This window comes from Lissotriton helveticus, chromosome 10, assembly GCF_964261635.1.
Source record: "Lissotriton helveticus chromosome 10, aLisHel1.1, whole genome shotgun sequence".
NCBI classification, from domain to species: domain Eukaryota; kingdom Metazoa; phylum Chordata; class Amphibia; order Caudata; family Salamandridae; genus Lissotriton; species Lissotriton helveticus.
Window position 1 is genome coordinate 8,678,119 of NC_136071.1, and position 72,089 is coordinate 8,750,207.

Consider the following 72,089-nt stretch of genomic DNA (forward strand, 5'->3'; position numbering starts at 1 on the left):
GAGGGAGCTCAGACTACACTTATTACACCGAGGGCCCAGTCACTGGAGGGAGCTCAGACCTACACTCATTACACCGAGGGCCCAGTCACTGGAGGGAGCTCAGACCTACACTCATTTCACCGAGGGCCCAGTCACTGGAGGGAGCTCAGACCTACACTCATTACACTGAGGGCCAAGTCACTGGCCGGAGCTCAGACTACACTCATTACACCGAGGGCCCAGTCACTGGAGGGAGGTCAGACTACACTCATTACACCGAGGGCCCAGTCACTGGAGGGAGGTCAGACTACACTCATTACACTGAGGGCCCAGTCACTGGCCGGAGGTCGGACTACACTTATTACACCGAGGGCCTGGTCACTGGAGGGAGCTCAGACTACACTCATTACACCGAGGGCCCAGTCACTGATTGGAGCTCAGACTACACTCATTAAACCGAGGGCCCGGTCACTAGAGGGAGCTCAGACTACACTCATTACACCGAGGGCCCAGTCACTGATTGGAGCTCAGACTACACTCATTACACTGAGGGCCCGGTCACTAGAGGGAGCTCAGACTACACTCATTACACCGAGGGCCCAGTCACTGGAGGGAGCTCAGACTACACTCATTACACCGAGGGCTCAGTCACTGGAGGGAGCTCACTCTACACTCATTAAACCGAGGGCCCAGTCACTGGAGGGTGGTAAGACCTACACTCATTACACCGAGGGCCCAGTCACTGGAGGGTGGTAAGACCTACACTCATTACACCGAGGGCCCAGTCACTGGAGGGAGCTCAGACTACACTCATTACACTGAGGGCCCGTCACTGGAGGGAGCTCAGACTACACTCATTACACCGAGGGCCCAGTCACTGGAGGGAGCTCAGACTACACTCATTACACCGAGGGCCCAGTCACTGGAGGGAGGTCAGACTACACTCATTACACTGAGGGCCCAGTCACTAGACGGAGCTCAAACTACACTCATTACACCGAGGGCCCGTCACTGGAGGGAGGTCAGACCTACACTCATTACACTGAGGGCACAGTCACTGGAGGGAGCTCAGACTACACTCATTACACCGAGGGCCCAGTCATTAGAGGGAGCTCAGACTACACTCATTACACTGAGGGCCCAGTCACTGGAGGGAGGTCAGACTACACTCATTACACTGAGGGCCCAGTCACTGGAGGGAGGTCAGACTACACTCATTACACTGAGGGCCCGGTCACTGGAGGGAGGTCAGACTACACTCATTACACCGAGGGCCCGTCACTGGAGGGAGCTCAGACCTACACTCATTACACTGAGGGCCCAGTCACTGGAGGGAGCTCAGACTACACTCATTACACCGAGGGCCCGGTCACTGGAGGAAGCTCAGACCTACACTCATTACACTGAGGGCCCGGTCACTGGAGGGAGGTCAGCCTACACTCATTACACCGAGGGCCCGGTCACTGGAGGGAGCTCAGTCTACACTCATTACACCGAGGGCCCGGTCACTGGAGGGAGCTCAGACTACACTCATTACACCGAGGGCCCAGTCACTGGAGGGAGCTCAGGCTACACTCATTACACTGAGGGCCCGGTCACTGGAGGGAGGTCAGAGTACACTCATTACACCGAGGGCCCGGTCACTGGAGGGAGCTCAGACTACACTCATTACACCGAGGGCCCAGTCACTGGAGGGAGCTCAGACTACACTCATTACACCGAGGGCCCAGTCACTGAAAAGAGCTCAGACCTACACTCATTAAACCGAGGGCCCAGTCACTGGAGGGAGCTCAGAATACACTCATTACACCGAGGGCCCAGTCACTGGAGGGAGCTCAGACTACACTCATTACACCGAGGGCCCAGTCACTGGAGGGAGCTCAGACTATACTCATTACACCGAGGGCCCAGTCACTGGAGGGAGCTCAGACCCTCACTCATTACACCGAGGGCCCAGTCACTGGAGGGAGCTCAGACTACACTCATTACACCGAGGGCCCAGTCACTGGAGGGAGCTCAGACTACACTCATTACACCGAGGGCCCAGTCACTGGAGGGAGCTCAGACTACACTCATTACACCGAGGGCCCAGGCACTGGAGGGAGCTCAGACCTACACTCATTACACCGAGGGCCCAGTCACTGGAGGGAGCTCAGACTACACTCATTACACCGAGGGCCCGGTCACTGGAGGGAGCTCAGACTACACTCATTACACCGAGGGCCCGGTCACTGGAGGGAGCTCAGACTACACTCATTACACCGAGGGCCCGGTCACTGGAGGGAGCTCAGACTACACTCATTACACCGAGGGCCCAGTCACTGGCCGGAGCTCAGACTACACTCATTACACCGAGGGCCCAGTCACTGGAGGGAGCTCAGACTACACTCATTACACTGAGGGCCCAGTCACTGGAGGGAGGTCAGACTACACTCATTACACCGAGGGCCCAGTCACTGGAGGGAGCTCAGACTACACTCATTACACCGAGGGCCCGGTCACTGGAGGGAGCTCAGACTACACTCATTACACTGAGGGCCCAGTCACTGGAGGGAGCTCAGACTACACTCATTACACTGAGGGCCCAGTCACTGGAGGGAGCTCAGGCTACACTCATTACACCGAGGGCCCAGTCACTGGAGGGAGCTCAGGCTACACTCATTACACTGAGGGCCCGGTCACTGGAGGGAGCTCAGGCTACACTCATTACACCAAGGGCCCAGTCACTGGAGGGAGCTCAGGCTACACTCATTACACTGAGGGCCCGGTCACTGGAGGGAGGTCAGAGTACACTCATTACACCGAGGGCCCGGTCACTGGAGGGAGCTCAGACTACACTCATTACACCGAGGGCCCAGTCACTGGAGGGAGCTCAGACCTACACTCATTACACCGAGGGCCCAGTCACTGGAGGGAGCTCAGACTACACTCATTACACCGAGGGCCCAGTCACTGGAGGGAGCTCAGACTACACCCATTACACCGAGGGCCCAGTCACTGGAGGGAGCTCAGACTACACTCATTACACCGAGGGCCCAGTCACTGGAGGGAGCTCAGACTACACTCATTACACCGAGGGCCCAGTCACTGGAGGGAGCTCAGACTACACTCATTACACCGAGGGCCCAGTCACTGGAGGGAGCTCAGACCTACACTCATTACACCGAGGGCCCAGTCACTGGAGGGAGCTCAGACTACACTCATTACACCGAGGGCCCAGTCACTGGAGGGAGCTCAGACTACACTCATTACACCGAGGGCCCAGTCACTGGAGGGAGCTCAGACTATACTCATTACACCGAGGGCCCGGTCACTGGAGGGAGCTCAGACTACACTCATTACACCGAGGGCCCAGTCACTGGAGGGAGCTCAGACTACACTCATTACACCGAGGGCCCAGTCACTGGAGGGAGGTCAGACTACACTCATTACACCGAGGGCCCAGTCACTGGAGGGAGGTCAGACTACACTCATTACACCGAGGGCCCAGTCACTGGAGGGAGGTCAGACTACACTCATTACTCTGAGGGCCCAGTCACTGGAGGGAGCTCAGACTACACTCATTACACCGAGGGCCCAGTCACTGGAGGGAGCTCAGACCTACACTCATTACACCGAGGGCCCAGTCACTGGAGGGAGCTCAGACCTACACTCATTACACCGAGGGCCCAGTCACTGGAGGGAGCTCAGACTACACTCATTACACCGAGGGCCCAGTCACTGGAGGGAGCTCAGACCTACACTCATTACACCGAGGGCCCAGTCACTGGAGCGAGCTCAGACTACACTCATTACACCGAGGGCACAGTCACTGGAGGGAGCTCAGACTACACTCATTACACCGAGGGCCCAGTCACTGGAGGGAGCTCAGACTACACTCATTACACCGAGGGCCCAGTCACTGGAGGGAGCTCAGACCTACACTCATTACACCGAGGGCCCAGTCACTGGAGGGAGCTCAGACTACACTCATTACACCGAGGGCCCAGTCACTGGAGGGAGCTCAGACTACACTCATTACACCGAGGGCCCAGTCACTGGAGGGAGCTCAGACTATACTCATTACACCGAGGGCCCGGTCACTGGAGGGAGCTCAGACTACACTCATTACACCGAGGGCCCAGTCACTGGAGGGAGCTCAGACTACACTCATTACACCGAGGGCCCAGTCACTGGAGGGAGGTCAGACTACACTCATTACACCGAGGGCCCAGTCACTGGAGGGAGGTCAGACTACACTCATTACACCGAGGGCCCAGTCACTGGAGGGAGGTCAGACTACACTCATTACTCTGAGGGCCCAGTCACTGGAGGGAGCTCAGACTACACTCATTACACCGAGGGCCCAGTCACTGGAGGGAGCTCAGACCTACACTCATTACACCGAGGGCCCAGTCACTGGAGGGAGCTCAGACTACACTCATTACACCGAGGGCCCAGTCACTGGAGGGAGCTCAGACTACACTCATTACACCGAGGGCCCAGTCACTGGAGGGAGCTCAGACCTACACTCATTACACCGAGGGCCCAGTCACTGGAGCGAGCTCAGACTACACTCATTACACCGAGGGCCCAGTCACTGGAGGGAGCTCAGGCTACACTCATTACACTGAGGGCCCGGTTACTGGAGGGAGCTCAGGCTACACTCATTACACCAAGGGCCCAGTCACTGGAGGGAGCTCAGGCTACACTCATTACACTGAGGGCCCGGTCACTGGAGGGAGGTCAGAGTACACTCATTACACCGAGGGCCCGGTCACTGGAGGGAGCTCAGACTACACTCATTACACCAAGGGCCCAGTCACTGGAGGGAGCTCAGACTACACTCATTACACCGAGGGCCCAGTCACTGGAGGGAGCTCAGACTACACTCATTACACCGAGGGCCCAGTCACTGGAGGGAGCTCAGACTACACTCATTACACCGAGGGCCCAGTCACTGGAGGGAGCTCAGACTACACTCATTACACCGAGGGCCCAGTCACTGGAGGGAGCTCAGACTACACTCATTACACCGAGGGCCCAGTCACTGGAGGGAGCTCAGACTACACTCATTACACCGAGGGCCTAGTCACTGGAGGGAGGTCAGACTACACTCATTACTCTGAGGGCCCAGTCACTGGAGGGAGCTCAGACTACACTCATTACACTGAGGGCCCAGTCACTGGAGGGAGCTCAGACTACACTCATTACACTGAGTGCCCAGTCACTGGAGGGAGGTCAGACTACACTCATTACACAGAGGGCCCAGTCACTGGAGGGAGCTCAGACTACACTCATTACTCAGAGGGCCCAGTCACTGGAGGGAGCTCAGACTACACTCATTACACTGAGGGCCCGGTCACTGGAGGGAGCTCAGACCTACACTCATTACACTGAGGGCCGGTCACTGGAGGGAGGTCAGACTACACTCATTACACTGAGGGCCCAGTCACTGGAGGGAGGTCAGACTACACTTATTACACCGAGGGCCCAGTCACTGGAGGGAGCTCAGACTACACTCATTACACTGAGGGCCCAGTCACTAGAGGGAGCTCAGACTACACTCATTACACTGATGGCCCAGTCACTGGAGGGAGGTCAGACCTACACTCATTACACCGAGGCCCCAGTCACTGGAGGGAGCTCAGACTACACTCATTACACCGAGGGCCCAGTCACTGGAGGGAGCTCAGACTACACTCATTACACCGAGGGCCCAGTCACTGGAGGGAGGACAGACCTACACTCATTACACCAAGGGCCCAGTCACTGAAGGGAGGTCAGACTACACTCATTACACTGAGGGCACAGTCACTGGAGGGAGGTCAGACTACACTCATTACACTGAGGGCCCAGTCACTGGAGGGAGGTCAGACTACACTCATTACACCGAGGGCCCAGTCACTGGCCGGAGCTCAGACTACACTCATTACACCGAGGGCCCAGTCACTAGAGGGAGCTCAGACTACACTCATTACACCGAGGGCCCAATCACTGGAGGGAGGTCACACCTACACTCATTACACCGAGGGCCCAGTCACTGGAGGGAGCTCAGACTACACTCATTACACCGAGGGCCCAGTCACTGGAGGGAGCTCAGACCTACACTCATTACACCGAGGGCCCAGTCACTGGAGGGAGCTCAGACCTACACTTATTACACCGAGGGCCCAGTCACTGGAGGGAGCTCAGACCTACACTCATTACACTGAGGGCCAAGTCACTGGCCGGAGGTCAGACTACACTCATTACACCGAGGGTCCGGTCACTAGAGGGAGCTCAGACTACACTCATTACACGAGGGCCTGGTCACTGGAGGGAGCTCAGACTACACTCATTACACCGAGGGCCCAGTCACTGGAGGGAGGTCAGACTACACTCATTACACCGAGGGCCCAGTCACTGGCCGGAGGTCAGACTACACTCATTACACCGAGGGCCCAGTCACTGGAGGGAGGTCAGACTACACTCATTACACTGAGGGCCCAGTCACTGGCCGGAGGTCGGACTACACTCATTACACCGAGGGCCTGGTCACTGGAGGGAGCTCAGACTACACTCATTACACCGAGGGCCCAGTCACTGGTTGGAGCTCAGACTACACTCATTACACCAAGGGCCCGGTCACTAGAGGGAGCTCAGACTACACTCATTACACCGATTACACCGAGGGCCCAGTCACTGGAGGGAGCTCAGACTACACTCATTACACCGAGGGCTCAGTCACTGGAGGGAGCTCACTCTACACTCATTACACCGAGGGCCCAGTCACTGGAGGGAGCTCAGACCTACATTCATTACACCGAGGGCCCAGTCACTGGAGGGTGGTCAGACCTACACTCATTACACCGAGGGCCCAGTCACTGGAGGGAGCTCAGACTACACTCATTACACTGAGGGCCCATCACTGGAGGGAGCTCAGACTACACTCATTACACCGAGGGCCCAGTCACTGGAGGGAGCTCAGACTACACTCATTACACCGAGGGCCCAGTCACTGGAGGGAGCTCAGACTACACTCATTACACCGAGGGCTCAGTCACTGGAGGGAGCTCACTCTACACTCATTACACCGAGGGCCCAGTCACTGGAGGGAGCTCAGACCTACATTCATTACACCGAGGGCCCAGTCACTGGAGGGAGGTCAGACTGTACTCATTACACCGAGGGCCCGGTCACTGGAGCGAGCTCAGACTACACTCATTACACCGAGGGCCCAGTCACTGGAGGGAGCTCAGACTACACTCATTACACTGAGGGCCCAGTCACTGGAGGGAGCTCAGAGTACACTCATTACACCAAGGGCCCAGTCACTGGAGGGAGGTCAGACCTACACTCATTACACCGAGGGCCCAGTCACTGGAGGGAGCTCAGACTACACTCATTACACCGAGGGCCCAGTCACTGGAGGGAGCTCAGAACTACACTCATTACACCGAGGCCCAGTCACTGACCGGAGCTCAGACCTACACTCATTACACCGAGGGCCCAGTCACTGGAGGGAGCTCAGACTACACTCATTACACCGAGGGCCCGGTCACTGGAGGGAGCTCAGACTACACTCATTACACCGAGGCCCAGTCACTGACCGGAGCTCAGACCTACACTCATTACACCGAGGGCCCAGTCACTGGAGGGAGCTCAGACTACACTCATTACACCGAGGGCCCGGTCAATGGAGGGAGCTCAGACTACACTCATTACACCGAGGGCCCAGTCACTGAAGGGAGCTCAGGCTACACTCATTACACTGATGGCCCGTCACTGGAGGGAGGTCAGACCTACACTCATTACACTGAGGGCACAGTCACTGGAGGGAGCTCAGACTACACTCATTACACCGAGGCCCCAGTCACTGGAGGGAGCTCAGAGTACACTCATTACACCGAGGGCCCAGTCACTGGAGGGAGCTCAGACCTACACTCATTACACCGAGGGCCCAGTCACTGGAGGGAGCTCAGAGTACACTCATTACACCGAGGGCCGAGTCACTGGAGGGAGCTCAGACTACACTGATTACACCGAGGGCCCACTCACTGGAGGGAGGACAGACCTACACTCATTACACCGAGGGCCCAGTCACTAGACGGAGCTCAAACTACACTCATTACACCGAGGGCCCGTCACTGGAGGGAGGTCAGACCTACACTCATTACACTGAGGGCACAGTCACTGGAGGGAGCTCAGACTACACTCATTACACCGAGGCACCAGTCACTGGAGGGAGCTCAGAGTACACTCATTACACCGAGGGCCCAGTCACTGGAGGGAGCTCAGACCTACACTCATTACACCGAGGGCCCAGTCACTGGAGGGTGGTCAGACCTACACTCATTACACTGAGGGCCCAGTCACTGGAGGGAGCTCAGACTACACTCATTACACTGAGGGCCCGTCACTGGAGGGAGCTCAGACTACACTCATTACACCCAGGGCCCAGTCACTGGAGGGAGCTCAGACTACACTCATTACACCGAGGGCCCAGTCACTGGAGGGAGGTCAGACTACACTCATTACACTGAGGGCCCGTCACTGGAGGGAGCTCAGACTACACTCATTACACAGAGGGCCCGGTCACTGGAGGAAGCTCAGACTACACTCATTACTCCGAGGGCCCAATCACTGGAGGGAGGTCACACCTACACTCATTACACAGAGGGCCCAGTCACTGGAGGGAGCTCAGACTACACTCATTACACCGAGGGCCCAGTCACTGGAGGGAGCTCAGACCTACACTCATTACACCGAGGGCCCAGTCACTGGAGGGAGCTCAGACCTACACTCATTACACCGAGGGCCCAGTCACTGGAGGGAGCTCAGACCTACACTCATTACACTGAGGGCCCAGTCACTGGCCAGAGGTCGGACTACACTCATTACACCGAGGGCCTGGTCACTGGAGGGAGCTCAGACTACACTCATTACACTGAGGGCCAAGTCACTGGCCGGAGGTCGGACTACACTCATTACACCGAGGGCCTGGTCATTGGAGGGAGCTCAGACTACACTCATTACACGAGGGCCTGGTCACTGGAGGGAGCTCAGACTACACTCATTACACCGAGGGCCCAGTCACTGGAGGGAGGTCAGACTACACTCATTACACCGAGGGCCCAGTCACTGGCCGGAGGTCAGACTACACTCATTACACCGAGGGCCCAGTCACTGGAGGGAGGTCAGACTACACTCATTACACCGAGGGCCCAGTCACTGGAGGGAGGTCAGACTACACTCATTACACCGAGGGCCCAGTCACTGGAGGGAGCTCAGACTACACTCATTACACCGAGGGTCCAGTCACTGGAGGGAGGTCAGACTACACTCATTACTCTGAGGGCCCAGTCACTGGAGGGAGCTCAGACTACACTCATTACACCAAGGGCCCGGCCACTAGAGGGAGCTCAGACTACACTCATTACACCGAGGGCCCAGTCACTGGAGGGAGCTCAGACTACACTCATTACACCGAGGGCCCAGTCACTGGTTGGAGCTCAGACTACACTCATTACACCAAGGGCCCGGTCACTAGAGGGAGCTCAGACTACACTCATTACACCGAGGGCCCAGTCACTGGAGGGAGCTCAGACTACACTCATTACACCAAGGGCCCGGTCACTAGAGGGAGCTCAGACTACACTCATTACACCTAGGGCCCAGTCACTGGTTGGAGCTCAGACTACACTCATTACACCAAGGGCCCGGTCACTAGAGGGAGCTCAGACTACACTCATTACACCGAGGGCCCAGTCACTGGAGGGAGCTCAGACTACACTCATTACACCGAGGGCTCAGTCACTGGAGGGAGCTCACTCTACACTCATTACACCGAGGGCCCAGTCACTGGAGGGAGCTCAGACTACACTCATTACACCGAGGGCCCAGTCACTGGAGGGAGCTCAGACCTACACTCATTACACCGAGGGCCCAGTCACTGGAGGGAGCTCAGACCTACACTCATTACACCGAGGGCCCAGTCACTGGAGGGTGGTCAGACCTACACTCATTACACCGAGGGCCCAGTCACTGGAGGGAGCTCAGACTACACTCATTACACCGAGGGCCCAGACACTGGAGGGAGCTCAGACTACACTCATTACACCGAGGGCCCGGTCACTGGAGGGAGGTCAGACTACACTCATTACACCGAGGGCCCGTCACTGGAGGGAGCTCAGACCTACACTTATTACACTGAGGGCCCAGTCACTGGAGGGAGCTCAGACTACACTCATTACACCGAGGGCCCGGTCACTGGAGGGAGCTCAGACCTACACTCATTACACTGAGGGCCCGGTCACTGGAGGGAGGTCAGACTACACTCATTACACTGAGGGCCCAGTCACTGGAGGGAGCTCAGACTACACTCATTACACCGAGGGCCCAGTCACTGGAGGGTGGTCAGACCTACACTCATTACACCGAGGGCCCAGTCACTGGAGGGAGCTCAGACTACACTCATTACACCGAGGGCCCAGTCACTGGAGGGTGGTCAGACCTACACTCATTACACCGAGGGCCCAGTCACTGGAGGGAGCTCAGACTACACTCATTACACCGAGGGCCCGGTCACTGGAGGGAGCTCAGACCTACACTCATTACACTGAGGGCCCGGTCACTGGAGGGAGGTCAGACTACACTCATTACACCGAGGGCCCGGTCACTGGAGGGAGCTCAGACTACACTCATTACACCGAGGGCCCGGTCACTGGAGGGAGCTCAGACTACACTCATTACACAGAGGGCCCAGTCACTGGAGGGAGCTCAGGCTACACTCATTACACTGAGGGCCCGGTCACTGGAGGGAGGTCAGAGTACACTCATTACACCGAGGGCCCGGTCACTGGAGGGAGCTCAGACTACACTCATTACACCGAGGGCCCAGTCACTGGAGGGAGCTCAGACTACACTCATTACACCGAGGGCCCAGTCGCTGAAAAGAGCTCAGACCTACACTCATTAAACCGAGGGCCCAGTCACTGGAGGGAGCTCAGACTACACTCATTACACCGAGGGCCCAGTCACTGGAGGGAGCTCAGACTACACTCATTACACCGAGGGCCCAGTCACTGGAGGGAGCTCAGACTATACTCATTACACCGAGGGCCCAGTCACTGGAGGGAGCTCAGACCTACACTCATTACACCGAGGGCCCAGTCACTGGAGGGAGCTCAGACTACACTCATTACACCGAGGGCCCAGTCACTGGAGGGAGCTCAGACCTACACTCATTACACCGAGGGCCCAGTCACTGGAGGGAGCTCAGACTACACTCATTACACCGAGGGCCCAGTCACTGGAGGGAGCTCAGACTACACTCATTACACCGAGGGCCCAGTCACTGGAGGGAGCTCAGACTACACTCATTACACCGAGGGCCCAGTCACTGGAGGGAGCTCAGACTACACTCATTACACCGAGGGCCCAGTCACTGGAGGGAGCTCAGACTACACTCATTACACCGAGGGCCCAGTCACTGGAGGGAGGTCAGACTACACTCATTACTCTGAGGGCCCAGTCACTGGAGGGAGCTCAGACTACACTCATTACACTGAGGGCCCAGTCACTGGAGGGAGCTCAGACTACACTCATTACACTGAGTGCCCAGTCACTGGAGGGAGGTCAGACTACACTCATTACACAGAGGGCCCAGTCACTGGAGGGAGCTCAGACTACACTCATTACTCAGAGGGCCCAGTCACTGGAGGGAGCTCAGACTACACTCATTACACTGAGGGCCCGGTCACTGGAGGGAGCTCAGACCTACCCTCATTACACTGAGGGCCGGTCACTGGAGGGAGGTCAGACTACACTCATTACACTGAGGGCCCAGTCACTGGAGGGAGGTCAGACTACACTTATTACACCGAGGGCCCAGTCACTGGAGGGAGCTCAGACTACACTCATTACACTGAGGGCCCAGTCACTAGAGGGAGCTCAGACTACACTCATTACACTGATGGCCCAGTCACTGGAGGGAGGTCAGACCTACACTCATTACACCGAGGCCCCAGTCACTGGAGGGAGCTCAGACTACACTCATTACACCGAGGGCCCTGTCACTGGAGGGAGCTCAGACTACACTCATTACACCGAGGGCCCAGTCACTGGAGGGAGGACAGACCTACACTCATTACACCAAGGGCCCAGTCACTGAAGGGAGCTCAGACTACACTCATTACACCGAGGGCCCAGTCACTGGAGGGAGGACAGACCTACACTCATTACACCGAGGGCCCAGTCACTGGAGGGAGCTCAGACTACACTCATTACACCGAGGGCCCAGTCACTGGAGGGAGCTCAGAACTACACTCATTACACCGAGGGCCGAGTCACTGGAGGGAGCTCAGACTACACTCATTACACTGAGGGCCCGGTCACTGGAGGGAGCTCAGACTACACTCATTACACCGAGGGCCCAGTCACTGGAGGGAGCTCAGAACTACACTCATTACACCGAGGCCCAGTCACTGACCGGAGCTCAGACCTACACTCATTACACCGAGGGCCCAGTCACTGGAGGGAGCTCAGACTACACTCATTACACCGAGGGCTCGGTCACTGGAGGGAGCTCAGACTACACTCATTACACCGAGGGCCCGGTCAATGGAGGGAGCTCAGACTACACTCATTACACCAAGGGCCCAGTCACTGAAGGGAGCTCAGACTACACTCATTACACCGAGGGCCCGTCACTGGAGGGAGGTCAGACCTACACTCATTACACTGAGGGCACAGTCACTGGAGGGAGCTCAGACTACACTCATTACACCGAGGCCCAGTCACTGGAGGGAGCTCAGAGTACACTCATTACACCGAGGGCCCAGTCACTGGAGGGAGCTCAGACCTACACTCATTACACCGAGGGCCCAGTCACTGGAGGGAGCTCAGAGTACACTCATTACACCGAGGGCCGAGTCACTGGAGGGAGCTCAGACTACACTGATTACACCGAGGCCCACTCACTGGAGGGAGGACAGACCTACACTCATTACACCGAGGGCCCAGTCACTAGACGGAGCTCAAACTACACTCATTACACCGAGGGCCCGTCACTGGAGGGAGGTCAGACCTACACTCATTACACTGAGGGCACAGTCACTGGAGGGAGCTCAGACTACACTCATTACACCGAGGGCCCAGTCACTGGAGGGAGCTCAGACCTACACTCATTACACCGAGGGCCCAGTCACTGGAGGGAGCTCAGACCTACACTCATTACACCGAGGGCCCAGTCACTGGAGGGAGCTCAGACTACACTCATTACACTGAGGGCCCAGTCACTAGAGGGAGGTCAGACTACACTCATTACACCGAGGGCCCAGTCACTGGCCGGAGCTCAAACTACACTCATTACACCGAGGGCCCAGTCACTGGAGGGAGCTCAGGCTACACTCATTACACTGAGGGCCCGGTCACTGGAGGGAGCTCAGGCTACACTCATTACACCAAGGGCCCAGTCACTGGAGGGAGCTCAGGCTACACTCATTACACTGAGGGCCCGGTCACTGGAGGGAGGTCAGAGTACACTCATTACACCGAGGGCCCGGTCACTGGAGGGAGCTCAGACTACACTCATTACAACGAGGGCCCAGTCACTGGAGGGAGCGCAGACTACACTCATTACACCGAGGGCCCAGTCACTGGTGGGAGCTCAGACCTACACTCATTACACCGAGGGCCCAGTCACTGGAGGGAGCTCAGACTACACTCATTACACCGAGGGCCCAGTCACTGGAGGGAGCTCAGACTACACTCATTACACCGAGGGCCCAGTCACTGGAGGGAGCTCAGACTACACTCATTACACCGAGGGCCCAGTCACTGGAGGGAGCTCAGAGTACACTCATTACCCCGAGGGTCCAGTCACTGGAGGGAGCTCAGACTACACTCATTACACCGAGGGCCCAGTCACTGGATGGAGCTCAGACCTAGACTCATTACACAGAGGGCCTAGTCACTGAAGGGAGCTCAGACTACACTCATTACACCGAGGGCCTGTCACTGGAGGGAGGTCAGACCTACACTCATTACACTGAGGGCACAGTCACTGGAGGGAGCTCAGACTACACTCATTAAACCGAGGGCCCAGTCACTGGAGGGAGCTCAGAGTACACTCATTACACCGAGGGCCCAGTCACTGGAGGGAGCTCAGACCTACACTCATTACACCGAGGGCCCAGTCACTGGAGGGAGCTCAGAGTACACTCATTATACCGAGGGCCGAGTCACTGGAGGGAGCTCAGACTACACTGATTACACCGAGGGCCCAGTCACTGGAGGGAGGACAGACCTACACTCATTACACCGAGGGCCCATTCACTGGAGGGAGGACAGACCTACACTCATTACACCGAGGGCCGAGTCACTGGAGGGAGCTCAGACTACACTGATTACACCGAGGGCCCAGTCACTGGAGGGAGGACAGACCTACACTCATTACACTGAGGGCCCGGTCACTGGAGGGAGCTCAGACTACACTCATTACACTGAGGGCCCAGTCACTGGAGGGAGCTCAGACTACACTCATTACACCGAGGGCCCAGTCACTGGAGGGAGGTCAGACCTACACTCATTACTCTGAGGGCCCAGTCACTGGAGGGAGCTCAGACTACACTCAATACACCGAGGGCCCAGTCACTGGAGGGAGCTCAGACCTACAATCATTACACCGAGGGCCCAGTCACTGGAGGGAGCTCAGACTACACTCATTACACTGAGGGCCCAGTCACTGGAGGGAGGTCACACCTACACTTATTACACTGAGGGCCCCGTCACTGGAGGGAGCTCAGACTACACTGATTACACCGAGGGCCCAGTCACTGGAGGGAGCTTAGACCTACACTCATTACACAGAGGGCCCAGTCACTGGAGGGAGCTCAGACTACACTCATTACACTGAGGGCCCAGTCACTGGAGGGAGCTCAGACTACACTCATTACACTGAGGGCCCAGTCACTGGAGGGAGGTCAGACTACAATCATTACACAGAGGGCCCAGTCACTGGAGGGAGCTCAGACTACACTCATTACTCTGAGGGCCCAGTCACTGGAGGGAGCTCAGACTACACTCATTACACCGAGGGCCCAGTCACTGGAGGGAGCTCAGACCTACACTCATTACACCGAGGGCCCAGTCACTGGAGGGAGCTCAGACTACACTCATTACACCGAGGGCCCAGTCACTAGAGGGAGGTCAGACTACACTCATTACACCGAGGGCCCAGTCACTGGCCGGAGCTCAAACTACACTCATTACACCGAGGGCCCAGTCACTGGAGGGAGCTCAGGCTACACTCATTACACTGAGGGCCCGGTCACTGGAGGGAGCTCAGGCTACACTCATTACACCAAGGGCCCAGTCACTGGAGGGAGCTCAGGCTACACTCATTACACTGAGGGCCCGGTCACTGGAGGGAGGTCAGAGTACACTCATTACACCGAGGGCCCGGTCACTGGAGGGAGCTCAGACTACACTCATTACAACGAGGGCCCAGTCACTGGAGGGAGCGCAGACTACACTCATTACACCGAGGGCCCAGTCACTGGAGGGAGCTCAGACCTACACTCATTACACCGAGGGCCCAGTCACTGGAGGGAGCTCAGACTACACTCATTACACCGAGGGCCCAGTCACTGGAGGGAGCTCAGACTACACTCATTACACCGAGGGCCCAGTCACTGGAGGGAGCTCAGACTACACTCATTACACCGAGGGCCCAGTCACTGGAGGGAGCTCAGACTACACTCATTACCCCAAGGGTCCAGTCACTGGAGGGAGCTCAGTCTACACTCATTACACCGAGGGCCCAGTCACTGGATGGAGCTCAGACCTACACTCATTACACCGAGGGCCTAGTCACTGAAGGGAGCTCAGACTACACTCATTACACCGAGGGCCTGTCACTGGAGGGAGGTCAGACCTACACTCATTACACTGAGGGCACAGTCACTGGAGGGAGCTCAGACTACACTCATTACACCGAGGGCCCAGTCACTGGAGGGAGCTCAGAGTACACTCATTACACCGAGGGCCCAGTCACTGGAGGGAGCTCAGACCTACACTCATTACACCGAGGGCCCAGTCACTGGAGGGAGCTCAGAGTACACTCATTATACCGAGGGCCGAGTCACTGGAGGGAGCTCAGACTACACTGATTACACCGAGGGCCCAGTCACTGGAGGGAGGACAGACCTACACTCAATACACCGAGGGCCCAGTCACTGGAGGGAGGACAGACCTACACTCATTACACCGAGGGCCGAGTCACTGGAGGGAGCTCAGACTACACTGATTACACCGAGGGCCCAGTCACTGGAGGGAGGACAGACCTACACTCATTACACTGAGGGCCCGGTCACTGGAGGGAGCTCAGACTACACTCATTACACTGAGGGCCCAGTCACTGGAGGGAGCTCAGACTACACTCATTACACCGAGGGCCCAGTCACTGGAGGGAGGTCAGACCTACACTCATTACTCTGAGGGCCCAGTCACTGGAGGGAGCTCAGACTACACTCATTACACCAAGGGCCCAGTCACTGGAGGGAGCTCAGACCTACAATCATTACACCGAGGGCCCAGTCACTGGAGGGAGCTCAGACTACACTCATTACACTGAGGGCCCAGTCACTAGAGGGAGGTCAGACTACACTCATTACACCGAGGGCCCAGTCACTGGCCGGAGCTCAAACTACACTCATTACACCGAGGGCCCAGTCACTGGAGGGAGCTCAGGCTACACTCATTACACTGAGGGCCCGGTCACTGGAGGGAGCTCAGGCTACACTCATTACACCAAGGGCCCAGTCACTGGAGGGAGCTCAGGCTACACTCATTACACTGAGGGCCCGGTCACTGGTGGGAGGTCAGAGTACACTCATTACACCGAGGGCCCGGTCACTGGAGGGAGCTCAGACTACACTCATTACACCGAGGGCCCCGTCACTGGAGGGAGCTCAGACTACACTCATTACACCGAGGGCCCAGTCACTGGAGGGAGCTCAGACCTACACTCATTACACCGAGGGCCCAGTCACTGGAGGGAGCTCAGACTACACTCATTACACCGAGGGCCCAGTCACTGGAGGGAGCTCAGACTACACGCATTACACCGAGGGGCCAGTCACTGGAGGGAGCTCAGACTACACTCATTACACCGAGGGCCCAGTCACTGGAGGGAGCTCAGACTACACTCATTACACCGAGGGTCCGGTCACTGGAGGGAGCTCAGACTACACTCATTACACCGAGGGCCCAGTCACTGGAGGGAGGTCAGACTACACTCATTACACCGAGGGCCCAGTCACTGGAGGGAGCTCAGACCTACACTCATTACACCGAGGGCCCAGTCACTGGAGGGAGCTCAGACTACACTCATTACACCGAGGGCCCAGTCACTGGAAGGGAGTTCAGACCTACACTCATTACACCGAGGGCCCAGTCACTGGAGGGAGCTCAGACTACACTCATTACACCGAGGGCCCAGTCACTGGAGGGAGCTCAGACTGTACTCATTACACCGAGGGCCCGGTCACTGGAGCGAGCTCAGACTACACTCATTACACCGAGGGCCCAGTCACTGGAGGGAGCTCAGACTACACTCATTACACCGAGGGCCCAGTCACTGGAGGGAGGTCAGACTACACTCATTACACCGAGGGCCCAGTCACTGGAGGGAGGTCAGACTACACTCATTACACCGAGGGCCCAGTCACTGGAGGGAGCTCAGACTACACTCATTACACCGAGGGCCCAGTCACTGGAGGGAGCTCAGACTGTACTCATTACACCGAGGGCCCGGTCACTGGAGGGAGCTCAGACTACACTCATTACACCGAGGGCCCAGTCACTGGAGGGAGCTCAGACTACACTCATTACACCGAGGGCCCAGTCACTGGAGGGAGGTCAGACTACACTCATTACACCGAGGGCCCAGTCACTGGAGGGAGGTCAGACTACACTCATTACTCTGAGGGCCCAGTCACTGGAGGGAGCTCAGACTACACTCATTACACTGAGGGCCCAGTCACTGGAGGGAGCTCAGACTACACTCATTACACTGAGGGCCCAGTCACTGGAGGGAGCTCAGACCTACACTCATTACACTGAGGGCCCGGTCACTGGAGGGAGGTCAGACTACACTCATTACACTGAGGGCCCAGTCACTGGAGGGAGGTCAGACTACGCTTATTACACCGAGGGCCCAGTCACTGGAGGGAGCTCAGACTACACTCATTACACCGAGGGCCCAGTCACTAGAGGGAGCTCAGACTACACTCATTACACTGAGGGCCCAGTCACTGGAGAGAGCTCAGACTACACTCATTACACCGAGGGACCAGTCACTGGAGGGAGCTCAGACTACACTCATTACACCGAGGGCCCGGTCACTGGAGGGAGCTCAGACTACACTCATTACACCCTGGGCCCGGTCACTGGAGGGAGCTCAGACTACACTCATTACACCGAGGGCCCGGTCACTGGAGGGAGCTAAGACTACACTCATTACACCTAGGGCCCGGTCACTGGAGGGAGCTCAGACTACACTCATTACACCGAGGGCCCAGTCACTGGAGGGAGCTCAGACTACACTCATTACACCGAGGGCCCGTCACTGGAGGGAGGTCAGACCTACACTCATTACACTGAGGGCACAGTCACTGGAGGGAGCTCAGACTACACTCATTACACCGAGGGCCCAGTCACTGGAGGGAGCTCAGACCTACACTCATTACACCGAGGGCCCAGTCACTGGAGGGAGCTCAGACTACACTGATTACACCGAGGGCCCACTCACTGGAGGGAGGACAGACCTACACTCATTACACCGAGGGCCCAGTCACTAGACGGAGCTCAAACTACACTCATTACACCGAGGGCCCGTCACTGGAGGGAGGTCAGACTACACTCATTACACTGAGGGCCCAGTCACTGGAGGGAGGTCAGACTACGCTTATTACCCCGAGGGCCCAGTCACTGGAGGGAGCTCAGACTACACTCATTACACCGAGGGCCCAGTCACTAGAGGGAGCTCAGACTACACTCATTACACTGAGGGCCCAGTCACTGGAGAGAGCTCAGACTACACTCATTACACCGAGGGACCAGTCACTGGAGGGAGCTCAGACTACACTCATTACACCGAGGGCCCGGTCACTGGAGGGAGCTCAGACTACACTCATTACACCCTGGGCCCGGTCACTGGAGGGAGCTCAGACTACACTCATTACACCGAGGGCCCGGTCACTGGAGGGAGCTAAGACTACACTCATTACACCTAGGGCCCGGTCACTGGAGGGAGCTCAGACTACACTCATTACACCGAGGGCCCAGTCACTGGAGGGAGCTCAGACTACACTCATTACACCGAGGGCCCGTCACTGGAGGGAGGTCAGACCTACACTCATTACACTGAGGGCACAGTCACTGGAGGGAGCTCAGACTACACTCATTACACCGAGGGCCCAGTCACTGGAGGGAGCTCAGACCTACACTCATTACACCGAGGGCCCAGTCACTGGAGGGAGCTCAGACTACACTGATTACACCGAGGGCCCACTCACTGGAGGGAGGACAGACCTACACTCATTACACCGAGGGCCCAGTCACTAGACGGAGCTCAAACTACACTCATTACACCGAGGGCCCGTCACTGGAGGGAGGTCAGACCTACACTCATTACACTGAGGGCACAGTCACTGGAGGGAGCTCAGACTACACTCATTACACCGAGGCACCAGTCACTGGAGGGAGCTCAGAGTACACTCATTACACCGAGGGCCCAGTCACTGGAGGGAGCTCAGACCTACACTCATTACACCGAGGGCCCAGTCACTGGAGGGAGCTCAGAGTACACTCATTACACCGAGGGCCGAGTCACTGGAGGGAGCTCAGACTACACTGATTACACCGAGGGCCCAGTCACCGGAGGGAGGTCAGACCTACACTCATTACACTGAGGGCCTGGTCACTGGAGGGAGCTCAGACTACACTTATTGTCACTGGAGGGAGCTCAGACCTACACTCATTACACTGAGGGCCCAGTCACCGGAGGGAGCTCAGACTACACTCATTAAACCGAGGACCCAGTCACTGGAGGCAGCTCAGACCGACACTCGTTACACTGAGGGCCCGGTCACTGGAGGGAGCTCAGACTACACTCATTACACTGAGGGCCCAGTCACTGGAGGGAGGTCACACCTACACTCATTACACTGAGGGCCCCGTCACTGGAGGGAGCTCAGACTACACTGATTACACCGAGGGCCCAGTCACTGGAGGGAGCTTAGACCTACACTCATTACACAGAGGGCCCAGTCACTGGAGGGAGCTCAGACTACACTCATTACACTGAGGGCCCAGTCACTGGAGGGAGCTCAGACTACACTCATTACACTGAGGGCCCAGTCACTGGAGGGAGGTCAGACTACACTCATTACACAGAGGGCCCAGTCACTGGAGGGAGCTCAGACTACACTCATTACTCTGAGGGCCCAGTCACTGGAGGGAGCTCAGACTACACTCATTACACCGAGGGCCCAGTCACTGGAGGGAGCTCAGACCTACACTCATTACACCGAGGGCCCAGTCACTGGAGGGAGCTCAGACTACACTCATTACACCGAGGGCCCAGTCACTGGAGGGAGCTCAGGCTACACTCATTACACTGAGGGCCCGGTCACTGGAGGGAGCTCAGGCTACACTCATTACACCAAGGGCCCAGTCACTGGAGGGAGCTCAGGCTACACTCATTACACTGAGGGCCCGGTCACTGGAGGGAGGTCAGAGTAAACTCATTACACCGAGGGCCCGGTCACTGGAGGGAGCTCAGACTACACTCATTACACCAAGGGCCCAGTCACTGGAGGGAGCTCAGACTACACACATTACACCGAGGGCCCAGTCACTGGAGGGAGCTCAGACCTACACTCATTACACCGAGGGCCCAGTCACTGGAGGGAGCTCAGACTACACTCATTACACCGAGGGCCCAGTCACTGGAGGGAGCTCAGACTACACTCATTACACCGAGGGCCCAGTCACTGGAGGGAGGTCAGACTACACTCATTACACCGAGGGCCCAGTCACTGGAGGGAGCTCAGACTACACTCATTACACCGAGGGCCCAGTCACTGGAGGGAGCTCAGACTACACTCATTACACCGAGGGCCCAGTCACTGGAGGGAGCTCAGACCTACACTCATTACACCGAGGGACCAGTCACTGGAGGGAGCTCAGACTACAGTCATTACACCGAGGGCCCAGTCACTGGAGGGAGCTCAGACTACACTCATTACACCGAGGGCCCAGTCACTGGAGGGAGCTCAGACTATACTCATTACACCGAGGGCCCGGTCACTGGAGGGAGGTCAGACTACACTCATTACACGGAGGGCCCAGTCACTGGAGGGAGCTCAGACTACACTCATTACACCGAGGGCCCAGTCATTGGAGGGAGGTCAGACTACACTCATTACACCGAGGGCCCAGTCACTGGTGGGAGGTCAGACTACACTCATTACTCTGAGGGCCCAGTCACTGGAGGGAGCTCAGACTACACTCATTACACTTAGGGCCCAGTCAATGGAGGGAGCTCAGACTACACTCATTACACTGAGTGCCCAGTCAGTGGAGGGAGGTCAGACTACACTCATTACACAGAGGGCCCAGTCACTGGAGGGAGCTCAGACTACACTCATTACACTGAGTGCCCAGTCACTGGAGGGAGGTCAGACTACACTCATTACACAGAGGGCCCAGTCACTGGAGGGAGCTCAGACTACACTCATTACTCAGAGGGCCCAGTCACTGGAGGGAGCTCAGACTACACTCATTACACTGAGGGCCCGGTCACTGGAGGGAGCTCAGACCTACACTCATTACACTGAGGGCCGGTCACTGGAGGGAGGTCAGACTACACTCATTACACTGAGGGCCCAGTCACTGGAGGGAGGTCAGACTACACTTATTACACCGAGGGCCCAGTCACTGGAGGGAGCTCAGACTACACTCATTACACTGAGGGCTCAGTCACTAGAGGGAGCTCAGACTACACTCATTACACTGAGGGCCCAGTCACTGGAGGGAGGTCAGACCTACACTCATTACACCGAGGCCCCAGTCACTGGAGGGAGCTCAGACTACACTCATTACACCGAGGGCCCAGTCACTGGAGGGAGCTCAGACTACACTCATTACACCGAGGGCCCAGTCACTGGAGGGAGCTCAGACTACACTCCTTACACCGAGGCCCAGTCACTGACCTGAGCTCAGACCTACACTCATTACACCGAGGGCCCAGTCACTGGAGGGAGGTCACACCTACACTCATTACACCGAAGGCCCAGTCACTGGAGGGAGCTCAGACTACACTCCTTACACCGAGGCCCAGTCACTGACCTGAGCTCAGACCTACACTCATTACACTGAGGGCTCAGTCACTGGAGGGAGCTCAGACTACACTCATTACACCGAGGGCCCAGTCACTGGAGGGAGCTCAGAGTACACTCATTACACCGAGGGCCCGGTCACTGGAGGGAGCTCAGAGTACACTCATTACACCGAGGGCCCGGTCACTGGAGGGAGCTCAGACTACACTCATTACACCGAGGGCCCGGTCACTGGGGGGAGCTCAGACTACACTCATTACACCGAGGGCCCGGTCACTGGAGGGAGCTCTGACTACACTCATTACACCGAGGGCCCAGTCACTGGAGGGAGCTCAGACTACACTCATTACACCGAGGGCCCAGTCACTGAAGGGAGCTCAGACTACACTCATTACACCGAGGGCCCGTCACTGGAGGGAGGTCAGACCTACACTCATTACACTGAGGGCACAGTCACTGGAGGGAGCTCAGACTACACTCATTACACCGAGGCTCCAGTCACTGGAGGGAGCTCAGACTACACTGATTACACCGAGGGCCCAGTCACTGGAGGGAGCTCAGACCTACACTCATTACACCGAGGGCCCAGTCACTGGAGGGAGCTCAGACCTACACTCATTACACCGAGGGCCCAGTCACTGGAGGGAGCTCAGAGTACACTCATTACACCGAGGGCCGAGTCACTGGAGGGAGCTCAGACTACACTGATTACACCGAGGGCCCACTCACTGGAGGGAGGACAGACCTGCACTCATTACACCGAGGGCCCAGTCCTAGACGGAGCTCAAACTACACTCATTACACCGAGGGCCCGTCACTGGAGGGAGGTCAGACCTACACTCATTACACTGAGGGCACTGTCACTGGAGGGAGCTCAGACTACACTCATTACACCGAGGCCCCAGTCACTGGAGGGAGCTCAGAGTACACTCATTACACAGAGGGCCCAGTCACTGGAGGGAGCTCAGACCTACACTCATTACACCGAGGGCCCAGTCACTGGAGGGAGCTCAGAGTACACTCATTACACCGAGGGCCGAGTCACTGGAGGGAGCTCAGACTACACTGATTACACCGAGGGCCCAGTCACTGGAGGGAGCTCAGACCTACACTCATTACACCGAGGGCCCAGTCACTGGAGGGAGCTCAGACTACACTCCTTACACCGAGGCCCAGTCACTGACCTGAGCTCAGACCTACACTCATTACACCGAGGGCCCAGTCACTGGAGGGAGGTCACACCTACACTCATTACACCGAAGGCCCAGTCACTGGAGGGAGCTCAGACTACACTCATTACACCGAGGGCCCAGTCACTGGAGGGAGCTCAGAGTACACTCATTACACCGAGGGCCCGGTCACTGGAGGGAGCTCAGAGTACACTCATTACACCGAGGGCCCGGTCACTGGAGGGAGCTCAGACTACACTCATTACACCGAGGGCCCGGTCACTGGGGGGAGCTCAGACTACACTCATTACACCGAGGGCCCGGTCACTGGAGGGAGCTCTGACTACACTCATTACACCGAGGGCCCGGTCACTGGAGGGAGCTCAGACTACACTCATTACACCGAGGGCCCGGTCACTGGAGGGAGCTCAGACTACACTCATTACACCGAGGGCCCAGTCACTGAAGGGAGCTCAGACTACACTCATTACACCGAGGGCCCGTCACTGGAGGGAGGTCAGACCTACACTCATTACACTGAGGGCACAGTCACTGGAGGGAGCTCAGACTACACTCATTACACCGAGGCTCCAGTCACTGGAGGGAGCTCAGACTACACTGATTACACCGAGGGCCCAGTCACTGGAGGGAGCTCAGACCTACACTCATTACACCGAGGGCCCAGTCACTGGAGGGAGCTCAGACCTACACTCATTACACCGAGGGCCCAGTCACTGGAGGGCGCTCAGAGTACACTCATTACACGGAGGGCCGAGTCACTGGAGGGAGCTCAGACTACACTGATTACACCGAGGGCCCACTCACTGGAGGGAGGACAGACCTGCACTCATTACACCGAGGGCCCAGTCACTAGACGGAGCTCAAACTACACTCATTACACCGAGGGCCCGTCACTGGAGGGAGGTCAGACCTACACTCATTACACTGAGGGCACTGTCACTGGAGGGAGCTCAGACTACACTCATTACACCGAGGCCCCAGTCACTGGAGGGAGCTCAGAGTACACTCATTACACAGAGGGCCCAGTCACTGGAGGGAGCTCAGTCTACACTCATTACACCGAGGGCCCAGTCACTGGAGGGAGCTCAGAGTACACTCATTACACCGAGGGCCGAGTCACTGGAGGGAGCTCAGACTACACTGATTACACCGAGGGCCCAGTCACTGGAGGGAGCTCAGACCTACACTCATTACACCGAGGGCCCAGTCACTGGAGGGAGCTCAGAGTACACTCATTACACCGAGGGCCGAGTCACTGGAGGGAGCTCAGACTACACTGATTACACCGAGGGCCCAGTCACTGGAGGGAGCTCAGACTACACTCATTACACCGAGGGCCCAGTCACCGGAGGGAGGTCAGACCTACACTCATTACACTGAGGGCCCGGTCACTGGAGGGAGCTCAGACTACACTCATTACACTGAGGGCTCGGTCACTGGAGGGAGCTCAGACTACACTTATTGTCACTGGAGGGAGCTCAGACCTACACTCATTACACTGAGGGCCCAGTCACTGGAGGGAGCTCAGACTACACTCATTACACCGAGGACCCAGTCACTGGAGGCAGCTCAGACCGACACTCGTTACACTGAGGGCCCGGTCACTGGAGGGAGCTCAGACTACACTCATTACACTGAGGGCCCAGTCACTGGAGGGAGGTCACACCTACACTCATTACACTGAGGGCCCCGTCACTGGAGGGAGCTGAGACTACACTGATTACACCGAGGGCCCAGTCACTGGAGGGAGCTTAGACCTACACTCATTACACAGAGGGCCCAGTCACTGGAGGGAGCTCAGACTACACTCATTACACTGAGGGCCCAGTCACTGGAGGGAGCTCAGACTACACTCATTACACTGAGGGCCCAGTCACTGGAGGGAGGTCAGACTACACTCATTACACAGAGGGCCCAGTCACTGGAGGGAGCTCAGACTACACTCATTACTCTGAGGGCCCAGTCACTGGAGGGAGCTCAGACTACACTCATTACACCGAGGGCCCAGTCACTGGAGGGAGCTCAGACCTACACTCATTACACCGAGGGCCCAGTCACTGGAGGGAGCTCAGACTACACTCATTACACAGAGGGCCCAGTCACTGGAGGGAGCTCAGACTACACTCATTACACTGAGGGCCCAGTCACTAGAGGGAGGTCAGACTACACTCATTACACCGAGGGCCCAGTCACTGGCCGGAGCTCAAACTACACTCATTACACCGAGGGCCCAGTCACTGGAGGGAGCTCAGGCTACACTCATTACACCGAGGGCCCGGTAACTGGAGGGAGCTCAGGCTACACTCATTACACCAAGGGCCCAGTCACTGGAGGGAGCTCAGGCTACACTCATTACACTGAGGGCCCGGTCACTGGAGGGAGGTCAGAGTACACTCATTACACCGAGGGCCCGGTCACTGGAGGGAGCTCAGACTACACTCATTACAACGAGGGCCCAGTCACTGGAGGGAGCGCAGACTACACTCATTACACCGAGGGCCCAGTCACTGGAGGGAGCTCAGACCTACACTCATTACACCGAGGGCCCAGTCACTGGAGGGAGCTCAGACTACACTCATTACACCGAGGGCCCAGTCACTGGAGGGAGCTCAGACTACACTCATTACACCGAGGGCCCAGTCACTGGAGGGAGCTCAGAGTACACTCATTACCCCGAGGGTCCAGTCACTGGAGGGAGCTCAGACTACACTCATTACACCGAGGGCCCAGTCTCTGGATGGAGCTCAGACCTACACTCATTACACAGAGGGCCTAGTCACTGAAGGGAGCTCAGACTACACTCATTACACCGAGGGCCTGTCACTGGAGGGAGGTCAGACCTACACTCATTACACTGAGGGCACAGTCACTGGAGGGAGCTCAGACTACACTCATTACACCGAGGGCCCAGTCACTGGAGGGAGCTCAGAGTACACTCATTACACCGAGGGCCCAGTCACTGGAGGGAGCTCAGACCTACACTCATTACACCGAGGGCCCAGTCACTGGAGGGAGCTCAGAGTACACTCATTATACCGAGGGCCGAGTCACTGGAGGGAGCTCAGACTACACTGATTACACCGAGGGCCCAGTCACTGGAGGGAGGACAGACCTACACTCATTACACCGAGGGCCCATTCACTGGAGGGAGGACAGACCTACACTCATTACACCGAGGGCCGAGTCACTGGAGGGAGCTCAGACTACACTGATTACACCGAGGGCCCAGTCACTGGAGGGAGGACAGACCTACACTCATTACACTGAGGGCCCGGTCACTGGAGGGAGCTCAGACTACACTCATTACACTGAGGGCCCAGTCACTGGAGGGAGCTCAGACTACACTCATTACACCGAGGGCCCAGTCACTGGAGGGAGGTCAGACCTACACTCATTACTCTGAGGGCCCAGTCACTGGAGGGAGCTCAGACTACACTCAATACACCGAGGGCCCAGTCACTGGAGGGAGCTCAGACCTACAATCATTACACCGAGGGCCCAGTCACTGGAGGGAGCTCAGACTACACTCATTACACTGAGGGCCCAGTCACTGGAGGGAGGTCACACCTACACTCATTACACTGAGGGCCCCGTCACTGGAGGGAGCTCAGACTACACTGATTACACCGAGGGCCCAGTCACTGGAGGGAGCTTAGACCTACACTCATTACACAGAGGGCCCAGTCACTGGAGGGAGCTCAGACTACACTCATTACACTGAGGGCCCAGTCACTGGAGGGAGCTCAGACTACACTCATTACACTGAGGGCCCAGTCACTGGAGGGAGGTCAGACTACACTCATTACACAGAGGGCCCAGTCACTGGAGGGAGCTCAGACTACACTCATTACTCTGAGGGCCCAGTCACTGGAGGGAGCTCAGACTACACTCATTACACCGAGGGCCCAGTCACTGGAGGGAGCTCAGACCTACACTCATTACACCGAGGGCCCAGTCACTGGAGGGAGCTCAGACTACACTCATTACACCGAGGGCCCAGTCACTGGAGGGAGCTCAGACTACACTCATTACACTGAGGGCCCAGTCACTAGAGGGAGGTCAGACTACACTCATTACACCGAGGGCCCAGTCACTGGCCGGAGCTCAAACTACACTCATTACACCGAGGGCCCAGTCACTGGAGGGAGCTCAGGCTACACTCATTACACTGAGGGCCCGGTCACTGGAGGGAGCTCAGGCTACACTCATTACACCAAGGGCCCAGTCACTGGAGGGAGCTCAGGCTACACTCATTACACTGAGGGCCCGGTCACTGGAGGGAGGTCAGAGTACACTCATTACACCGAGGGCCCGGTCACTGGAGGGAGCTCAGACTACACTCATTACAACGAGGGCCCAGTCACTGGAGGGAGCGCAGACTACACTCATTACACCGAGGGCCCAGTCACTGGAGGGAGCTCAGACCTACACTCATTACACCGAGGGCCCAGTCACTGGAGGGAGCTCAGACTACACTCATTACACCGAGGGCCCAGTCACTGGAGGGAGCTCAGACTACACTCATTACACCGAGGGCCCAGTCACTGGAGGGAGCTCAGACTACACTCATTACACCGAGGGCCCAGTCACTGGAGGGAGCTCAGACTACACTCATTACCCCGAGGTTCCAGTCACTGGAGGGAGCTCAGTCTACACTCATTACACCGAGGGCCCAGTCACTGGATGGAGCTCAGACCTACACTCATTACACCGAGGGCCTAGTCACTGAAGGGAGCTCAGACTACACTCATTACACCGAGGGCCTGTCACTGGAGGGAGGTCAGACCTACACTCATTACACTGAGGGCACAGTCACTGGAGGGAGCTCAGACTACACTCATTACACCGAGGGCCCAGTCACTGGAGGGAGCTCAGAGTACACTCATTACACCGAGGGCCCAGTCACTGGAGGGAGCTCAGACCTACACTCATTACACCGAGGGCCCAGTCACTGGAGGGAGCTCAGAGTACACTCATTATACCGAGGGCCGAGTCACTGGAGGGAGCTCAGACTACACTGATTACACCGAGGGCCCAGTCACTGGAGGGAGGACAGACCTACACTCAATACACCGAGGGCCCAGTCACTGGAGGGAGGACAGACCTACACTCATTACACCGAGGGCCGAGTCACTGGAGGGAGCTCAGACTACACTGATTACACCGAGGGCCCAGTCACTGGAGGGAGGACAGACCTACACTCATTACACTGAGGGCCCGGTCACTGGAGGGAGCTCAGACTACACTCATTACACTGAGGGCCCAGTCACTGGAGGGAGCTCAGACTACACTCATTACACCGAGGGCCCAGTCACTGGAGGGAGGTCAGACCTACACTCATTACTCTGAGGGCCCAGTCACTGGAGGGAGCTCAGACTACACTCATTACACCGAAGGCCCAGTCACTGGAGGGAGCTCAGACCTACAATCATTACACCGAGGGCCCAGTCACTGGAGGGAGCTCAGACTACACTCATTACACTGAGGGCCCAGTCACTAGAGGGAGGTCAGACTACACTCATTACACCGAGGGCCCAGTCACTGGCCGGAGCTCAAACTACACTCATTACACCGAGGGCCCAGTCACTGGAGGGAGCTCAGGCTACACTCATTACACTGAGGGCCCAGTCACTGGAGGGAGCTCAGACTACACTCATTACACCAAGGGCCCAGTCACTGGAGGGAGCTCAGGCTACACTCATTACACTGAGGGCCCGGTCACTGGTGGGAGGTCAGAGTACACTCATTACACCGAGGGCCCGGTCACTGGAGGGAGCTCAGACTACACTCATTACACCGAGGGCCCCGTCACTGGAGGGAGCTCAGACTACACTCATTACACCGAGGGCCCAGTCACTGGAGGGAGCTCAGACCTACACTCATTACACCGAGGGCCCAGTCACTGGAGGGAGCTCAGACTACACTCATTACACCGAGGGCCCAGTCACTGGAGGGAGCTCAGACTACACGCATTACACCGAGGGCCCAGTCACTGGAGGGAGCTCAGACTACACTCATTACACCGAGGGCCCAGTCACTGGAGGGAGCTCAGACTACACTCATTACACCGAGGGTCCGGTCACTGGAGGGAGCTCAGACTACACTCATTACACCGAGGGCCCAGTCACTGGAGGGAGGTCAGACTACACTCATTACACCGAGGGCCCAGTCACTGGAGGGAGCTCAGACCTACACTCATTACACCGAGGGCCCAGTCACTGGAGGGAGCTCAGACTACACTCATTACACCGAGGGCCCAGTCACTGGAAGGGAGCTCAGACCTACACTCATTACACCGAGGGCCCAGTCACTGGAGGGAGCTCAGACTACACTCATTACACCGAGGGCCCAGTCACTGGAGGGAGCTCAGACTGTACTCATTACACCGAGGGCCCGGTCACTGGAGCGAGCTCAGACTACACTCATTACACCGAGGGCCCAGTCACTGGAGGGAGCTCAGACTACACTCATTACACCGAGGGCCCAGTCACTGGAGGGAGGTCAGACTACACTCATTACACCGAGGGCCCAGTCACTGGAGGGAGCTCAGACTACACTCATTACACCGAGGGCCCAGTCACTGGAAGGGAGCTCAGACCTACACTCATTACACCGAGGGCCCAGTCACTGGAGGGAGCTCAGACCTACACTCATTACACCGAGGGCCCAGTCACTGGAGGGAGGTCACACCTACACTCATTACACCGAAGGCCCAGTCACTGGAGGGAGCTCAGACTACACTCATTACACCGAGGGCCCAGTCACTGGAGGGAGCTCAGAGTACACTCATTACACCGAGGGCCCGGTCACTGGAGGGAGCTCAGAGTACACTCATTACACCGAGGGCCCGGTCACTGGAGGGAGCTCAGACTACACTCATTACACCGAGGGCCCGGTCACTGGGGGGAGCTCAGACTACACTCATTACACCGAGGGCCCGGTCACTGGAGGGAGCTCTGACTACACTCATTACACCGAGGGCCCGGTCACTGGAGGGAGCTCAGACTACACTCATTACACCGAGGGCCCGGTCACTGGAGGGAGCTCAGACTACACTCATTACACCGAGGGCCCAGTCACTGAAGGGAGCTCAGACTACACTCATTACACCGAGGGCCCGTCACTGGAGGGAGGTCAGACCTACACTCATTACACTGAGGGCACAGTCACTGGAGGGAGCTCAGACTACACTCATTACACCGAGGCTCCAGTCACTGGAGGGAGCTCAGACTACACTGATTACACCGAGGGCCCAGTCACTGGAGGGAGCTCAGACCTACACTCATTACACCGAGGGCCCAGTCACTGGAGGGAGCTCAGACCTACACTCATTACACCGAGGGCCCAGTCACTGGAGGGCGCTCAGAGTACACTCATTACACGGAGGGCCGAGTCACTGGAGGGAGCTCAGACTACACTGATTACACCGAGGGCCCACTCACTGGAGGGAGGACAGACCTGCACTCATTACACCGAGGGCCCAGTCACTAGACGGAGCTCAAACTACACTCATTACACCGAGGGCCCGTCACTGGAGGGAGGTCAGACCTACACTCATTACACTGAGGGCACTGTCACTGGAGGGAGCTCAGACTACACTCATTACACCGAGGCCCCAGTCACTGGAGGGAGCTCAGAGTACACTCATTACACAGAGGGCCCAGTCACTGGAGGGAGCTCAGTCTACACTCATTACACCGAGGGCCCAGTCACTGGAGGGAGCTCAGAGTACACTCATTACACCGAGGGCCGAGTCACTGGAGGGAGCTCAGACTACACTGATTACACCGAGGGCCCAGTCACTGGAGGGAGCTCAGACCTACACTCATTACACCGAGGGCCCAGTCACTGGAGGGAGCTCAGAGTACACTCATTACACCGAGGGCCGAGTCACTGGAGGGAGCTCAGACTACACTGATTACACCGAGGGCCCAGTCACTGGAGGGAGCTCAGACTACACTCATTACACCGAGGGCCCAGTCACCGGAGGGAGGTCAGACCTACACTCATTACACTGAGGGCCCGGTCACTGGAGGGAGCTCAGACTACACTCATTACACTGAGGGCTCGGTCACTGGAGGGAGCTCAGACTACACTTATTGTCACTGGAGGGAGCTCAGACCTACACTCATTACACTGAGGGCCCAGTCACTGGAGGGAGCTCAGACTACACTCATTACACCGAGGACCCAGTCACTGGAGGCAGCTCAGACCGACACTCGTTACACTGAGGGCCCGGTCACTGGAGGGAGCTCAGACTACACTCATTACACTGAGGGCCCAGTCACTGGAGGGAGGTCACACCTACACTCATTACACTGAGGGCCCCGTCACTGGAGGGAGCTGAGACTACACTGATTACACCGAGGGCCCAGTCACTGGAGGGAGCTTAGACCTACACTCATTACACAGAGGGCCCAGTCACTGGAGGGAGCTCAGACTACACTCATTACACTGAGGGCCCAGTCACTGGAGGGAGCTCAGACTACACTCATTACACTGAGGGCCCAGTCACTGGAGGGAGGTCAGACTACACTCATTACACAGAGGGCCCAGTCACTGGAGGGAGCTCAGACTACACTCATTACTCTGAGGGCCCAGTCACTGGAGGGAGCTCAGACTACACTCATTACACCGAGGGCCCAGTCACTGGAGGGAGCTCAGACCTACACTCATTACACCGAGGGCCCAGTCACTGGAGGGAGCTCAGACTACACTCATTACACAGAGGGCCCAGTCACTGGAGGGAGCTCAGACTACACTCATTACACTGAGGGCCCAGTCACTAGAGGGAGGTCAGACTACACTCATTACACCGAGGGCCCAGTCACTGGCCGGAGCTCAAACTACACTCATTACACCGAGGGCCCAGTCACTGGAGGGAGCTCAGGCTACACTCATTACACCGAGGGCCCGGTAACTGGAGGGAGCTCAGGCTACACTCATTACACCAAGGGCCCAGTCACTGGAGGGAGCTCAGGCTACACTCATTACACTGAGGGCCCGGTCACTGGAGGGAGGTCAGAGTACACTCATTACACCGAGGGCCCGGTCACTGGAGGGAGCTCAGACTACACTCATTACAACGAGGGCCCAGTCACTGGAGGGAGCGCAGACTACACTCATTACACCGAGGGCCCAGTCACTGGAGGGAGCTCAGACCTACACTCATTACACCGAGGGCCCAGTCACTGGAGGGAGCTCAGACTACACTCATTACACCGAGGGCCCAGTCACTGGAGGGAGCTCAGACTACACTCATTACACCGAGGGCCCAGTCACTGGAGGGAGCTCAGAGTACACTCATTACCCCGAGGGTCCAGTCACTGGAGGGAGCTCAGACTACACTCATTACACCGAGGGCCCAGTCTCTGGATGGAGCTCAGACCTACACTCATTACACAGAGGGCCTAGTCACTGAAGGGAGCTCAGACTACACTCATTACACCGAGGGCCTGTCACTGGAGGGAGGTCAGACCTACACTCATTACACTGAGGGCACAGTCACTGGAGGGAGCTCAGACTACACTCATTACACCGAGGGCCCAGTCACTGGAGGGAGCTCAGAGTACACTCATTACACCGAGGGCCCAGTCACTGGAGGGAGCTCAGACTACACTCATTACACCGAGGGCCCAGTCACTGGAGGGAGCTCAGAGTACACTCATTATACCGAGGGCCGAGTCACTGGAGGGAGCTCAGACTACACTGATTACACCGAGGGCCCAGTCACTGGAGGGAGGACAGACCTACACTCATTACACCGAGGGCCCATTCACTGGAGGGAGGACAGACCTACACTCATTACACCGAGGGCCGAGTCACTGGAGGGAGCTCAGACTACACTGATTACACCGAGGGCCCAGTCACTGGAGGGAGGACAGACCTACACTCATTACACTGAGGGCCCGGTCACTGGAGGGAGCTCAGACTACACTCATTACACTGAGGGCCCAGTCACTGGAGGGAGCTCAGACTACACTCATTACACCGAGGGCCCAGTCACTGGAGGGAGGTCAGACCTACACTCATTACTCTGAGGGCCCAGTCACTGGAGGGAGCTCAGACTACACTCAATACACCGAGGGCCCAGTCACTGGAGGGAGCTCAGACCTACAATCATTACACCGAGGGCCCAGTCACTGGAGGGAGCTCAGACTACACTCATTACACTGAGGGCCCAGTCACTGGAGGGAGGTCACACCTACACTCATTACACTGAGGGCCCCGTCACTGGAGGGAGCTCAGACTACACTGATTACACCGAGGGCCCAGTCACTGGAGGGAGCTTAGACCTACACTCATTACACAGAGGGCCCAGTCACTGGAGGGAGCTCAGACTACACTCATTACACTGAGGGCCCAGTCACTGGAGGGAGCTCAGACTACACTCATTACACTGAGGGCCCAGTCACTGGAGGGAGGTCAGACTACACTCATTACACAGAGGGCCCAGTCACTGGAGGGAGCTCAGACTACACTCATTACTCTGAGGGCCCAGTCACTGGAGGGAGCTCAGACTACACTCATTACACCGAGGGCCCAGTCACTGGAGGGAGCTCAGACCTACACTCATTACACCGAGGGCCCAGTCACTGGAGGGAGCTCAGACTACACTCATTACACCGAGGGCCCAGTCACTGGAGGGAGCTCAGACTACACTCATTACACTGAGGGCCCAGTCACTAGAGGGAGGTCAGACTACACTCATTACACCGAGGGCCCAGTCACTGGCCGGAGCTCAAACTACACTCATTACACCGAGGGCCCAGTCACTGGAGGGAGCTCAGGCTACACTCATTACACTGAGGGCCCGGTCACTGGAGGGAGCTCAGGCTACACTCATTACACCAAGGGCCCAGTCACTGGAGGGAGCTCAGGCTACACTCATTACACTGAGGGCCCGGTCACTGGAGGGAGGTCAGAGTACACTCATTACACCGAGGGCCCGGTCACTGGAGGGAGCTCAGACTACACTCATTACAACGAGGGCCCAGTCACTGGAGGGAGCGCAGACTACACTCATTACACCGAGGGCCCAGTCACTGGAGGGAGCTCAGACCTACACTCATTACACCGAGGGCCCAGTCACTGGAGGGAGCTCAGACTACACTCATTACACCGAGGGCCCAGTCACTGGAGGGAGCTCAGACTACACTCATTACACCGAGGGCCCAGTCACTGGAGGGAGCTCAGACTACACTCATTACACCGAGGGCCCAGTCACTGGAGGGAGCTCAGACTACACTCATTACCCCGAGGTTCCAGTCACTGGAGGGAGCTCAGTCTACACTCATTACACCGAGGGCCCAGTCACTGGATGGAGCTCAGACCTACACTCATTACACCGAGGGCCTAGTCACTGAAGGGAGCTCAGACTACACTCATTACACCGAGGGCCTGTCACTGGAGGGAGGTCAGACCTACACTCATTACACTGAGGGCACAGTCACTGGAGGGAGCTCAGACTACACTCATTACACCGAGGGCCCAGTCACTGGAGGGAGCTCAGAGTACACTCATTACACCGAGGGCCCAGTCACTGGAGGGAGCTCAGACCTACACTCATTACACCGAGGGCCCAGTCACTGGAGGGAGCTCAGAGTACACTCATTATACCGAGGGCCGAGTCACTGGAGGGAGCTCAGACTACACTGATTACACCGAGGGCCCAGTCACTGGAGGGAGGACAGACCTACACTCAATACACCGAGGGCCCAGTCACTGGAGGGAGGACAGACCTACACTCATTACACCGAGGGCCGAGTCACTGGAGGGAGCTCAGACTACACTGATTACACCGAGGGCCCAGTCACTGGAGGGAGGACAGACCTACACTCATTACACTGAGGGCCCGGTCACTGGAGGGAGCTCAGACTACACTCATTACACTGAGGGCCCAGTCACTGGAGGGAGCTCAGACTACACTCATTACACCGAGGGCCCAGTCACTGGAGGGAGGTCAGACCTACACTCATTACTCTGAGGGCCCAGTCACTGGAGGGAGCTCAGACTACACTCATTACACCGAAGGCCCAGTCACTGGAGGGAGCTCAGACCTACAATCATTACACCGAGGGCCCAGTCACTGGAGGGAGCTCAGACTACACTCATTACACTGAGGGCCCAGTCACTAGAGGGAGGTCAGACTACACTCATTACACCGAGGGCCCAGTCACTGGCCGGAGCTCAAACTACACTCATTACACCGAGGGCCCAGTCACTGGAGGGAGCTCAGGCTACACTCATTACACTGAGGGCCCAGTCACTGGAGGGAGCTCAGACTACACTCATTACACCAAGGGCCCAGTCACTGGAGGGAGCTCAGGCTACACTCATTACACTGAGGGCCCGGTCACTGGTGGGAGGTCAGAGTACACTCATTACACCGAGGGCCCGGTCACTGGAGGGAGCTCAGACTACACTCATTACACCGAGGGCCCCGTCACTGGAGGGAGCTCAGACTACACTCATTACACCGAGGGCCCAGTCACTGGAGGGAGCTCAGACCTACACTCATTACACCGAGGGCCCAGTCACTGGAGGGAGCTCAGACTACACTCATTACACCGAGGGCCCAGTCACTGGAGGGAGCTCAGACTACACGCATTACACCGAGGGCCCAGTCACTGGAGGGAGCTCAGACTACACTCATTACACCGAGGGCCCAGTCACTGGAGGGAGCTCAGACTACACTCATTACACCGAGGGTCCGGTCACTGGAGGGAGCTCAGACTACACTCATTACACCGAGGGCCCAGTCACTGGAGGGAGGTCAGACTACACTCATTACACCGAGGGCCCAGTCACTGGAGGGAGCTCAGACCTACACTCATTACACCGAGGGCCCAGTCACTGGAGGGAGCTCAGACTACACTCATTACACCGAGGGCCCAGTCACTGGAAGGGAGCTCAGACCTACACTCATTACACCGAGGGCCCAGTCACTGGAGGGAGCTCAGACTACACTCATTACACCGAGGGCCCAGTCACTGGAGGGAGCTCAGACTGTACTCATTACACCGAGGGCCCGGTCACTGGAGCGAGCTCAGACTACACTCATTACACCGAGGGCCCAGTCACTGGAGGGAGCTCAGACTACACTCATTACACCGAGGGCCCAGTCACTGGAGGGAGGTCAGACTACACTCATTACACCGAGGGCCCAGTCACTGGAGGGAGGTCAGACTACACTCATTACTCTGAGGGCCCAGTCACTGGAGGGAGCTCAGACTACACTCATTACACTGAGGGCCCAGTCACTGGAGGGAGCTCAGACTACACTCATTACACTGAGGGCCCAGTCACTGGAGGGAGGTCAGACTACACTCATTACACAGAGGGCCCAGTCACTGGAGGGAGCTCAGACTACACTCATTACTCTGAGGGCCCAGTCACTGGAGGGAGCTCAGACTACACTCATTACACTGAGGGCCCGGTCACTGGAGGGAGCTCAGACCTACACTCATTACACTGAGGGCCCGGTCACTGGAGGGAGGTCAGACTACACTCATTACACTGAGGGCCCAGTCACTGGAGGGAGGTCAGACTACGCTTATTACACCGAGGGCCCAGTCACTGGAGGGAGCTCAGACTACACTCATTACACCGAGGGCCCAGTCACGAGAGGGAGCTCAGACTACACTCATTACACTGAGGGCCCAGTCACTGGAGGGAGCTCAGACTACACTCATTACACAGAGGGACCAGTCACTGGAGGGAGCTCAGACTACACTCATTACACCGAGGGCCCAGTCACTGGAGGGAGCTCAGACTACACTCATTACACCGATGGCCCAGTCACTGGAGGGAGGACAGACCTACACTCACTACACCGAGGGCCCAGTCACTGGAGGGAGGTCAGACTACACTCATTACACCGAGGGCCCAGTCACTGGAGGGAGGTCAGACTACACTCATTACTCTGAGGGCCCAGTCCCTGGAGGGAGCTCAGACTACACTCATTACACTGAGGGCCCAGTCACTGGAGGGAGCTCAGACTACACTCATTACACTGAGGGCCCAGTCACTGGAGGGAGGTCAGACTACACTCATTACACAGAGGGCCCAGTCACTGGAGGGAGCTCAGACTACACTCATTACTCTGAGGGCCCAGTCACTGGAGGGAGCTCAGACTACACTCATTACACCGAGGGCCCAGTCACTGGAGGGAGCTCAGACTACACTCATTACCCCGAGGGTCCAGTCACTGGAGGGAGCTCAGTCTACACTCATTACACCGAGGGCCCAGTCACTGGATGGAGCTCAGACCTACACTCATTACACCGAGGGCCCAGTCACTGGAGGGAGGTCAGACTACACTCATTACACCGAGGGCCCAGTCACTGGAGGGAGCTCAGACCTACACTCATTACACCGAGGGCCCAGTCACTGGAGGGAGCTCAGACTACACTCATTACACCGAGGGCCCAGTCACTGGAAGGGAGCTCAGACCTACACTCATTACACCGAGGGCCCAGTCACTGGAGGGAGCTCAGACTACACTCATTACACCGAGGGCCCAGTCACTGGAGGGAGCTCAGACTGTACTCATTACACCGAGGGCCCGGTCACTGGAGCGAGCTCAGACTACACTCATTACACCGAGGGCCCAGTCACTGGAGGGAGCTCAGACTACACTCATTACACCGAGGGCCCAGTCACTGGAGGGAGGTCAGACTACACTCATTACACCGAGGGCCCAGTCACTGGAGGGAGGTCAGACTACACTCATTACTCTGAGGGCCCAGTCACTGGAGGGAGCTCAGACTACACTCATTACACCGATGGCCCAGTCACTGGAGGGAGGACAGACCTACACTCACTACACCGAGGGCCCAGTCACTGGAGGGAGCTCAGACTACACTCATTACACCGAGGGCCCAGTCACTGGAGGGAGGACAGACCTACACTCATTACACCGAGGGCCCAGTCACTGGAGGGAGCTCAGACTACACTCATTACACTGAGGGCCCAGTCACTGGAGGGAGCTCAGAACTACACTCATTACACCGAGGGCCGAGTCACTAGAGGGAGCTCAGACTACTCTCATTACACCGAGGGCCCAGTCACTGGAGGGAGCTCAGACTACACTCATTACACTGAGGGCCCGGTCACTGGAGGGAGCTCAGACTACACTCATTACACCGAGGGCCCAGTCACTGGAGGGAGCTCAGAACTACACTCATTACACCGAGGCCCAGTCACTGACCGGAGCTCAGACCTACACTCATTACACCGAGGGCCCAGTCACTGGAGGGAGCTCAGACTACACTCATTACACCGAGGGCCCAGTCACTGGAGGGAGCTCAGACTACACTCATTACACCGAGGCCCAGTCACTGACCGGAGCTCGGACCTACACTCATTACACCGAGGGCCCAGTCACTGGAGGGAGGTCACACCTACACTCATTACACCGAGGGCCCAGTCACTGGAGGGAGCTCAGACTACACTCATTACACCGAGGTCCCAGTCACTGGAGGGAGCTCAGAGTACACTCATTACACCGAGGGCCCGGTCACTGGAGGGAGCTCAGACTACACTCATTACACCGAGGGCCCGGTCACTGGAGGGAGCTCAGACTACACTCATTACACCGAGGGCCCGGTCACTGGAGGGAGCTCAGACTACACTCATTACACCGAGGGCCCGGTCACTGGAGGGAGCTAAGACTACACTCATTACACCTAGGGCCCGGTCACTGGAGGGAGCTCAGACTACACTCATTACACCGAGGGCCCAGTCACTGGAGGGAGCTCAGACTACACTCATTACACCGAGGGCCCGTCACTGGAGGGAGGTCAGACCTACACTCATTACACTGAGGGCACAGTCACTGGAGGGAGCTCAGACTACACTCATTACACCGAGGGCCCAGTCACTGGAGGGAGCTCAGAGTACACTCATTACACTGAGGGCCCAGTCACTAGAGGGAGGTCAGACTACACTCATTACACCGAGGGCCCAGTCACTGGCCGGAGCTCAAACTACACTCATTACACCGAGGGCCCAGTCACTGGAGGGAGCTCAGGCTACACTCATTACACTGAGGGCCCAGTCACTGGAGGGAGCTCAGAACTACACTCATTACACCGAGGGCCGAGTCACTAGAGGGAGCTCAGACTACACTCATTACACCGAGGGCCCAGTCACTGGAGGGAGCTCAGGCTACACTCATTACACCGAGGCCCAGTCACTGACCGGAGCTCAGACCTACACTCATTACACCGAGGGCCCAGTCACTGGAGGGAGCTCAGACTACACTCATTACACCGAGGGCCCAGTCACTGGAGGGAGCTCAGACTACACTCATTACACTGAGGCCCAGTCACTGACCGGAGCTCAGACCTACACTCATTACACCGAGGGCCCAGTCACTGGAGGGAGGTCACAACTACACTCATTACACCGAGGGCCCAGTCACTGGAGGGAGCTCAGACTACACTCATTACACCGAGGTCCCAGTCACTGGAGGGAGCTCAGAGTACACTCATTACACCGAGGGCCCGGTCACTGGAGGGAGCTCAGACTACACTCATTACACCGAGGGCCCGGTCACTGGAGGGAGCTCAGACTACACTCATTACACCGAGGGCCCGGTCACTGGAGGGAGCTCACACTACACTCATTACACCGAGGGCCCGGTCACTGGAGGGAGCTAAGACTACACTCATTACACCTAGGGCCCGGTCACTGGAGGGAGCTCAGACTATACTCATTACACTGAGGGCCCAGTCACTGGAGGGAGGTCAGACTACGCTTATTACACCGAGGGCCCAGTCACTGGAGGGAGCTCAGACTACACTCATTACACCGAGGGCCCAGTCACTAGAGGGAGCTCAGACTACACTCATTACACTGAGGGCCCAGTCACTGGAGGGAGCTCAGACTACACTCATTACACCGAGGGACCAGTCACTGGAGGGAGCTCAGACTACACTCATTACACCGAGGGCCCAGTCACTGGAGGGAGCTCAGACTACACTCATTACACCGAGGGCCCAGTCACTGGAGGGAGGACAGACCTACACTCATTACACCGAGGGCCCAGTCACTGGAGGGAGCTCAGACTACACTCATTACACCGAGGGCCCAGTCACTGGAGGGAGGACAGACCTACACTCATTACACCGAGGGCCCAGTCACTGGAGGGAGCTCAGACTACACTCATTACTCTGAGGGCCCAGTCACTGGAGGGAGCTCAGACTACACTCATTACACTGAGGGCCCAGTCACTGGCCGGAGCTCAGACTACACTCATTACACTGAGGGCCCAGTCACTGGAGGGAGCTCAGACTACACTCATTACACCGAGGGCCCAGTCACTGGAGGGAGCTCAGACTACACTCATTACACTGAGGGCCCAGTCACTGGCCGGAGCTCAGACTACACTCATTACACCGAGGGCCCAGTCACTGGAGGGAGCTCAGACTACACTCATTACACCGAGGGCCCAGTCACTGGAGGGAGGACAGACCTACACTCATTACACCGAGGGCCCAGTCACTGGAGGGAGCTCAGACTACACTCATTACACCGAGGGCCCAGTCACTGGAGGGAGGACAGACCTACACTCATTACACCGAGGGCCCAGTCACTGGAGGGAGCTAAGACTACACTCATTACACCGAGGGCCCAGTCACTGGAGGGAGCTCAGAACTACACTCATTACACCGAGGGCCGAGTCACTGGAGGGAGCTCAGACTACACTCATTACACTGAGGGCCCGGTCACTGGAGGGAGCTCAGACTACACTCATTACACCGAGGGCCCAGTCACTGGAGGGAGATCAGACTACACTCATTACACCGAGGGCCCAGTCACTGGAGGGAGGTCAGACTACACTCATTACACCGAGGGCCCAGTCACTGGAGGGAGGTCAGACTACACTCATTACTCTGAGGGCCCAGTCACTGGAGGGAGCTCAGACTACACTCATTACACTGAGGGCCCAGTCACTGGAGGGAGCTCAGACTTCACTCATTACACTGAGGGCCCAGTCACTGGAGGGAGGTCAGACTACACTCATTACACAGAGGGCCCAGTCACTGGAGGGAGCTCAGACTACACTCATTACTCTGAGGGCCCAGTCACTGGAGGGAGCTCAGACTACACTCATTACACTGAGGGCCCGGTCACTGGAGGGAGCTCAGACCTACACTCATTACACTGAGGGCCCGGTCACTGGAGGGAGGTCAGACTACACTCATTACACTGAGGGCCCAGTCACTGGAGGGAGGTCAGACTACGCTTATTACACCGAGGGCCCAGTCACTGGAGGGAGCTCAGACTACACTCATTACACCGAGGGCCCAGTCACTAGAGGGAGCTCCGACTACACTCATTACACTGAGGGCCCAGTCACTGGAGGGAGCTCAGACTACACTCATTACACCGAGGGACCAGTCACTGGAGGGAGCTCAGACTACACTCATTACACCGAGGGCCCAGTCACTGGAGGGAGCTCAGACTACACTCATTACACCGATGGCCCAGTCACTGGAGGGAGGACAGACCTACACTCATTACACCGAGGGCCCAGTCACTGGAGGGAGCTCAGACTACACTCATTACACCGAGGGCCCAGTCACTGGAGGGAGGACAGACCTACACTCATTACACCGAGGGCCCAGTCACTGGAGGGAGCTCAGACTACACTCATTACACCGAGGGCCCAGTCACTGGAGGGAGCTCAGACTACACTCATTACACCGAGGGTCCGGTCACTGGAGGGAGCTCAGACTACACTCATTACACCGAGGGCCCAGTCACTGGAGGGAGGTCAGACTACACTCATTACACCGAGGGCCCAGTCACTGGAGGGAGCTCAGACCTACACTCATTACACCGAGGGCCCAGTCACTGGAGGGAGCTCAGACTACACTCATTACACCGAGGGCCCAGTCACTGGAAGGGAGCTCAGACCTACACTCATTACACCGAGGGCCCAGTCACTGGAGGGAGCTCAGACTACACTCATTACACCGAGGGCCCAGTCACTGGAGGGAGCTCAGACTGTACTCATTACACCGAGGGCCCGGTCACTGGAGCGAGCTCAGACTACACTCATTACACCGAGGGCCCAGTCACTGGAGGGAGCTCAGACTACACTCATTACACCGAGGGCCCAGTCACTGGAGGGAGGTCAGACTACACTCATTACACCGAGGGCCCAGTCACTGGAGGGAGGTCAGACTACACTCATTACTCTGAGGGCCCAGTCACTGGAGGGAGCTCAGACTACACTCATTACACTGAGGGCCCAGTCACTGGAGGGAGCTCAGACTACACTCATTACACTGAGGGCCCAGTCACTGGAGGGAGGTCAGACTACACTCATTACACAGAGGGCCCAGTCACTGGAGGGAGCTCAGACTACACTCATTACTCTGAGGGCCCAGTCACTGGAGGGAGCTCAGACTACACTCATTACACTGAGGGCCCGGTCACTGGAGGGAGCTCAGACCTACACTCATTACACTGAGGGCCCGGTCACTGGAGGGAGGTCAGACTACACTCATTACACTGAGGGCCCAGTCACTGGAGGGAGGTCAGACTACGCTTATTACACCGAGGGCCCAGTCACTGGAGGGAGCTCAGACTACACTCATTACACCGAGGGCCCAGTCACGAGAGGGAGCTCAGACTACACTCATTACACTGAGGGCCCAGTCACTGGAGGGAGCTCAGACTACACTCATTACACAGAGGGACCAGTCACTGGAGGGAGCTCAGACTACACTCATTACACCGAGGGCCCAGTCACTGGAGGGAGCTCAGACTACACTCATTACACCGATGGCCCAGTCACTGGAGGGAGGACAGACCTACACTCACTACACCGAGGGCCCAGTCACTGGAGGGAGCTCAGACTACACTCATTACACCGAGGGCCCAGTCACTGGAGGGAGGACAGACCTACACTCATTACACCGAGGGCCCAGTCACTGGAGGGAGCTCAGACTACACTCATTACACTGAGGGCCCAGTCACTGGAGGGAGCTCAGAACTACACTCATTACACCGAGGGCCGAGTCACTAGAGGGAGCTCAGACTACACTCATTACACTGAGGGCCCGGTCACTGGAGGGAGCTCAGACTACACTCATTACACCGAGGGCCCAGTCACTGGAGGGAGCTCAGAACTACACTCATTACACCGAGGCCCAGTCACTGACCGGAGCTCAGACCTACACTCATTACACCGAGGGCCCAGTCACTGGAGGGAGCTCAGACTACACTCATTACACCAAGGACCCAGTCACCGGACGGAGCTCAGACTACACTCATTACACCGAGGGCCCAGTCACTGGAGGGAGGTCACACCTACACTCATTACACCGAGGGCCCAGTCACTGGAGGGAGCTCAGACTACACTCATTACACCGAGGTCCCAGTCACTGGAGGGAGCTCAGAGTACACTCATTACACCGAGGGCCCGGTCACTGGAGGGAGCTCAGACTACACTCATTACACCGAGGGCCCGGTCACTGGAGGGAGCTCAGACTACACTCATTACACCGAGGGCCCGGTCACTGGAGGGAGCTCAGACTACACTCATTACACCGAGGGCCCGGTCACTGGAGGGAGCTAAGACTACACTCATTACACCTAGGGCCCGGTCACTGGAGGGAGCTCAGACTACACTCATTACACCGAGGGCCCAGTCACTGGAGGGAGCTCAGACTACACTCATTACACCGAGGGCCCGTCACTGGAGGGAGGTCAGACCTACACTCATTACACTGAGGGCACAGTCACTGGAGGGAGCTCAGACTACACTCATTACACCGAGGGCCCAGTCACTGGAGGGAGCTCAGAGTACACTCATTACACTGAGGGCCCAGTCACTAGAGGGAGGTCAGACTACACTCATTACACCGAGGGCCCAGTCACTGGCCGGAGCTCAAACTACACTCATTACACCGAGGGCCCAGTCACTGGAGGGAGCTCAGGCTACACTCATTACACTGAGGGCCCGGTCACTGGAGGGAGCTCAGGCTACACTCATTACACCAAGGGCCCAGTCACTGGAGGGAGCTCAGGCTACACTCATTACACCGAGGCCCAGTCACTGACCGGAGCTCAGACCTACACTCATTACACCGAGGGCCCAGTCACTGGAGGGAGCTCAGACTACACTCATTACACCCAGGGCCCAGTCACTGGAGGGAGCTCAGACTACACTCATTACACCGAGGCCCAGTCACTGACCGGAGCTCAGACCTACACTCATTACACCGAGGGCCCAGTCACTGGAGGGAGGTCACAACTACACTCATTACACCGAGGGCCCAGTCACTGGAGGGAGCTCAGACTACACTCATTACACCGAGGTCCCAGTCACTGGAGGGAGCTCAGAGTACACTCATTACACCGAGGGCCCGGTCACTGGAGGGAGCTCAGACTACACTCATTACACCGAGGGCCCGGTCACTGGAGGGAGCTCAGACTACACTCATTACACCGAGGGCCCGGTCACTGGAGGGAGCTCACACTACACTCATTACACCGAGGGCCCGGTCACTGGAGGGAGCTAAGACTACACTCATTACACCTAGGGCCCGGTCACTGGAGGGAGCTCAGACTATACTCATTACACCAAGGGCCCAGTCACTGGAGGGAGCTCAGACTACACTCATTACACCGAGGGCCCGTCACTGGAGGGAGGTCAGACCTACACTCATTACACTGAGGGCACAGTCACTGGAGGGAGCTCAGACTACACTCATTACACCGAGGGCCCAGTCACTGGAGGGAGCTCAGAGTACACTCATTACACTGAGGGCCCAGTCACTAGAGGGAGGTCAGACTACACTCATTACACCGAGGGCCCAGTCACTGGCCGGAGCTCAAACTACACTCATTACACCGAGGGCCCAGTCACTGGAGGGAGCTCAGGCTACACTTATTACACTGAGGGCCCAGTCACTGGAGGGAGCTCAGGCTACACTCATTACACCAAGGGCCCAGTCACTGGAGGGAGCTCAGGCTACACTCATTACAACGAGGGCCCAGTCACTGGAGGGAGCGCAGACTACACTCATTACACCGAGGGCCCAGTCACTGGAGGGAGCTCAGACCTACACTCATTACACCGAGGGCCCAGTCACTGGAGGGAGCTCAGACTACACTCATTACACCGAGGGCCCAGTCACTGGAGGGAGCTCAGACTACACTCATTACACCGAGGGCCCAGTCACTGGAGGGAGCTCAGACTACACTCATTACACCGAGGGCCCAGTCACTGGAGGGAGCTCAGACTACACTCATTACCCCGAGGGTCCAGTCACTGGAGGGAGCTCAGACTACATTCATTACACCGAGGGCCCAGTCACTGGATGGAGCTCAGACCTACACTCATTACAACGAGGGCCCAGTCACTGGCCGGAGCTCAGACTACACTCATTACACCGAGGGCCTGTCACTGGAGGGAGGTCAGACCTACACTCATTACACTGAGGGCACAGTCACTGGAGGGAGCTCAGACTACACTCATTACACCGAGGGCCCAGTCACTGGAGGGAGCTCAGAGTACACTCATTACACCGAGGGCCCAGTCACTGGAGGGAGCTCAGACCTACACTCATTACACCGAGGGCCCAGTCACTGGAGGGAGCTCAGAGTACACCGAGGGCCGAGTCACTGGAGGGAGCTCAGACTACACTGATTACACCGATGGCCCAGTCACTGGAGGGAGGACAGACCTACACTCATTAAACCGAGGGCCCAGTCACTGGAGGGAGGACAGACCTACACTCATTACACCGAGGGCCGAGTCACTGGAGGGAGCTCAGACTACACTGATTACACCGAGGGCCCAGTCACTGGAGGGAGGACAGACCTACACTCATTACACTGAGGGCCCGGTCACTGGAGGGAGCTCAGACTACACTCATTACACCGAGGGCCCAGTCACTGGAGGGAGCTCAGACTACACTCATTACACCGAGGGCCCAGTCACTGGAGGGAGCTCAGACTACACTCATTACACCGAGGGCCCAGTCACTGGAGGGAGGTCAGACCTACACTCATTACTCCGAGGGCCCAGTCACTGGAGGGAGCTCAGACTACACTCATTACACCGAGGGCCCAGTCACTGGAGGGAGCTCAGACCTACAATCATTACACCGAGGGCCCAGTCACTGGAGGGAGCTCAGACTACACTCATTACACTGAGGGCCCAGTCACTAGAGGGAGGTCAGACTACACTCATTACACCGAGGGCCCAGTCACTGGCCGGAGCTCAAACTACACTCATTACACCGAGGGCCCAGTCACTGGAGGGAGCTCAGGCTACACTCATTACACTGAGGGCCCGGTCACTGGAGGGAGCTCAGGCTACACTCATTACACCAAGGGCCCAGTCACTGGAGGGAGCTCAGGCTACACTCATTACACTGAGGGCCCGGTCACTGGTGGGAGGTCAGAGTACACTCATTACACCGAGGGCCCGGTCACTGGAGGGAGCTCAGACTACACTCATTACACCGAGGGCCCAGTCACTGGAGGGAGCTCAGACTACACTCATTACACCGAGGGCCCAGTCACTGGAGGGAGCTCAGACTACACTCATTACACCGAGGGCCCAGTCACTGGAGGGAGCTCAGACTACACTCATTACACCGAGGGTCCGGTCACTGGAGGGAGCTCAGACTACACTCATTACACCGAGGGCCCAGTCACTGGAGGGAGGTCAGACTACACTCATTACACCGAGGGCCCAGTCACTGGAGGGAGCTCAGACCTACACTCATTACACCGAGGGCCCAGTCACTGGAGGGAGCTCAGACTACACTCATTACACCGAGGGCCCAGTCACTGGAAGGGAGCTCAGACCTACACTCATTACACCGAGGGCCCAGTCACTGGAGGGAGCTCAGACTACACTCATTACACCGAGGGCCCAGTCACTGGAGGGAGCTCAGACTACACTCATTACACCGAGGGCCCAGTCACTGGAGGGAGCTCAGACTGTACTCATTACACCGAGGGCCCGGTCACTGGAGGGAGCTCAGACTACACTCATTACACCGAGGGCCCAGTCACTGGAGGGAGATCAGACTACACTCATTACACCGAGAGCCCAGTCACTGGAGGGAGGTCAGACTACACTCATTACACCGAGGGCCCAGTCACTGGAGGGAGGTCAGACTACACTCATTACTCTGAGGGCCCAGTCACTGGAGGGAGCTCAGACTACACTCATTACACTGAGGGCCCAGTCACTGGAGGGAGCTCAGACTACACTCATTACACTGAGGGCCCAGTCACTGGAGGGAGGTCAGACTACACTCATTACACAGAGGGCCCAGTCACTGGAGGGAGCTCAGACTACACTCATTACTCTGAGGGCCCAGTCACTGGAGGGAGCTCAGACTACACTCATTACACTGAGGGCCCGGTCACTGGAGGGAGCTCAGACCTACACTCATTACACTGAGGGCCCGGTCACTGGAGGGAGGTCAGACTACACTCATTACACTGAGGGCCCAGTCACTGGAGGGAGGTCAGACTACGCTTATTACACCGAGGGCCCAGTCACTGGAGGGAGCTCAGACTACACTCATTACACCGAGGGCCCAGTCACTAGAGGGAGCTCAGACTACACTCATTACACTGAGGGCCCAGTCACTGGAGGGAGCTCAGACTACACTCATTACACTGAGGGCCCGGTCACTGGAGGGAGCTCAGACTACACTCATTACACTGAGGGCCCGGTCACTGGAGGGAGCTCAGACCTACACTCATTACACTGAGGGCCCGGTCACTGGAGGGAGGTCAGACTACACTCATTACACTGAGGGCCCAGTCACTGGAGGGAGGTCAGACTACACTCATTACACTGAGGGCCCGGTCACTGGAGGGAGCTCAGACCTACACTCATTACACTGAGGGCCCGGTCACTGGAGGGAGGTCAGACTACACTCATTACACTGAGGGCCCAGTCACTGGAGGGAGGTCAGACTACGCTTATTACACCGAGGGCCCAGTCACTGGAGGGAGCTCAGACTACACTCATTACACCGAGGGCCCAGTCACTAGAGGGAGCTCAGACTACACTCATTACACTGAGGGCCCAGTCACTGGAGGGAGCTCAGACTACACTCATTACACCGAGGGACCAGTCACTGGAGGGAGCTCAGACTACACTCATTACACCGAGGGCCCAGTCACTGGAGGGAGGACAGACCTACACTCATTACACCGAGGGCCCAGTCACTGGAGGGAGCTAAGACTACACTCATTACACCGAGGGCCCAGTCACTGGAGGGAGCTCAGAACTACACTCATTACACCGAGGGCCGAGTCACTGGAGGGAGCTCAGACTACACTCATTACACTGAGGGCCCGGTCACTGGAGGGAGCTCAGACTACACTCATTACACCGAGGGCCCAGTCACTGGAGGGAGATCAGACTACACTCATTACACCGAGGGCCCAGTCACTGGAGGGAGGTCAGACTACACTCATTACACCGAGGGCCCAGTCACTGGAGGGAGGTCAGACTACACTCATTACTCTGAGGGCCCAGTCACTGGAGGGAGCTCAGACTACACTCATTACACTGAGGGCCCAGTCACTGGAGGGAGCTCAGACTACACTCATTACACTGAGGGCCCGGTCACTGGAGGGAGGACAGACCTACACTCATTACACCGAGGGCCCAGTCACTGGAGGGAGCTCAGACTACACTCATTACACCGAGGGCCCAGTCACTGGAGGGAGGACAGACCTACACTCATTACACCGAGGGCCCAGTCACTGGAGGGAGCTAAGACTACACTCATTACACCGAGGGCCCAGTCACTGGAGGGAGCTCAGAACTACACTCATTACACCGAGGGCCGAGTCACTGGAGGGAGCTCAGACTACACTCATTACACTGAGGGCCCGGTCACTGGAGGGAGCTCAGACTACACTCATTACACCGAGGGCCCAGTCACTGGAGGGAGATCAGACTACACTCATTACACCGAGGGCCCAGTCACTGGAGGGAGGTCAGACTACACTCATTACACCGAGGGCCCAGTCACTGGAGGGAGGTCAGACTACACTCATTACTCTGAGGGCCCAGTCACTGGAGGGAGCTCAGACTACACTCATTACACTGAGGGCCCAGTCACTGGAGGGAGCTCAGACTACACTCATTACACTGAGGGCCCAGTCACTGGAGGGAGGTCAGACTACACTCATTACACAGAGGGCCCAGTCACTGGAGGGAGCTCAGACTACACTCATTACTCTGAGGGCCCAGTCACTGGAGGGAGCTCAGACTACACTCATTACACTGAGGGCCCGGTCACTGGAGGGAGCTCAGACCTACACTCATTACACTGAGGGCCCGGTCACTGGAGGGAGGTCAGACTACACTCATTACACTGAGGGCCCAGTCACTGGAGGGAGGTCAGACTACGCTTATTACACCGAGGGCCCAGTCACTGGAGGGAGCTCAGACTACACTCATTACACCGAGGGCCCAGTCACTAGAGGGAGCTCAGACTACACTCATTACACTGAGGGCCCAGTCACTGGAGGGAGCTCAGACTACACTCATTACACCGAGGGACCAGTCACTGGAGGGAGCTCAGACTACACTCATTACACCGAGGGCCCGGTCACTGGAGGGAGCTCAGACTACACTCATTACACCGATGGCCCAGTCACTGGAGGGAGGACAGACCTACACTCATTACACCGAGGGCCCAGTCACTGGAGGGAGCTCAGACTACACTCATTACACCGAGGGCCCAGTCACTGGAGGGAGGACAGACCTACACTCATTACACCGAGGGCCCAGTCACTGGAGGGAGCTCAGACTACACTCATTACACCGAGGGCCCAGTCACTGGAGGGAGCTCAGAACTACACTCATTACACCGAGGGCCGAGTCACTGGAGGGAGCTCAGACTACACTCATTACACTGAGGGCCCGGTCACTGGAGGGAGCTCAGACTACACTCATTACACCGAGGGCCCGGTCACTGGAGGGAGCTCAGACTACACTCATTACAACGAGGGCCCAGTCACTGGAGGGAGCGCAGACTACACTCATTACACCGAGGGCCCGGTCACTGGAGGGAGGTCAGACTACACTCATTACACTGAGGGCACAGTCACTGGAGGGAGCTCAGAGTACACTCATTACACAGACGGCCCAGTCACTGGAGGAAGCTCAGACCTACACTCATTACACCGAGGGCCCAGTCACTGGAGGGAGCTCAGACTACACTCATTACACCGAGGGCCCAGTCACTGGAGGGAGCTCAGACTACACTCATTACACCGAGGGCCCAGTCACTGGAGGGAGCTCAGACTACACTCATTACACCGAGGGCCCAGTCACTGGAGGGAGCTCAGACTACACTCATTACCCCGAGGGTCCAGTCACTGGAGGGAGCTCAGACTACACTCATTACACCGAGGGCCCAGTCACTGGAGGGAGCTCAGACTACACTCATTACACCGAGGGCCCGGTCACTGGAGGGAGCTAAGACTACACTCATTACACCTAGGGCCCGGTCACTGGAGGGAGCTCAGACTACACTCATTACAACGAGGGCCCAGTCACTGGAGGGAGCTCAGACTACACTCATTACACCGAGGGCCGTCACTGGAGGGAGGTCAGACCTACACTCATTACACTGAGGGCACAGTCACTGGAGGGAGCTCAGACTACACTCATTACACCGAGGGCCCAGTCACTGGAGGGAGCTCAGAGTACACTCATTACACTGAGGGCCCAGTCACTAGAGGGAGGTCAGACTACACTCATTACACCGAGGGCGCAGTCACTGGCCGGAGCTCAAACTACACTCATTACACCGAGGGCCCAGTCACTGGAGGGAGCTCAGGCTACACTCATTACACTGAGGGCCCGGTCACTGGAGGGAGCTCAGGCTACACTCATTACACCAAGGGCCCAGTCACTGGAGGGAGCTCAGGCTACACTCATTACACCGAGGCCCAGTCACTGACCGGAGCTCAGACCTACACTCATTACACCGAGGGCCCAGTCACTGGAGGGAGCTCAGACTACACTCATTACACCGAGGGCCCAGTCACTGGAGGGAGCTCAGACTAAACTCATTACACCGAGGCCCAGTCACTGACCGGAGCTCAGACCTACACTCATTACACCGAGGGCCCAGTCACTGGAGGGAGGTCACACCTACACTCATTACACCGAGGGCCCAGTCACTGGAGGGAGCTCAGACTACACTCATTACACCGAGGTCCCAGTCACTGGAGGGAGCTGAGAGTACACTCATTACACCGAGGGCCCGGTCACTGGAGGGAGCTCAGACTACACTCATTACACCGAGGGCCCGGTCACTGGAGGGAGCTCAGACAACACTCATTACACCGAGGGCCCGGTCACTGGAGGGAGCTCAGACTACACTCATTACACCCAGGGCCCAGTCACTGGAGGGAGCTAAGACTACACTCATTACACCTAGGGCCCGGTCACTGGAGGGAGCTCAGACTACACTCATTACACCGAGGGCCCGTCACTGGAGGGAGGTCAGACCTACACTCATTACACTGAGGGCACAGTCACTGGAGGGAGCTCAGACTACACTCATTACACCGAGGGCCCAGTCACTGGAGGGAGCTCAGAGTACACTCATTACACTGAGGGCCCAGTCACTAGAGGGAGGTCAGACTACACTCATTACACCGAGGGCCCAGTCACTGGCCGGAGCTCAAACTACACTCATTACACCGAGGGCCCAGTCACTGGAGGGAGCTCAGGCTACACTCATTACACTGAGGGCCCGGTCACTGGAGGGAGCTCAGGCTACACTCATTACACCAAGGGCCCAGTCACTGGAGGGAGCTCAGGCTACACTCATTACACTGAGGGCCCGGTCACTGGAGGGAGGTCAGAGTACACTCATTACACCGAGGGCCCGGTCACTGGAGGGAGCTCAGACTACACTCATTACAACGAGGGCCCAGTCACTGGAGGGAGCGCAGAATACACTCATTACACCGAGGGCCCAGTCACTGGAGGGAGCTCAGACCTACACTCATTACACCGAGGGCCCAGTCACTGGAGGGAGCTCAGACTACACTCATTACACCGAGGGCCCAGTCACAGGAGGGAGCTCAGACTACACTCATTACACCGAGGGCCCAGTCACTGGAGGGAGCTCAGACTACACTCATTACCCCGAGGGTCCAGTCACTGGAGGGAGCTCAGACTACACTCATTACACCGAGGGCCCAGTCACTGGATGGAGCTCAGACCTACACTCATTACACCGAGGGCCTAGTCACTGAAGGGAGCTCAGACTACACTCATTACACCGAGGGCCTGTCACTGGAGGGAGGTCAGACCTACACTCATTACACTGAGGGCACAGTCACTGGAGGGAGCTCAGACTACACTCATTACACCGAGGGCCCAGTCACTGGAGGGAGCTCAGAGTACACTCATTACACCGAGGGCCCAGTCACTGGAGGGAGCTCAGACCTACACTCATTACACCGAGGGCCCAGTCACTGGAGGGAGCTCAGAGTACACCGAGGGCCGAGTCACTGGAGGGAGCTCAGACTACACTGATTACACCGAGGGCCCAGTCACTGGAGGGAGGACAGACCTACACTCATTAAACCGAGGGCCCAGTCACTGGAGGGAGGACAGACCTACACTCATTATACCGAGGGCCGAGTCACTGGAGGGAGCTCAGACTACACTGATTACACCGAGGGCCCAGTCACTGGAGGGAGGACAGACCTACACTCATTACACTGAGGGCCCGGTCACTGGAGGGAGCTCAGACTACACTCATTACACTGAGGGCCCAGTCACTGGAGGGAGCTCAGACTACACTCATTACACCGAGGGCCCAGTCACTGGAGGGAGGTCAGACCTACACTCATTACTCCGAGGGCCCAGTCACTGGAGGGAGCTCAGACTACACTCATTACACCGAGGGCCCAGTCACTGGAGGGAGCTCAGACCTACAATCATTACACCGAGGGCCCAGTCACTGGAGGGAGCTCAGACTACACTCATTACACTGAGGGCCCAGTCACTAGAGGGAGGTCAGACTACACTCATTACACCGAGGGCCCAGTCACTGGCCGGAGCTCAAACTACACTCATTACACCGAGGGCCCAGTCACTGGAGGGAGCTCAGGCTACACTCATTACACTGAGGGCCCGGTCACTGGAGGGAGCTCAGGCTACACTCATTACACCAAGGGCCCAGTCACTGGAGGGAGCTCAGGCTACACTCATTACACTGAGGGCCCGGTCACTGGTGGGAGGTCAGAGTACACTCATTACACCGAGGGCCCGGTCACTGGAGGGAGCTCAGACTACACTCATTACACCAAGGGCCCAGTCACTGGAGGGAGCTCAGACTACACTCATTACACCGAGGGCCCAGTCACTGGAGGGAGCTCAGACTACACTCATTACACCGAGGGCCCAGTCACTGGAGGGAGCTCAGACTACACTCATTACACCGAGGGTCCGGTCACTGGAGGGAGCTCAGACTACACTCATTACACCGAGGGCCCAGTCACTGGAGGGAGGTCAGACTACACTCATTACACCGAGGGCCCAGTCACTGGAGGGAGCTCAGACCTACACTCATTACACCGAGGGCCCAGTCACTGGAGGGAGCTCAGACTACACTCATTACACCGAGGGCCCAGTCACTGGAGGGAGCTCAGACTGTACTCATTACACCGAGGGCCCGGTCACTGGAGGGAGCTCAGACTACACTCATTACACCGAGGGCCCAGTCACTGGAGGGAGATCAGTCTACACTCATTACACCGAGGGCCCAGTCACTGGAGGGAGGTCAGACTACACTCATTACACCGAGGGCCCAGTCACTGGAGGGAGCTCAGACTACACTCATTACACTGAGGGCCCAGTCACTGGAGGGAGGTCAGACTACACTCATTACTCTGAGGGCCCAGTCACTGGAGGGAGCTCAGACTACACTCATTACACTGAGGGCCCAGTCACTGGAGGGAGCTCAGACTACACTCATTACACTGAGGGCCCAGTCACTGGAGGGAGCTCAGACTGTACTCATTACACCGAGGGCCCACTCACTGGAGGGAGGACAGACCTACACTCATTACACCGAGGGCCCAGTCACTGGAGGGAGCTCAGACCTACACTCATTACACCGAGGGCCCAGTCACTGGAGGGAGCTCAGACTACACTCATTACACCGAGGGCCCGGTCACTGGAGGGAGCTCAGACTACACTCATTACACCGAGGGCCCGGTCACTGGAGGGAGCTCAGACTACACTCATTACACCGAGGGCCCAGTCACTGGAGGGAGATCAGACTACACTCATTACACCGAGGGCCCAGTCACTGGAGGGAGGTCAGACTACACTCATTACACCGAGGGCCCAGTCACTGGAGGGAGGTCAGACTACACTCATTACTCTGAGGGCCCAGTCACTGGAGGGAGCTCAGACTACACTCATTACACTGAGGGCCCAGTCACTGGAGGGAGCTCAGACTACACTCATTACACCGAGGGCCCAGTCACTGGAGGGAGATCAGACTACACTCATTACACCGAGGGCCCAGTCACTGGAGGGAGGTCAGACTACACTCATTACACCGAGGGCCCAGTCACTGGAGGGAGGTCAGACTACACTCATTACTCTGAGGGCCCAGTCACTGGAGGGAGCTCAGACTACACTCATTACACTGAGGGCCCAGTCACTGGAGGGAGCTCAGACTACACTCATTACACTGAGGGCCCAGTCACTGGAGGGAGCTCAGACTACACTCATTACTCTGAGGGCCCAGTCACTGGAGGGAGCTCAGACTACACTCATTACACTGAGGGCCCGGTCACTGGAGGGAGCTCAGACCTACACTCATTACACTGAGGGCCCGGTCACTGGAGGGAGGTCAGACTACACTCATTACACTGAGGGCCCAGTCACTGGAGGGATGTCAGACTACGCTTATTACACCGAGGGCCCAGTCACTGGCGGGAGCTCAGACTACACTCATTACACCGAGGGCCCAGTCACTAGAGGGAGCTCAGACTACACTCATTACACCGAGGGCCCAGTCACTAGAGGGAGCTCAGACTACACTCATTACACTGAGGGCCCAGTCACTGGAGGGAGCTCAGACTACACTCATTACACCGAGGGACCAGTCACTGGAGGGAGCTCAGACTACACTCATTACACCGAGGGCCCAGTCACTGGAGGGAGCTCAGACTACACTCATTACACCGATGGCCCAGTCACTGGAGGGAGGACAGACCTACACTCATTACACCGAGGGCCCAGTCACTGGAGGGAGCTCAGACTACACTCATTACACCGAGGGCCCAGTCACTGGAGGGAGGACAGACCTACACTCATTACACCGAGGGCCCAGTCACTGGAGGGAGCTCAGACTACACTCATTACTCTGAGGGCCCAGTCACTGGAGGGAGCTCAGACTACACTCATTACACTGAGGGCCCGGTCACTGGAGGGAGCTCAGACCTACACTCATTACACTGAGGGCCCGGTCACTGGAGGGAGGTCAGACTACACTCATTACACTGAGGGCCCAGTCACTGGAGGGAGGTCAGACTACGCTTATTACACCGAGGGCCCAGTCACTGGAGGGAGCTCAGACTACACTCATTACACCGAGGGCCCAGTCACTAGAGGGAGCTCAGACTACACTCATTACACTGAGGGCCCAGTCACTGGAGGGAGCTCAGACTACACTCATTACACCGAGGGACCAGTCACTGGAGGGAGCTCAGACTACACTCATTACACCGAGGGCCCAGTCACTGGAGGGAGCTCAGACTACACTCATTACACCGATGGCCCAGTCACTGGAGGGAGGACAGACCTACACTCATTACACCGAGGGCCCAGTCACTGGAGGGAGCTCAGACTACACTCATTACACCGAGGGCCCAGTCACTGGAGGGAGGACAGACCTACACTCATTACACCGAGGGCCCAGTCACTGGAGGGAGCTCAGACTACACTCATTACACCGAGGGCCCAGTCACTGGAGGGAGCTCAGACTACACTCATTACACCGAGGGCCCAGTCACTGGAGGGAGCTCAGAACTACACTCATTACACCGAGGGCCGAGTCACAGGAGGGAGCTCAGACTACACTCATTACACTGAGGGCCCGGTCACTGGAGGGAGCTCAGACTACACTCATTACACCGAGAGCCTGGTCACTGGAGGGAGCTCAGACTACACTCATTACAACGAGGGCCCAGTCACTGGAGGGAGCGCAGACTACACTCATTACACCGAGGGCCCAGTCACTGGAGGGAGCTCAGACCTACACTCATTACACCGAGGGCCCAGTCACTGGAGGGAGCTCAGACTACACTCATTACACCGAGGGCCCAGTCACTGGAGGGAGCTCAGACTACACTCATTACACCGAGGGCCCAGTCACTGGAGGGAGCTCAGACTACACTCATTACACCGAGGGCCCAGTCACTGGAGGGAGCTCAGACTACACTCATTACCCCGAGGGTCCAGTCACTGGAGGGAGCTCAGACTACACTCATTACACCGAGGGCCCAGTCACTGGATGGAGTTCAGACCTACACTCATTACACCGAGGGCCTAGTCACTGAAGGGAGCTCAGACTACACTCATTACACCGAGGGCCTGTCACTGGAGGGAGGTCAGACCTACACTCATTACACTGAGGGCACAGTCCCTGGAGGGAGCTCAGACTACACTCATTACACCGAGGGCCCAGTCACTGGAGGGAGCTCAGAGTACACTCATTACACCGAGGGCCCAGTCACTGGAGGGAGCTCAGACCTACACTCATTACACCGAGGGCCCAGTCACTGGAGGGAGCTCAGAGTACACTCATTATACCGAGGGCCGAGTCACTGGAGGGAGCTCAGACTACACTGATTACACCGAGGGCCCAGTCACTGGAGGGAGGACAGACCTACACTCATTACACCGAGGGCCGAGTCACTGGAGGGAGCTCAGACTACACTGATTACACCGAGGGCCCAGTCACTGGAGGGAGGACAGACCTACACTCATTACACTGAGGGCCCGGTCACTGGAGGGAGCTCAGACTACACTCATTACACTGAGGGCCCAGTCACTGGAGGGAGCTCAGACTACAATCATTACACCGAGGGCCCAGTCACTGGAGGGAGGTCAGACCTACACTCATTACTCCGAGGGCCCAGTCACTGGAGGGAGCTCAGACTACACTCATTACACTGAGGGCCCAGTCACTGGAGGGAGCTCAGACTACACTCATTACACTGAGGGCCCGGTCACTGGAGGGAGGTCAGACTACACTCATTACACCGAGGGCCCAGTCACTGGAGGGAGGTCAGACTACACTCATTACTCTGAGGGCCCAGTCACTGGAGGGAGCTCAGACTACACTCATTACACTGAGGGCCCAGTCACTGGAGGGAGCTCAGACTACACTCATTACACCGAGGGCCCAGTCACTGGAGGGAGCTCAGACCTACAATCATTACACCGAGGGCCCAGTCACTGGAGGGAGCTCTGACTACACTCATTACACTGAGGGCCCAGTCACTAGAGGGAGGTCAGACTACACTCATTACACCGAGGGCCCAGTCACTGGCCGGAGCTCAAACTACACTCATTACACCGAGGGCCCAGTCACTGGAGGGAGCTCAGGCTACACTCATTACACCAAGGGCCCAGTCACTGGAGGGAGCTCAGGCTACACTCATTACACTGAGGGCCCGGTCACTGGTGGGAGGTCAGAGTACACTCATTACACCGAGGGCCCGGTCACTGGAGGGAGCTCAGACTACACTCATTACACCGAGGGCCCCGTCACTGGAGGGAGCTCAGACTACACTCATTACACCGAGGGCCCAGTCACTGGAGGGAGCTCAGACCTACACTCATTACACCGAGGGCCCAGTCACTGGAGGGAGCTCAGACTACACTCATTACACCGAGGGCCCAGTCACTGGAGGGAGCTCAGACTACACTCATTACACCAAGGGCCCAGTCACTGGAGGGAGCTCAGACTACACTCATTACACCGAGGGCCCAGTCACTGGAGGGAGCTCAGACTACACTCATTACACCGAGGGCCCAGTCACTGGAGGGAGGTCAGACTACACTCATTACACCGAGGGCCCAGTCACTGGAGGGAGCTCAGACCTACACTCATTACACCGAGGGCCCAGTCACTGGAGGGAGCTCAGACTACACTCATTACACCGAGGGCCCAGTCACTGGAAGGGAGCTCAGACCTACACTCATTACACCGAGGGCCCAGTCACTGGAGGGAGCTCAGACTACACTCATTACACCGAGGGCCCAGTCACTGGAGGGAGCTCAGACTACACTCATTACACCGAGGGCCCAGTCACTGGATGGAGCTCAGACCTACACTCATTACAACGAGGGCCCAGTCACTGGCCGGAGCTCAGACTACACTCATTACACCGAGGGCCTGTCACTGGAGGGAGGTCAGACCTACACTCATTACACTGAGGGCACAGTCACTGGAGGGAGCTCAGACTACACTCATTACACCGAGGGCCCAGTCACTGGAGGGAGCTCAGAGTACACTCATTACACCGAGGGCCCAGTCACTGGAGGGAGCTCAGACCTACACTCATTACACCGAGGGCCCAGTCACTGGAGGGAGCTCAGAGTACACCGAGGGCCGAGTCACTGGAGGGAGCTCAGACTACACTGATTACACCGATGGCCCAGTCACTGGAGGGAGGACAGACCTACACTCATTAAACCGAGGGCCCAGTCACTGGAGGGAGGACAGACCTACACTCATTACACCGAGGGCCGAGTCACTGGAGGGAGCTCAGACTACACTGATTACACCGAGGGCCCAGTCACTGGAGGGAGGACAGACCTACACTCATTACACTGAGGGCCCGGTCACTGGAGGGAGCTCAGACTACACTCATTACACCGAGGGCCCAGTCACTGGAGGGAGCTCAGACTACACTCATTACACCGAGGGCCCAGTCACTGGAGGGAGCTCAGACTACACTCATTACACCGAGGGCCCAGTCACTGGAGGGAGGTCAGACCTACACTCATTACTCCGAGGGCCCAGTCACTGGAGGGAGCTCAGACTACACTCATTACACCGAGGGCCCAGTCACTGGAGGGAGCTCAGACCTACAATCATTACACCGAGGGCCCAGTCACTGGAGGGAGCTCAGACTACACTCATTACACTGAGGGCCCAGTCACTAGAGGGAGGTCAGACTACACTCATTACACCGAGGGCCCAGTCACTGGCCGGAGCTCAAACTACACTCATTACACCGAGGGCCCAGTCACTGGAGGGAGCTCAGGCTACACTCATTACACTGAGGGCCCGGTCACTGGAGGGAGCTCAGGCTACACTCATTACACCAAGGGCCCAGTCACTGGAGGGAGCTCAGGCTACACTCATTACACTGAGGGCCCGGTCACTGGTGGGAGGTCAGAGTACACTCATTACACCGAGGGCCCGGTCACTGGAGGGAGCTCAGACTACACTCATTACACCGAGGGCCCAGTCACTGGAGGGAGCTCAGACTACACTCATTACACCGAGGGCCCAGTCACTGGAGGGAGCTCAGACTACACTCATTACACCGAGGGCCCAGTCACTGGAGGGAGCTCAGACTACACTCATTACACCGAGGGTCCGGTCACTGGAGGGAGCTCAGACTACACTCATTACACCGAGGGCCCAGTCACTGGAGGGAGGTCAGACTACACTCATTACACCGAGGGCCCAGTCACTGGAGGGAGCTCAGACCTACACTAATTACACCGAGGGCCCAGTCACTGGAGGGAGCTCAGACTACACTCATTACACCGAGGGCCCAGTCACTGGAAGGGAGCTCAGACCTACACTCATTACACCGAGGGCCCAGTCACTGGAGGGAGCTCAGACTACACTCATTACACCGAGGGCCCAGTCACTGGAGGGAGCTCAGACTACACTCATTACACCGAGGGCCCAGTCACTGGAGGGAACTCAGACTGTACTCATTACACCGAGGGCCTGGTCACTGGAGGGAGCTCAGACTACACTCATTACACCGAGGGCCCAGTCACTGGAGGGAGATCAGACTACACTCATTACACCGAGAGCCCAGTCACTGGAGGGAGGTCAGACTACACTCATTACACCGAGGGCCCAGTCACTAGAGGGAGCTCAGACTACACTCATTACACTGAGGGCCCAGTCACTGGAGGGAGCTCAGACTACACTCATTACACTGAGGGCCCGGTCACTGGAGGGAGCTCAGACTACACTCATTACACTGAGGGCCCGGTCACTGGAGGGAGCTCAGACCTACACTCATTACACTGAGGGCCCGGTCACTGGAGGGAGGTCAGACTACACTCATTACACTGAGGGCCCAGTCACTGGAGGGAGGTCAGACTACACTCATTACACTGAGGGCCCGGTCACTGGAGGGAGCTCAGACCTACACTCATTACACTGAGGGCCCGGTCACTGGAGGGAGGTCAGACTACACTCATTACACTGAGGGCCCAGTCACTGGAGGGAGGTCAGACTACGCTTATTACACCGAGGGCCCAGTCACTGGAGGGAGCTCAGACTACACTCATTACACCGAGGGCCCAGTCACTAGAGGGAGCTCAGACTACACTCATTACACTGAGGGCCCAGTCACTGGAGGGAGCTCAGACTACACTCATTACACCGAGGGACCAGTCACTGGAGGGAGCTCAGACTACACTCATTACACCGAGGGCCCAGTCACTGGAGGGAGCTCAGACTACACTCATTACACCGATGGCCCAGTCACTGGAGGGAGGACAGACCTACACTCATTACACCGAGGGCCCAGTCACTGGAGGGAGCTCAGACTACACTCATTACACCGAGGGCCCAGTCACTGGAGGGAGGACAGACCTACACTCATTACACCGAGGGCCCAGTCACTGGAGGGAGCTAAGACTACACTCATTACACCGAGGGCCCAGTCACTGGAGGGAGCTCAGAACTACACTCATTACACCGAGGGCCGAGTCACTGGAGGGAGCTCAGACTACACTCATTACACTGAGGGCCCGGTCACTGGAGGGAGCTCAGACTACACTCATTACACCGAGGGCCCAGTCACTGGAGGGAGATCAGACTACACTCATTACACCGAGGGCCCAGTCACTGGAGGGAGCTCAGACCTACACTCATTACAACGAGGGCCCAGTCACTGGAGGGAGCTCAGACTACACTCATTACTCTGAGGGCCCAGTCACTGGAGGGAGCTCAGACTACACTCATTACACTGAGGGCCCAGTCACTGGAGGGAGCTCAGACTACACTCATTACACTGAGGGCCCAGTCACTGGAGGGAGGTCAGACTACACTCATTACACAGAGGGCCCAGTCACTGGAGGGAGCTCAGACTACACTCATTACTCTGAGGGCCCAGTCACTGGAGGGAGCTCAGACTACACTCATTACACTGAGGGCCCGGTCACTGGAGGGAGCTCAGACCTACACTCATTACACTGAGGGCCCGGTCACTGGAGGGAGGTCAGACTACACTCATTACACTGAGGGCCCAGTCACTGGAGGGAGGTCAGACTACGCTTATTACACCGAGGGCCCAGTCACTGGAGGGAGCTCAGACTACACTCATTACACCGAGGGCCCAGTCACTAGAGGGAGCTCAGACTACACTCATTACACTGAGGGCCCAGTCACTGGAGGGAGCTCAGACTACACTCATTACACCGAGGGACCAGTCACTGGAGGGAGCTCAGACTACACTCATTACACCGAGGGCCCGGTCACTGGAGGGAGCTCAGACTACACTCATTACACCGATGGCCCAGTCACTGGAGGGAGGACAGACCTACACTCATTACACCGAGGGCCCAGTCACTGGAGGGAGCTCAGACTACACTCATTACACCGAGGGCCCAGTCACTGGAGGGAGGACAGACCTACACTCATTACACCGAGGGCCCAGTCACTGGAGGGAGCTCAGACTACACTCATTACACCGAGGGCCCAGTCACTGGAGGGAGCTCAGAACTACACTCATTACACCGAGGGCCGAGTCACTGGAGGGAGCTCAGACTACACTCATTACACTGAGGGCCCGGTCACTGGAGGGAGCTCAGACTACACTCATTACACCGAGGGCCCGGTCACTGGAGGGAGCTCAGACTACACTCATTACAACGAGGGCCCAGTCACTGGAGGGAGCGCAGACTACACTCATTACACCGAGGGCCCAGTCACTGGAGGAAGCTCAGACCTACACTCATTACACCGAGGGCCCAGTCACTGGAGGGAGCTCAGACTACACTCATTACACCGAGGGCCCAGTCACTGGAGGGAGCTCAGACTACACTCATTACACCGAGGGCCCAGTCACTGGAGGGAGCTCAGACTACACTCATTACACCGAGGGCCCAGTCACTGGAGGGAGCTCAGACTACACTCATTACCCCGAGGGTCCAGTCACTGGAGGGAGCTCAGACTACACTCATTACACCGAGGGCCCAGTCACTGGAGGGAGCTCAGACTACACTCATTACACCGAGGGCCCGGTCACTGGAGGGAGCTAAGACTACACTCATTACACCTAGGGCCCGGTCACTGGAGGGAGCTCAGACTACACTCATTACAACGAGGGCCCAGTCACTGGAGGGAGCTCAGACTACACTCATTACACCGAGGGCCCGTCACTGGAGGGAGGTCAGACCTACACTCATTACACTGAGGGCACAGTCACTGGAGGGAGCTCAGACTACACTCATTACACCGAGGGCCCAGTCACTGGAGGGAGCTCAGAGTACACTCATTACACTGAGGGCCCAGTCACTAGAGGGAGGTCAGACTACACTCATTACACCGAGGGCGCAGTCACTGGCCGGAGCTCAAACTACACTCATTACACCGAGGGCCCAGTCACTGGAGGGAGCTCAGGCTACACTCATTACACTGAGGGCCCGGTCACTGGAGGGAGCTCAGGCTACACTCATTACACCAAGGGCCCAGTCACTGGAGGGAGCTCAGGCTACACTCATTACACCGAGGCCCAGTCACTGACCGGAGCTCAGACCTACACTCATTACACCGAGGGCCCAGTCACTGGAGGGAGCTCAGACTACACTCATTACACCGAGGGCCCAGTCACTGGAGGGAGCTCAGACTAAACTCATTACACCGAGGCCCAGTCACTGACCGGAGCTCAGACCTACACTCATTACACAGAGGGCCCAGTCACTGGAGGGAGGTCACACCTACACTCATTACACCGAGGGCCCAGTCACTGGAGGGAGCTCAGACTACACTCATTACACCGAGGTCCCAGTCACTGGAGGGAGCTGAGAGTACACTCATTACACCGAGGGCCCGGTCACTGGAGGGAGCTCAGACTACACTCATTACACCGAGGGGCCGGTCACTGGAGGGAGCTCAGACTACACTCATTACACCGAGGGCCCGGTCACTGGAGGGAGCTCAGACTACACTCATTACACCCAGGGCCCGGTCACTGGAGGGAGCTCAGACTACACTCATTACACCGAGGGCCCAGTCACTGGAGGGAGCTCAGACTACACTCATTACACCGAGGGCCCGTCACTGGAGGGAGGTCAGACCTACACTCATTACACTGAGGGCACAGTCACTGGAGGGAGCTCAGACTACACTCATTACACCGAGGGCCCAGTCACTGGAGGGAGCTCAGAGTACACTCATTACACTGAGGGCCCAGTCACTGGAGGGAGCTCAGACCTACACTCATTACACCGAGGGCCCAGTCACTGGAGGGAGCTCAGACTACACTCATTACACCGAGGGCCCAGTCACTGGAGGGAGCTCAGACTACACTCATTACACCGAGGGCCCAGTCACAGGAGGGAGCTCAGACTACACTCATTACACCGAGGGCCCAGTCACTGGAGGGAGCTCAGACTACACTCATTACCCCGAGGGTCCAGTCACTGGAGGGAGCTCAGACTACACTCATTACACCGAGGGCCCAGTCACTGGATGGAGCTCAGACCTACACTCATTACACCGAGGGCCTAGTCACTGAAGGGAGCTCAGACTACACTCATTACATCGAGGGCCTGTCACTGGAGGGAGGTCAGACCTACACTCATTACACTGAGGGCACAGTCACTGGAGGGAGCTCAGACTACACTCATTACACCGAGGGCCCAGTCACTGGAGGGAGCTCAGAGTACACTCATTACACCGAGGGCCCAGTCACTGGAGGGAGCTCAGACCTACACTCATTACACCGAGGGCCCAGTCACTGGAGGGAGCTCAGAGTACACCGAGGGCCGAGTCACTGGAGGGAGCTCAGACTACACTGATTACACCGAGGGCCCAGTCACTGGAGGGAGGACAGACCTACACTCATTAAACCGAGGGCCCAGTCACTGGAGGGAGGACAGACCTACACTCATTATACCGAGGGCCGAGTCACTGGAGGGAGCTCAGACTACACTGATTACACCGAGGGCCCAGTCACTGGAGGGAGGACAGACCTACACTCATTACACTGAGGGCCCGGTCACTGGAGGGAGCTCAGACTACACTCATTACACTGAGGGCCCAGTCACTGGAGGGAGCTCAGACTACACTCATTACACCGAGGGCCCAGTCACTGGAGGGAGGTCAGACCTACACTCATTACTCCGAGGGCCCAGTCACTGGAGGGAGCTCAGACTACACTCATTACACCGAGGGCCCAGTCACTGGAGGGAGCTCAGACCTACAATCATTACACCGAGGGCCCAGTCACTGGAGGGAGCTCAGACTACACTCATTACACTGAGGGCCCAGTCACTAGAGGGAGGTCAGACTACACTCATTACACCGAGGGCCCAGTCACTGGCCGGAGCTCAAACTACACTCATTACACCGAGGGCCCAGTCACTGGAGGGAGCTCAGGCTACACTCATTACACTGAGGGCCCGGTCACTGGAGGGAGCTCAGGCTACACTCATTACACCAAGGGCCCAGTCACTGGAGGGAGCTCAGGCTACACTCATTACACTGAGGGCCCGGTCACTGGTGGGAGGTCAGAGTACACTCATTACACCGAGGGCCCGGTCACTGGAGGGAGCTCAGACTACACTCATTACACCAAGGGCCCAGTCACTGGAGGGAGCTCAGACTACACTCATTACACCGAGGGCCCAGTCACTGGAGGGAGCTCAGACTACACTCATTACACCGAGGGCCCAGTCACTGGAGGGAGCTCAGACTACACTCATTACACCGAGGGTCCGGTCACTGGAGGGAGCTCAGACTACACTCATTACACCGAGGGCCCAGTCACTGGAGGGAGGTCAGACTACACTCATTACACCGAGGGCCCAGTCACTGGAGGGAGCTCAGACCTACACTCATTACACCGAGGGCCCAGTCACTGGAGGGAGCTCAGACTACACTCATTACACCGAGGGCCCAGTCACTGGAGGGAGCTCAGACTACACTCATTACACCGAGGGCCCAGTCACTGGAAGGGAGCTCAGACCTACACTCATTACACCGAGGGCCCAGTCACTGGAGGGAGCTCAGACTACACTCATTACACCGAGGGCCCAGTCACTGGAGGGAGCTCAGACTACACTCATTACACCGAGGGCCCAGTCACTGGAGGGAGCTCAGACTGTACTCATTACACCGAGGGCCCGGTCACTGGAGGGAGCTCAGACTACACTCATTACACCGAGGGCCCAGTCACTGGAGGGAGATCAGACTACACTCATTACACCGAGGGCCCAGTCACTGGAGGGAGGTCAGACTACACTCATTACACCGAGGGCCCAGTCACTGGAGGGAGGTCAGACTACACTCATTACTCTGAGGGCCCAGTCACTGGAGGGAGCTCAGACTACACTCATTACACTGAGGGCCCAGTCACTGGAGGGAGCTCAGACTACACTCATTACACTGAGGGCCCAGTCACTGGAGGGAGCTCAGACTGTACTCATTACACCGAGGGCCCACTCACTGGAGGGAGGACAGACTACACTCATTACACTGAGGGCCCAGTCACTGGAGGGAGCTCAGACTACACTCATTACACCGAGGGCCCGGTCACTGGAGGGAGCTCAGACTACACTCATTACACCGAGGGCCCAGTCACTGGAGGGAGATCAGACTACACTCATTACACCGAGGGCCCAGTCACTGGAGGGAGCTCAGACCTACACTCATTACACCGAGGGCCCAGTCAATGGAGGGAGCTCAGACTACACTCATTACACCGAGGGCCCAGTCACTGGAGGGAGCTCAGACTACACTCATTACACCGAGGGCCCAGTCACTGGAGGGAGCTCAGACTACACTCATTACACCGAGGGCCCAGTCACTGGCCAGAGCTCAGACTACACTCATTACACCGAGGGCCCAGTCACTGGAGGGAGGTCAGACTACACTCATTACACCGAGGGCCCAGTCACTGGAGGGAGCTCAGACTACACTCATTACACCGAGGGCCCAGTCACTGGAGGGAGGTCAGACTACACTCATTACACCGAGGGCCCAGTCACTGGAGGGAGGTCAGACTACACTCATTACTCTGAGGGCCCAGTCACTGGAGGGAGCTCAGACTACACTCATTACACTGAGGGCCCAGTCACTGGAGGGAGCTCAGACTACACTCATTACACTGAGGGCCCAGTCACTGGAGGGAGGTCAGACTACACTCATTACACAGAGGGCCCAGTCACTGGAGGGAGCTCAGACTACACTCATTACTCTGAGGGCCCAGTCACTGGAGGGAGCTCAGACTACACTCATTACACTGAGGGCCCGGTCACTGGAGGGAGCTCAGACCTACACTCATTACACTGAGGGCCCGGTCACTGGAGGGAGGTCAGACTACACTCATTACACTGAGGGCCCAGTCACTAGAGGGAGGTCAGACTACACTCATTACACCGAGGGCCCAGTCACTGGCCGGAGCTCAAACTACACTCATTACACCGAGGGCCCGGTCACTGGAGGGAGCTCAGGCTACACTCATTACACCAAGGGCCCAGTCACTGGAGGGAGCTCAGGCTACACTCATTACACTGAGGGCCCGGTCACTGGAGGGAGGTCAGAGTACACTCATTACACCGAGGGCCCAGTCACTGGAGGGAGCTCAGACTACACTCATTACAACGAGGGCCCAGTCACTGGAGGGAGCGCAGACTACACTCATTACACCGAGGGCCCAGTCACTGGAGGGAGCTCAGACCTACACTCATTACACCGAGGGCCCAGTCACTGGAGGGAGCTCAGACTACACTCATTACACCGAGGGCCCAGTCACTGGAGGGAGCTCAGACTACACTCATTACACCGAGGGCCCAGTCACAGGAGGGAGCTCAGACTACACTCATTACACCGAGGGCCCAGTCACTGGAGGGAGCTCAGACTACACTCATTACCCCGAGGGTCCAGTCACTGGAGGGAGCTCAGACTACACTCATTACACCGAGGGCCCAGTCACTGGATGGAGCTCAGACCTACACTCATTACACCGAGGGCCTAGTCACTGAAGGGAGCTCAGACTACACTCATTACATCGAGGGCCTGTCACTGGAGGGAGGTCAGACCTACACTCATTACACTGAGGGCACAGTCACTGGAGGGAGCTCAGACTACACTCATTACACCGAGGGCCCAGTCACTGGAGGGAGCTCAGAGTACACTCATTACACCGAGGGCCCAGTCACTGGAGGGAGCTCAGACCTACACTCATTACACCGAGGGCCCAGTCACTGGAGGGAGCTCAGAGTACACCGAGGGCCGAGTCACTGGAGGGAGCTCAGACTACACTGATTACACCGAGGGCCCAGTCACTGGAGGGAGGACAGACCTACACTCATTAAACCGAGGGCCCAGTCACTGGAGGGAGGACAGACCTACACTCATTATACCGAGGGCCGAGTCACTGGAGGGAGCTCAGACTACACTGATTACACCGAGGGCCCAGTCACTGGAGGGAGGACAGACCTACACTCATTACACTGAGGGCCCGGTCACTGGAGGGAGCTCAGACTACACTCATTACACTGAGGGCCCAGTCACTGGAGGGAGCTCAGACTACACTCATTACACCGAGGGCCCAGTCACTGGAGGGAGGTCAGACCTACACTCATTACTCCGAGGGCCCAGTCACTGGAGGGAGCTCAGACTACACTCATTACACCGAGGGCCCAGTCACTGGAGGGAGCTCAGACCTACAATCATTACACCGAGGGCCCAGTCACTGGAGGGAGCTCAGACTACACTCATTACACTGAGGGCCCAGTCACTAGAGGGAGGTCAGACTACACTCATTACACCGAGGGCCCAGTCACTGGCCGGAGCTCAAACTACACTCATTACACCGAGGGCCCAGTCACTGGAGGGAGCTCAGGCTACACTCATTACACTGAGGGCCCGGTCACTGGAGGGAGCTCAGGCTACACTCATTACACCAAGGGCCCAGTCACTGGAGGGAGCTCAGGCTACACTCATTACACTGAGGGCCCGGTCACTGGTGGGAGGTCAGAGTACACTCATTACACCGAGGGCCCGGTCACTGGAGGGAGCTCAGACTACACTCATTACACCAAGGGCCCAGTCACTGGAGGGAGCTCAGACTACACTCATTACACCGAGGGCCCAGTCACTGGAGGGAGCTCAGACTACACTCATTACACCGAGGGCCCAGTCACTGGAGGGAGCTCAGACTACACTCATTACACCGAGGGTCCGGTCACTGGAGGGAGCTCAGACTACACTCATTACACCGAGGGCCCAGTCACTGGAGGGAGGTCAGACTACACTCATTACACCGAGGGCCCAGTCACTGGAGGGAGCTCAGACCTACACTCATTACACCGAGGGCCCAGTCACTGGAGGGAGCTCAGACTACACTCATTACACCGAGGGCCCAGTCACTGGAGGGAGCTCAGACTACACTCATTACACCGAGGGCCCAGTCACTGGAAGGGAGCTCAGACCTACACTCATTACACCGAGGGCCCAGTCACTGGAGGGAGCTCAGACTACACTCATTACACCGAGGGCCCAGTCACTGGAGGGAGCTCAGACTACACTCATTACACCGAGGGCCCAGTCACTGGAGGGAGCTCAGACTGTACTCATTACACCGAGGGCCCGGTCACTGGAGGGAGCTCAGACTACACTCATTACACCGAGGGCCCAGTCACTGGAGGGAGATCAGACTACACTCATTACACCGAGGGCCCAGTCACTGGAGGGAGGTCAGACTACACTCATTACACCGAGGGCCCAGTCACTGGAGGGAGGTCAGACTACACTCATTACTCTGAGGGCCCAGTCACTGGAGGGAGCTCAGACTACACTCATTACACTGAGGGCCCAGTCACTGGAGGGAGCTCAGACTACACTCATTACACTGAGGGCCCAGTCACTGGAGGGAGCTCAGACTGTACTCATTACACCGAGGGCCCACTCACTGGAGGGAGGACAGACTACACTCATTACACTGAGGGCCCAGTCACTGGAGGGAGCTCAGACTACACTCATTACACCGAGGGCCCGGTCACTGGAGGGAGCTCAGACTACACTCATTACACCGAGGGCCCAGTCACTGGAGGGAGATCAGACTACACTCATTACACCGAGGGCCCAGTCACTGGAGGGAGCTCAGACCTACACTCATTACACCGAGGGCCCAGTCAATGGAGGGAGCTCAGACTACACTCATTACACCGAGGGCCCAGTCACTGGAGGGAGCTCAGACTACACTCATTACACCGAGGGCCCAGTCACTGGAGGGAGCTCAGACTACACTCATTACACCGAGGGCCCAGTCACTGGCCAGAGCTCAGACTACACTCATTACACCGAGGGCCCAGTCACTGGAGGGAGGTCAGACTACACTCATTACACCGAGGGCCCAGTCACTGGAGGGAGCTCAGACTACACTCATTACACCGAGGGCCCAGTCACTGGAGGGAGGTCAGACTACACTCATTACACCGAGGGCCCAGTCACTGGAGGGAGGTCAGACTACACTCATTACTCTGAGGGCCCAGTCACTGGAGGGAGCTCAGACTACACTCATTACACTGAGGGCCCAGTCACTGGAGGGAGCTCAGACTACACTCATTACACTGAGGGCCCAGTCACTGGAGGGAGGTCAGACTACACTCATTACACAGAGGGCCCAGTCACTGGAGGGAGCTCAGACTACACTCATTACTCTGAGGGCCCAGTCACTGGAGGGAGCTCAGACTACACTCATTACACTGAGGGCCCGGTCACTGGAGGGAGCTCAGACCTACACTCATTACACTGAGGGCCCGGTCACTGGAGGGAGGTCAGACTACACTCATTACACTGAGGGCCCAGTCACTGGAGGGATGTCAGACTACGCTTATTACACCGAGGGCCCAGTCACTGGAGGGAGCTCAGACTACACTCATTACACCGAGGGCCCAGTCACTGGAGGGAGGTCAGACTACACTCATTACACCGAGGGCCCAGTCACTGGCCGGAGCTCAAACTACACTCATTACACCGAGGGCCCAGTCACTGGAGGGAGCTCAGGCTACACTCATTACACTGAGGGCCCGGTCACTGGAGGGAGCTCAGGCTACACTCATTACACCAAGGGCCCAGTCACTGGAGGGAGCTCAGGCTACACTCATTACACTGAGGGCCCGGTCACTGGTGGGAGGTCAGAGTACACTCATTACACCGAGGGCCCGGTCACTGGAGGGAGCTCAGACTACACTCATTACACCAAGGGCCCAGTCACTGGAGGGAGCTCAGACTACACTCATTACACCGAGGGCCCAGTCACTGGAGGGAGCTCAGACTACACTCATTACACCGAGGGCCCAGTCACTGGAGGGAGCTCAGACTACACTCATTACACCGAGGGTCCGGTCACTGGAGGGAGCTCAGACTACACTCATTACACCGAGGGCCCAGTCACTGGAGGGAGGTCAGACTACACTCATTACACCGAGGGCCCAGTCACTGGAGGGAGCTCAGACCTACACTCATTACACCGAGGGCCCAGTCACTGGAGGGAGCTCAGACTACACTCATTACACCGAGGGCCCAGTCACTGGAGGGAGCTCAGACTACACTCATTACACCGAGGGCCCAGTCACTGGAAGGGAGCTCAGACCTACACTCATTACACCGAGGGCCCAGTCACTGGAGGGAGCTCAGACTACACTCATTACACCGAGGGCCCAGTCACTGGAGGGAGCTCAGACTACACTCATTACACCGAGGGCCCAGTCACTGGAGGGAGCTCAGACTGTACTCATTACACCGAGGGCCCGGTCACTGGAGGGAGCTCAGACTACACTCATTACACCGAGGGCCCAGTCACTGGAGGGAGATCAGACTACACTCATTACACCGAGGGCCCAGTCACTGGAGGGAGGTCAGACTACACTCATTACACCGAGGGCCCAGTCACTGGAGGGAGGTCAGACTACACTCATTACTCTGAGGGCCCAGTCACTGGAGGGAGCTCAGACTACACTCATTACACTGAGGGCCCAGTCACTGGAGGGAGC